The sequence below is a fragment of the Lycium barbarum genome, chromosome 11, assembly GCF_019175385.1.
Source record: "Lycium barbarum isolate Lr01 chromosome 11, ASM1917538v2, whole genome shotgun sequence".
In the NCBI taxonomy this organism is placed as follows: Eukaryota; Viridiplantae; Streptophyta; class Magnoliopsida; order Solanales; family Solanaceae; genus Lycium; species Lycium barbarum.
The window spans coordinates 109,292,419-109,364,507 of NC_083347.1; the positions used below are offsets into that span (position 1 = coordinate 109,292,419).

The window sequence follows — 72,089 nt, forward strand, 5'->3', positions numbered from 1 at the left end:
GAGATCGTTGAACTCCCTATAATTATTCCTCTTATTAAAACTTTCATCTCTTCTAGTGCTAAGATTTCCCTTTTTGTAATCCAGATTGTCCTTTATTCTTACTCCCTAGTCAGCTTACAAACCTTTCTTACTCCAATACAATATATTTCCCTCTCTTAAGCTTCAGAATATTGTAGCTCATCTTAGAACAAAATTTTTTCTTCCCTCCTTTTGAAGGATGTTCTCATATACCGTAACCTTTGAGTGTTAACCGTCTTTGATAGTCATCTGGCCGGCCCTAGCGATCCTTCAACTCCTCTATTCCATATGATGCCGGAGTTCTTTTCATCACACGGTTTAATTTGTTTTCCTTTTTGCTAGTTGAGTTCTTGTATCAAATCAAAATTCTTATACATATCGGACACGATTCAAATGCCTTATTTATTGTCTTTTCACTTCTACCTTTCATGTCTAGTAATCCCCTAGGCTAATGAATTAATGGGGACACCAGAATTCATTAGGCTCCTTATGGAATGTTCGACTATACCACGCTCTTTTAGCCATAGTCTTTCTCTATGACTATCTTCTTAATATCCTTGAAATTCTCCTTGCTCTAGGTTCCCAATTCCGATTTATGTCTGTACTATACCCTTTAAAGTTGATATCCCGCACCATCCATTCCTACGACTCGGTCTTTCATTAGCTTAGCTGATTTTGTTCCGTAATTCTTCTTAACTACTTGTTTACATCACAGCTATGCATCATAGTCCTTCTAGTGTTCTGTCGGTTCTTGTTCTTATCGTGAAATCCTCACAAAGTACACCCTTTCCTTTCTTCTTTCATCAAGTCTTCATCTTCCCTTATGATATCACAACTTGTGCACACATATATAGATATATATCTCGAATTTTCTCGATTTTCTTCATGATTGCATCTTTGCATCTTTCACCCAACCATTATCTTATAACTTTAGCTTGTTACCCCTTGGGCAAGCCTACTGATTCACTAACCTTCTTATTGTTGTCGGCGGCCACATAATTCCCTTTAACCATTTCATTGACACTTCGTCCTTCCTTTAGTCCTCATAGTTTCTTTTACTTGTAAAATGTCTGTTTCCATTAGTCATCTTTTACTCTTAGGTTAGGAAACTTTGGAGTGTTTCGTTACGAGTGCGAATCCCTTCTGACGCTGAAAATCTCTTCTTGATGTACTTTCTTCCCTTAAATAGGCGTACCAATCATGGGTTCACATCCATCCTCCTGGTTAAATCTCAGGAGTTTAAAATTTCCTCGTCGCTCATATAAGACCTGTATATTTCTTCTTAAGGATGCACCTTTGTCCATTATTTACAACCTTCTTGGTTCTAGTTATGAAGACTTATAGGTTGGTTCTGGGGTCCTCATGTTCACCCTTTGTCACGTACAACATTACTCTATCTCCCGTTGATTTATTTAAATTTGATTCTATCGTCTGCTTTCCTGCTTTCATCCTAACCTTTTCCTCAAATATGTATTACCTGACCCTCAATGGCAGATGTTTTCCTTGTCCAAGTTTCTCTCCCCTTCATGATATCATAACCTTCTTTTTCCTAATGCTCGTGCTTACATATTTGGTCGCGCTACTGCTATTCGACTTTAATTTCCGAGAAAACCCAATCCTGATTCTTTCTGTAGCGCTTGCTACCTCAATTTTGACATACAGCACAATCAATATTTTTAACATGTCGTAACATCAATCATAAAGGTATATATGATACTCGATGTAGCCACTCGTGACTAATCTTTATATCGCTTTTAACACCTTTTCTTGCAAGATATCCCATTGCCATTTGATTTTGTCCTGAATCTGTGGTTTTAATACACCTCCCCTCTCTTTTTGCCCAGCTAGCCAGAGGATTCTAATTGTAAAGCTCATATACTCCTAATTTCCTTCGGGCTATTCTGGTTTCTCATATTCATTTTTTCGTATGTCTAAATTTGTAATCCTTCCTAGCATACCTTCCTATGTTCTAATTGTAACTCCTGGCGATATAACTTTACTTAAAAATCTTTACTCATACTTGTACCCTGCCTCTTTGTCTAAATTAATCAACCTCACATCCTTTACTTTCCTGGAGCAACCGAATCGATCCTTGCGATATTTTATCTTCACTTGTACACCTACTCTCTTCTTTCCTTACACATAAGCCGATATCGCACCTAATTTCTCTATCGTCAAATAACCTTCACGCACCCGTCTAAAAAAATTGAGGTGAATCCTTCTTATAAGGATTAGCTAGAAATACACCATATATTCCTAAGGTTGATACAATCTCTACTTCGTTCGTCGGCCACGCAACATCACATTTAGAAGTTATATAAGCAATCTAGAAGACAATCATAATTACATTCCAACTTACCTATCCATTTCTCATTCTTGAGTTCAAGGTCATCATTAATACTCGAAGTCACTTAGCCATAATGATTCTCAGAATAGTAACAACTATCAAATACTCAGAAACCCCCTTGAAGTCGAACGACTGGTGACTTCTGAATCCCAATGTAAACTCACATCATATAGGAAAGTCCGATAAAACGAGTTTGTGCGCCTGTCATCAGCCCGTCCTGGTCTTATGTATGTATAAACTTCTAGAGTAAAACTTTCCCCTACTTGTTAACTTCCTATCCCATATCAATATCTTTTCGTTATCTCTTACTCACCAATCTATAAATCGTAATACTGCATTTGAATTCTTAGTTCCAACTTTCCCTATATCTTCAATAAATCTCAATTCCCCGAAATATCAAATGCACTCATTCCAACATTACTAATCATTTTCCCCTCCAGGGTCCTTCCCTTAAATTAAAATCATTCTAAAACTTATCTTTAAAAGCATCTCATAATGGTTCATTCAATCATGAATTACCAAACATCCGATTATCACAGTTTCCCTTCATTCTTTCTCTATAGCATAGACATTCAAACAATTCATTTGTAAAAATTTCGGCAGAGTTTCCTCTATACTTATTATTGCCTCATTCCTACACACAGCCCAAAAAACACATCTAATGCCTCACAGGGCGATCACAAATACCCGTAACATCTAGCTCAAGTTCTTATATCCAACTCTATCAATATCAATAAGGCAGGAAACATACCTTTTGGAGGAACAACTTCATTTCTCATCAATTACCTCATAGCGACATAATCAACTGCTTGTCCACAATCAAAACATTTAGGATTAGAATCAGGAACATCACATCCTATAATTTATCTCTACGACACGATCTAAAATGAGAAAGAAGGGTCAATTGTTCCTAAATGCCATGCAGCCTCTTGTTTATAAGTGTGGCGCGCTTCACACCCATAAACAAGACTCTACTGGACACGGTCTGTAGACAACCCTAGGATAGAACTGCTCTGATACCAAGTTTGTCACGCCCCAAATCGGGAGCGGCGTGACCGGCACTCGGTGCTAAACTAGGCCCGAGCGAACCACTCTAATTCTGAAACTGTGATAAGGCCTACCTGCACACAGACAATACTAACAAGCCGGCAAGGCCGTAATTTGGGTATGTATATGTGTATATATATATATGCTGACTATCTCGTCTGAACTGGGTACACACACACCGAAAATATATATACACAACTGAGCAAGACGACGAGGCTGCTATGCTTGCAGTACAACAAAAATGAGAGCCGACAAGGCTACATAACATCCCAACTACATACAACTATCTACAGACCTCTAGGGAACACGAGTTGTAGAAAGGACAGGACAACGCCCCGTCATACCCATATACATATGTCAAAATAGCATACCAAGAGGGACTGCAGCTCCGAACCAAGTGGAGTGCTCTGACTGCAGCTGAGTGGAAAACCTATTGTGCTGGATCGTCTATCTGGCTACCAGAACCTGCGGGCATGAACGCAGCGCCCCTAAACAAAAGGGACGTCAGTACGAAACAATGTACTGAGTATGTAAGGTAGTGGAACAACTGAAACTGAACTGAAAATAATATAATCTGGAGGCCAAAGAATGCCCTGAAAATCTCACCTAACCTGTCTCATATGAAATGCTATTTAATACTATTATATATCTCACTGACCAAGTGGCCAGGCAACTGAAAATTCTCACTGACCGGTCGGCCAGGCAATCTGTCTCATTGACCCGTAGGCCAGGCATTCTGTCTCACTGACCCGACGGCCAGGCATATCTGTCTCACAGACTCGTAGGCCAGGCAAAATAAAAATGTCTCACTGACCAAGTGGCCAGGCTAAAGATAAATATATATATGTATATCATGCATATGCTGAAAACACTGATATTGTAACATGTCTCTTCTGTCTCTGTATAACTCAAGGGCATAGGGAGGGGATGTGACCCCTCGGAAAGAATAACATAACACCCGGGACTAGACAACACTATGAAAAGCTCTACTTTGACAAATCTCGAGTCATAAGGTTTATCACGCTCTTACCATATATGGAAACATGCCAAGAAAAGAAGGAACAACCTTAACATACCTGTTCGGTCTCCTACTACCTACGCTTATCCGCTCGAGATTGTAAGTCTACATTCAAGAGGATTCACACTATCGTTAGACTCATCTTCGGATACTTGTGTTCAATGTTCCAATTAAACTATGCTATATCTTGCCGAAAATCGGGCAGCATCTCCCCTGTTTATATGCCTAACCCGAAATCATAATCCAGCAACCAACTACAATAACAACAATACCAACATCAACAACAACACTATCAATACCAATATATTCCATAAAACATCCCACACGATGTTTCTCCAATTTTGAAACCAACAAATTCATTATACGATCATTTAATAACTTTTCCTCCGTAAATAAACCTAAACCAAGATAAACAAGGGAAGATTCATACCTTTCACCCGCTAGAGCCGCAATATCTCCATTTATCACCCTTAATCCATGCCAAGATTCCTCGCAAAACGATATTATAATCACAACTACGCATTGTCCGAACTTAAATTTGGGGATGATACTTAATTTGCGTTAAAATCTAGTGGACGGAAGTTGGGAGAATTTGGGAAATATTTGGAGTATTTTTGGGCTGAAAAAAGAGGGGTTTTAGCCCTTAAATAGTGGGCTAAAGTCGGTGGGTACTGTAGCAGTTATTGTAGCAGAGCGGCTACTGTAGCACGTCGGTTATTGTAGCATGCGTTTCTGCTCTGTCAGCCTGACTTGTAACGTCTATAATTCTCTATTCCGATGTCGTAACGACGAGCGATTTGTTGCTTTGGAAACTAGACTCGACGAACTTCATTTTAGGCTTTTGAAACACCTTAAAACACCTACTATACTAGGAGATATACCCCTCCAAAGTTGACACAAAATTCTGTCCAAAATCCTGCCAGCTTTTTCCAAATTTTCGTCAAACTTATTTTCTTCGATTTACTTGATCCCAGAATCTTCTGAAACTCTCCATACGTGATATTTATCATTAATCATACTTGATAATTTCCATGTCCTTTGGGTCCAAGGTTGTCCGTCCCGATTACGACTTACAAGATCATAATTCATCCTTCACTTAAACAATATACTTAAAAATGCTTCGTTCCTCACAATCCAAAGTTGTTTTACCTAGCCATAGATCGACATACTTACATTCAAATTTAACAAGTGCTTCGCCGAAAGTACGGGGTGTAACAATAAATCAACACTATGGCTCGACACGACTAAGAAAACATTAAAGAAATCATTACATACCTGAGGAAAATGGTGTCTCTGCCTGAGTCTCCTTTGGAGGTGGAAATAAATGTGGGTACTTGAACTTCATGTCTTTTTCCACTTCCTACTTCATGTCCTCTCTATTATTATTTCTCCATAAGACTTTAACTGAAGCTACATCTTTTGGTTCTAAGTCTCCGTACTTGCCTATCTAGAATGGCAATAGGAGCTTCTCCATAGGATAGTTGCTCGGTGACTTGAACATCATCTACAGGTACAATTCTAGAAGGATCCCCGATGCACTTACGAAGCATCGACACATGAAAAATTGGATGCACGGACTCCAACGCAGAAGGTAGCTCTAACTCATATGCCACCTTACCCACTATACGAATAATTCTGTATGGTCCGATGTACCGAGGGCTCAACTTACCTTTCTTGCCAAATCTCATCACTCCCTTCATAGGTGAAATTTTCAAGAAACCCCAATCACCCACTTAAAATTCCAACTTGCGCCGTCGATTATCTAAATTGGATTTCTGTCGACTCTGAGCCGCTAGCAATCTTTCCTGAATTATTTTCACTTTGTCAACTGCTTGCTGTATCAAATTTGGGCCAACTAACTGATTTTCTCTAACATCAAACCATCCTATAGGGGATCTACATCTTCGTCCATAAAAAGCCTCATAAAGAGCCATTTGAATACTGGAATGGTAACTGTTATTATAGGCAAACTCAATAAGAGGTAAATGATCATCCCAACTGCCTTGAAAATCAAGTACACAAGCTCTCAACATATATTCAAGTGTCTGTATAGTACGCTCCGCTTGTCCTTCTGTCTGAGGGTGAAATGCAGTACTAAGACTCACTTGAGTCCCCAATCCATCTTGAAAAGATTTCCAGATATTAGCTGTGACCTGTGCCGCTCTAGCTGAGATAATGGTTGTAGGGACCCCATGAAGTCGTATAATCTCTCTAAGATAGAGCTTTGCATAGTCTTCAGCTGAATGAGTAGTTCTGATAGGTAGGAAATGAGCTAACTTTGTCAGCCTATCAACTATGACCCATATTGAATTATACTTCCGCTTAGTACGGGGCAACCCTGTAATGAAATCCATATTAATTACCTCCCATTTCCATGTCGGGATCTCCATAGCCTGTAATAAACCTCCAAGCTTCTGATGCTCTATTTTAACTTACTGACAATTTGGACACTGAGCGACAAACTCCGCTACATCCCTTTTCATACCATCCCAATAATAAACTTCTTTGAGATCATTGTCCGGATGGATAGAATAGCGAGAATAATAGGCTTCCCTCATAACTTGCTGACGAAGGCCTGCAACATTAGGAATGCATAATCTACATCGATACCTGAGTACTCCATCTCCTATGATCACGAAAGGTGTCTTTTGTTTTTTAAGAGCTGTATCCTGATAATGGATTAGAACAGGATCCCCATACTGACACTCCTTTATCTCCGCCACCAAAGATGGCATCGTTGTATCCTGAATTGTAACTCTTGTATCACCTGAGTCTATCAATCGGACTCCCAAACGAGCTAGCTCCCTCTTCATTGGCTGCAAATATGACAAATTACCCATAGATTTACGACTAAGAGCATCAGCTACTATATTGGACTTCCCAGGATGGTACAAAATGTCAACATCATAATCCTTTAGCAACTCTAGCCATCGCCTCTGACGTAAATTCAAGTCCTTCTGCTTGAAGATGTACTGGAGGCTCTTGTGATCAGTATAAATATTAACATGGGCATCGTATAAATAATGTCTCCACAATTTCAAAGCATGGATCACCACAGCTAACTCGAGATCATGAGTTAGATAATTCGTTTTGTGCTTCTTCAACTGTCTAGAAGCGTAGGCAACAACCTTACCATCCTGCATCAATACACAACCCAAACCAATACCTGAAACATCACAATAGATTACATAGCCATCTGTTCCCTCTGGAAGAGTCAAGACGGGTGTTGAGGTCAACTTGTCCTTTAATATCTGAAAACTCGGCTCACATGCATCTGTCCACTGGAAATTAGCTGATTTCTGAGTCAGCTTGGTCAACGGGGCTAAAAGAGAAGAAAATCCTACTACAAACCTTTTGTAATAACGAGCCAAACCCAAGAAACTACGTATCTCCGTTGGTGACGTGGACCTTGGCCAGTTCTTTATAGCTTCAATCTTTTGAGTATCCACTCTAATGCCTTCATCTGAAATAATGTGGCCAAGAAAAGCCATAGAGTTCAACCAGAACTCACACTTGGAGAACTTAGCATACAGCTCTCTGTCTCGAAGGATTCTAAGCACTGCTCATAAATGTTTTGCATGTTCCGCCTCTGACGGCTAATAAACCAGAATATCATCTATAAACACAATCACGATCAGATCTAGGAAGGGACTGAATACACGATTCATCAAGTCCATGAACACAGCCGGAGCATTAGTTAATTCGAATGACATAACACGAAACTCATAGTGCCCATATCTGGTCCGGAATGGCATCTTCGGAATGTCTTCCCCTTTCACCCTAAGCTAATGATACCCCGATCTCAAATCTATTTTCGAGAAATATTTGGCGCTCATAGCTGATCAAATAGATTGTCAATCCTTGGAAGCGGATATTTATTGTTTACAGTCACCTTATTCAATTGCCTATAATCAATACAAATTCGCAAGGAGCCATCCTTATTTCTTACAAATAATACCGGTGCTCCCCACGATGATGTACTGGGCCTAATAAAACCCTTCTCAAGTAAATCTCTCAACTGCTCCTTTAATTCTTTCAACTCCGCAGGTGCCATTGTATAAGGAGGAATAGATATTGGCTGAGTATCTGGCAATAAATCGATAGTGAAATCAATCTCTCGCTCTGGCGGAATGCCTGGAAGCTCATCTAGAAACACCTCTGGGAACTCATTAACAACAGGGATAGACTAAAGGGTCGGTGACTCTGCTTGTACGTCCTAAACCCGAACCAATGATAAATATACCCTTTTCTAATCATCTTCCTTGCCATAAGGTAGGAGATAAACCTACCCCTCGGCGAAGAAGCCTCGCCCTTCCACTCAAGGATTGGCTCGCCTAGAAACTGGAATCGAACTACCTTCGTTCTGCAATCAACATTAGCGTAATAGGAAGCCAACCAATCCATACCCATGATCACATCGAATTCAATCATGTCTAACTCAATAAAATCTACTAAGGTACGGTGATTACAAACTATCACTACACAGCCTTGATATATCCGCCTAGCTATAATTGGATCACTAACTGGTGTCAACATCTCAAACGGTTTAATCGATTCAGGTTCTATCCTAAACTTGCCGGCGACAAATGGAGTAACATATGATAAAGTGGAACCTGGGTCAATCAGTGCATACACATCATAGGAGGAGACTGATAATATACCTATGACGGCATCAGGAGATGACTCACAATCCTACCAACCAGCCAATACCTAAACGCGGTGCTGAGGATCGCTCGAGCTAGATGCTCCGCTCCTCCCTCTACCTCTTCCTGCTGGTGTCTGGAGAACTTGCCCTGAAGGGCGTACCGCAGAAGAAAAACCAGCCATAGACCCTGTAGTCTGAACCATACCCCCACTCTCTCTCATCGGACGCTGCTGCATCCTATGACCTGGCTGGACACAAGTATAACAAACATATGATCCTACCCGACACAGACCTGCGTGTAACTTGCCACACTGGGCACACCGCGGAAAGGGGGTCTCATCTGGCCTGACTCCGGTCTATGCTGAGAACCCGAAGCTCTAGAACTCTGACCCACTCCATAATAAAAAGACCGATCAAATCTCGTACCTGAAGACCGCGTAGGTGCACTCCCTACCGAATGGAACGGATATCGGGGATACTGCTATCTCTGTCCTCCCATGGACTCACCCTCGATATCTAAAGATTTGGCCCTCTTGCCATGGCCCCGGTCACGGTCACGCTCTGTCCTCTGCTGACACTTGCGGTCCTCCAAATTCTGTGCATATGCCTGAATACGGGAGATATCTATGCCCTGCTGTTATGTGGCAGTCGTACAAGCATCTCAAATGCGGCCGTAAACTCGCCACAAAATGATGAACTCTATCCTCCATCTCAGCCACCATGGCTGGGGCGTATCTAGCCACAGAATCAAAGTACACACAATACTCCTGGACATTCATATTGCGCCGCTCATTACGCAAAAATCTATCTGCCCGGGCTCGTTTGACTTCTGGAGGTAAATAATGGCGAATAAAAGCATCTGAAAACTCTCGCCAAACAGCTGGAGGGGCATTCTCTCTCCTAGATAGATCCCAAGTCTGATACCACTGTATTGCATGAAGCCAACTCCACAGACTTGACCTCATGCGCGTGCATAACCCTCAAGGTCCTCTGCATACCATCAATGAACTCCTGGAGGTCCATATTTTGCTTTATCACTGAAAACTCCAGAGTATCTAATCCGACGAAAGTATTAACCCTCGAGCTACCAGCCCTATCTGCCTGATCAACAACAACCCCATGTCGCTGAGCCTGGGCGGCTGATGTGCCGGGAATTTATGACACATTCAAGCCTTTTTACGAGAAGTTTTACTTGTTTTTAAGCAAGTTAGTGTCTGTTTAATGTGTTTTTAGTGTTTTTTAGGTAACGAAACAGATTTGGAATGAAAACAGTTAAAAGTGCAGAAGTGGTCATAAACTCAGTTTGCGGACCGTATTCTCAAATACGGGCTGTGCTCCATGGACGTATTTAAGAATAAGAAGAACCAGAAAGGCAGGCTAAGGACATGGTGATTTACGAAAAACTTTTACGGACCGTATTCCACTTTACGGTCCGTATTTCAAAGCATATTTAACCATTCAAGCATCTGACAGAAAGTCAAAGTTTTGGAAGTTGAAAGACGACTATGCAGAAGACGGACCTTAAATCAAAATACGGTTCGTATTTCAAGAGATTGTAGTTGCTCAAGTCTTGAAGGAAGACCTGGTCGTAAACTGGTTTACGGTCCGTATTTTAATTTACGGACCGTATTTTGTAGCGACGGGGACCAAAGTGCAAATCTGTAACTTTTACGTTTTCAGAACATGTAAATAGTCATTGTAGGGTTTTTATTGTTATTAGTTATTAGATTTTTGTCTCTTCACTTAGAACATCAAATACTCTCTAGTTTTTGAAGACTCAAACATCAATTCAAGTATTATCAATTCCTCTTTTCTTCCAAAGTAAGCAATTATGAATTCTTCAATTTCTTATTTCTTGTTCTTTGTCATGAGTAGCTAAATTCCCTTACTAGGGTTGTGAACCCAATGATGGGTGTTTTGAGATTGGGTTTTGAGATTGATATACACATAATGAATTATTAGGGTTTATTTAGTCTTCATTCTTCATTCATAATTAATGGTTGCAAACATTGATTAAAGCTATAAACCTTGATTTATTTGGGAAAATAATTAGGGTTGGTAAGAATAAATAACAATGGCTCAAAGCTTTAAACTTTGTTTAATAAATTCACTTAAGAATAAGAAGAATTTACTTGGCATGATTAATCGTTCTTCATAGTTACTTTCTTATATTTGGGAAAATCATAGAAAGAGATAATCTTTATTTATTGGGAAATAGTAGAGATTCACATACATGTTAAGTGCATTTATATAATGATCCATTAGAAGTATATCAAGATCAATATCCATGATCATAAACCTTATCTAAAGGGGACACAACCTTGGTTTTTTTTACCATAAATTACAACCCAAAGCGATTAGTCATAAAAACCCAAACTTTCACAAAAATCCTCGAATTAAGACATTAGACCTAAATTAAGCATCCTATGACTTTTGTAAGCTTTTCACACCATATTCCCTGTGGGATTCGACCCCAACCTCGTTGGGTTACTATATTTGATAACGTCCGCGTTATACCATTAATAGGTGTAATTTGAGCATATCAAATTTTGGAGCCGCTGTCGGGGAATATGGTTTTGAAATTACTAAATAATATTTGCTTTTATTGAAGTAATTTGCTTATTGCATCACACCTTGTTTGCTATTCCTTGTAATCCAGGTGAACATGAATCAGAATCAGCAAAACCAACATGTTGATAACCATGGGAATCGATTGAATAATCAGGCGAATGAATCAGATGAAGAAAATGTCTTCGGTGATCTTATTCCGGAGGAGGACTATGCATATGCTATTGTTCATCCTCGATGTGGAGCTACAAACTTAAAAATTGACTCCTCTCTATACCAGTTGTTGAAGCTTGAGGGCTACTTTCGGAACTCTACCGAGAATGACCCTCAACGTCATTTGCAGAATTTCATGGATGTGTGTGCTAATGACATCCAAAACAATGTTCCACAAGATGCTATTCGGCTGAGGTTATTCAAATATTCCTTAGCTGGAGATGCAAGAGCATGGTTCGAGAAGCTGCCCCGGAATTCTATTACTACATGGGCAGAGATGGTAACAGTCTTTCTCAAGAAATGGTACCCTCCTAGCAAAAAGGCTGAGATTCATGACAAGATCTATGAATTTAAGCAGCGACCGGGGGAACAGTTATATGAAGCTTGGGAGAGATTCAAAGAGTACTTGCAAAAAGATTCCGAATCATGGTTTTCCGGAGAAAATATTAATGGAGAAGTTCTACCGTGGGCTGGATCCAGTGACGCAATCAGTTGCTAACAATGCAGCTGATGGTTGTTTCATGAATAAATCTTACCGAAGAGTGACCAACATGCTTGATAGGCTGACTACTCACAATCAAGCTTGGCACTCAAATAATGCTGATGTTGTGCCTTACGGTAGTGCTATGATCCAAAATATGGTAAAAGAGAGTCTAGATACCCAACAAACATTGTCTGAGCTTGCAACAAATATTTCCTTGCTAACAAAGAAGTTCGATGAGACCCAGATTAAGAAGGTAAATGTTTGTGAGTATGATGCGAGTATGCCAAAAGGAATGTACCAGATTCAAGAGGGTCTGTTTCATGATGGACCTCCCATGCAGATGGAATATGCTAACTATGTGAATAACTCTCAAGGGGGTAATCAACGAGAGAATTACCAAGGTGGTTACCAAAATCAGAATCAATGGAGACCTCAGCAAGGTCAATGTGATTATAACAACTCAGAGAACTACAACAATAATTATGGTGGTGCAAACCAAGGGAGCTACAACAATAGTGACAATTTTAGGAACAAGAGTTCCAACCCTCATATACCACCGAAAGGGCAGTCAACAGAGTAAGGTAGTTCGAAGGTTGAAGCAATGCTTGAGAAGATTCTGGGAAATCAGTCTAAGTCTGAGAGGAGTTTATCTGGGCTGACAGAGACAGTGGGTTCCCATACAACGGCTAATCAGAAGCTTGAGTCACAAATAAGGGATATTTCTAGAGAGCAGCACCCTTCTAAAAAGGGAGGACTTCCGAGTGACACTATTCCGAATCCGAAGAATGGGGGAGGCGGTGTGTTACATCCCGTGTTCTCATGCGTTGGGAAGCGTGTGAGTTAAATTACATTAGTAACAGAAGCGAGCTTATGCCTCAATCTTATAGGCGGTTATAGTGATGGTACAGATGTATTCAAAGGATTAGAAGTCAAATGAATCAGACAAAATAAGTTTCATCAAGGTTTGAAATTTATTTGAATGAAATACGGTCCAAGCTATAGCATCCCGTATTTTTGGACTAGGAAATTGAACCGTCTAACATGAGGAAATTTACCCGAGCCCGGAGAATTTGATCATATCTAAGGATGAAAATCAAGAGCTCGGTGTACAAAAAGAATGAAGTCCCGAAATGATTTAAGATGGAAAAAAAATGTGACGGAAATGATTGAAAATAATATTTTATGTGTGGCAAATGAGGCTATGGACTATTGCTATATCACATGGTCATGATAATGAGTATATGACGTGTGATAAAAAGAGAAATGATTTTTATTTAAGTGAATTGTGATAAAAAAAATTAATCATAGGGTAATTGATTAAATATGGAGTATAGTAGAGATAAATGGATTATGTGATAAGTTAGTGGATAAGTGAAAGTAGTATGACTTCCACGTCTGACATGGGAGGAGAATCAAATAGTGACTAATTATATAAAGTTGGTGGTGGCTGATGAGTCGTGAAATTACGGCTCATTCGATGCCAATTACTTAGTCTTTTGCAAATCCCCAAGTGCTTTTGATGTCGTTTCTCGTGTTTTTGTGTCAATTTGTAGAATAACATGTGCCAGAAGCAACTTGAAGCAAAACGAAGCAAAATGAAGCAAAAACCCAGCAGAACTGAACAATGGCACGACCTGCGATTCGCAGGTACCACACGCGAATCGCAGGTGGTGCAGCACTTGTTGACAGAGAGGATCAAAGAAGACACCACAGGTGACACCACCTGCGACACCACCTGCGAGTCGCAGGTGTAACATGCGAATCGCGGACGGTGCAGCACTTGTGGACAGAGAGGATCAAAGAGGACACCACAGGAGACACCACCTGCGACACCACCTGCGAGTCACAGGTGTAACATGCGAATCGCGGACTGTGTCACGGATGGTGCCCAACAATTATCTGAAGAGGCGACACCTGCGATGGTCTGGTGAAATCCGCGATTCGCGGGTCGAACATGCGACGCTAGGTGCGAATCGCACCCTATGCGCAGGGGCAATTTTGTCTGGAAATTGTTCCTGTTTTGGACATGCTATAAATAGATTTGCTAGGGTTTTGGTTTATTTTTTCCTGCAGTTTTTGGCATAGACTCTTGTGAAGTCATTTACTGTTGGGTGTTGAAGCACTTAAGAGATTTCTTTTAGCTTTGTCATCTTCTTCAACAACACTTTTGTAAGCTTTATGAATACATTTTACTTGATTGATTTACTTTTAATGAATATTAGTAGCTAATCTTTCAGCTAAGGTTGTGGTATCCAATGTGCTAGTTATGTGATTGGGTTTCGTATTCATACTATATTTATATACTAATGGTGTTTTCTATTAACTCTTCAAGCATAAATGTCTTGTGATGGTGTACAACATTACTTGTGCCTTAATACCATTACTTTGCTTGGAAAAGAAAGTAGAGGTTAGGAAAAGAGTTAATAGCAACAATGTGGGTCATTAAATCCATCTAATAGCTTGAGCTAGGAATAGGAAAGCTAGTTGAGGCTACATGGGTGCTTTCTTATAAAACATCATAGGGCTTGGAAAAGCTTAGGATGCAATTTGCTGATTTGGTTGGAAAACTTTTGGCAAGAATCGCGTAACCTTTGGCTTAATGCACCTAGGCAAATAAATAAGTTGAATTGATACCCAAACGCATTACTCTCCATTGGAACCACAACCTTAGTCCCGTTTACTAATTGTTTACATCCTATAATCATTCTCAGTCTTTAATGAACAACCAACAATCAAACTTTTATTATATTTCCTTTCCTCTTGAAATATAGACTAATAGTCAGGTGTTACACTTATCGAGTATATTTCTTCATTGTATTCCCTGTGGGATCGACCCCGACTCATAGTTGGGTAAAATATATTTGCATACGACCGTGCCCATTCTAATTAATAGGGTGGATTTGGACGTTATCAAAAATGGCGCCGTTGCCGGGGAATACGGTCTAGAAATTTACTAATTAGTGTAAAACTTTACTTTTAGTCTTTATTTCTTTTCTTATTTCCTTTTTGTTGTTGTTTGTTGTGCAGGCAATATGGATGAGGATGGTATGCCTGTCCAAAATCCACTAGTAGCGGTTGGTGAAGAAGCTGCGGGGGCAGGCTATGCAGCTGCAATTCAGCCCCCGCCTTTGATTGGAAACTCGAGTTTCCTTATAACCAACACAATGCTGCACCTGCTCAACACTAAGGGCCTGTTCGGAGGTCTACCCAAAGAGGACCTGAATAGGCACCTTAGAAATGTTCTTGGGGTCTGTTCTACCAATGTGCATCCGGGCGTTTCAATGGAAGCAGTCAGGCTACGGCTCTTCCCGTACTCTCTAACGGGGGAAGCCACAGCTTGGCTAGATGATCTTCCTTCCGGATCCATCACTACTTGGGAGGAACTGACCGAAGCATTCCTCAAGAAGTTTTTCCCTCCATCGCGGATGTTACAACTCCGTGACGAAATCAACAACTTTCGTCAACTTCCGGATGAGGCTCTCCATGAAACTTGGACGCGTTTTAAAAAGAAAGTCAAAAGCTGTCCCAAACATGGTTTGCCCGATGGTGTGCTTCTACAGAAATTTTATAGATCTTTAGATGCGGTCAACAAATCAGTGGCGAACAACATTGCAGAGGGGTCTCTTATGGATAACTCTTATGCCACCGTTTGTGAATTGTTGGATAAATTAACCGAGACTAATGAAGCATGGCACACCAGAGATTCGGAAGTGGGTGGAGGAAGTTCCTCCAAACATGTGCTCACTCGTGAGATGATCAAGAAGGAGGAAGAGAGAGATGAATCCATGGCAAAACTGGTCACCCAAATGGACCTTCTGACAAAACATGTCATGGGTGGTGGAAGCAAAAAGGTGAACGCTGTAGAAACCTGTGAAGGGGTTCCTCCGGATGAGCAATGCTTCCAAATGTATGATGAGGAGGCAAGTTATGTCAACAATCTGAGGGCGGGTTCCCGTCCGAACTACCAAGGTCCAAATCAAGGATCTTGGCGGCAAGGTCAAGGGAATCAAGGTTGGAACAGAGAACAAGGTCACTCTAATTGGAGAGATAATCGTGACAACAATCAAGGGGGTTACAACAACAATTACAACAATCATCGGAGCACAAATCCGTACGTCCCTCCAAAGGGAAATCAACCAATCGCTGGTCAACCGCCCAACAGTGACTCCGCTAATTCAAAAATTGAAGAGATGTTGTCAAGGGTATTGACAAAAGTGGAATCCACCGACACCTTCTGCAAGGAGACAAGAGATGAGGTCAAATCCATGGGTCAAATTGTTAGTTCACACTCTACCTCCATTAAACAATTGGAGTCTCAACTTGGACAAATCTCTGCAATCCTAAACCAAAGGCAGAAAGGCTCACTCCCTAGTGACACAGTTGCAAACCCAAGGAACGATGGTGACCATAAATGCAACGCAATTACTACCAGGAGTGGCAGAACAGTTGGGGAAAGTGTGTCGGTGAAAGAGAATGTGTTGGGTGATGAAGATAAAATGGTTGAAGAACCCATCACTGACAAGGACCTCCCGGAAATTAATGATGCCTCAGAAAGCAAGAAAGCGGCGGAGGAGGTACCAAAGGCTTCACCGCCCGTTATGAGGCCTCCCCCTCCTTTTCCCCAACGATTGGCAAAGAAAGCGGAAGATGGAAAGTTCCTCAAGTTCATAGATCGATTAAAGGAGCTCTCAATAAATATTCCATTGGTTGAGGCACTTGAACAAATGCCCGGTTATGCGAAGTTCATGAAAGATCTTTTAGACCAAAAGAAGAAACCCTGGCAGTGAAACATTGGGGGGCACTTATCATTGTAGCGCAATCGTCACCAAAGCTTTGGTGCACAAAAAAGAAGATCCCGGAGCATTCACAATTCCATGCACCATCGGTAATTACAAGTTTGCTAAAGCTTTATGTGATCTTGGAGCAAGCATCAATTTGATGCCGCTTTCTATATTCAACAAGTTGGGATTGGGCACCCCCCGTCCTACCACGATGAGATTACTTATGGCGGATAGAACCATAAAGAGGCCCATTGGTATTCTTTATGATGTGCTTGTAAGGGTGGATAAATTTATTTTTCCGGCCGATTTTGTGATCTTGGATTGTGAAGTTGACTTTGAAGTTCCCATTATCTTGGAAAGACCATTCTTAGCCACAGGGCGTGCCCTAGTGGATGTGGAAAGAGGTGATTTGAAATTTAGAATGAATGATGAAGAGATCACTTTCCATATTTGCAAGTCAATGAAACAACCGGCGGATATGAGTGTTGTGTCGGTTATTGACACAATTGATGAAGCAATGGAGACAACCATAGAACAAGAGCATATAGGTGATATGTTGGCGGCGGTGATAATGAATTATGAATGGGATGACGAAAAAGAATTTGAGGAGATGGTCAATGCACTGATTGGAATGGGGTCTTATCACCTCAATCCAAAGAAACTCGATCTTGACTTGGAAAACCGAGCAGCTCCTCCTGCAAAACCTTCAATTATTGAGCCTCCTACTTTGGAACTCAAACCTCTTCCTTCACATTTGAGGTATCAGTTTCTTGGACTCAACAACACATTGCCTGTGATTATTTCTGCCCGGTTAACGGATGAGCAAAGAGAGAGGTTGATGGTGATCTTGAGAAGATACAAAAAAGCTATTGGGTGGAGTATTGCGGATATTCAAGGGATTCCACCCGGTATTTGTACACATAAACTTCAGCTTGACGAAGACTGTGAGCCAAGCGTTGAACATCAAAGGAGGTTAAATCCTCCCATGCAAGAGGTCGTAAAAGTTGAGATAATCAAGTGGTTAGATGCCGGGGTTGTGTACCCCATTTCGGATAGCTCATGGGTGAGTCCGGTTCAATGCGTACCAAAAAAAGGTGGGATCACCGTGGTTGCAAATGATAAAAATGAGTTGATTCCCACTCGCAAGGTTACCGGATGACGTGTTTGCATGGATTATCGGAAGCTGAATAAGTGGACCAAAAAGGATCACTTCCCAATGCCATTCATGGATCAAATGCTTGATAGGCTTGCGGGTAGAGATTATTATTGCTTCCTTGATGGGTATTCCGGGTACAACCAGATCACCATTGCCCCCGAGGACCAAGAGAAAACTACCTTCACTTGACCTTATGGGACTTTTGCTTTCAAGAGAATGCCTTTTGGGTTATGCAATGCACCCGCAACATTTCAACGTTGCATGATATCTATTTTCTCCGATATGGTTGAGGAGTCCATTGAAATATTCATGGATGACTTTTCCGTAGTTGGGGATTCCTTTGATGAATGCTTGCAGAATCTTGCCCAAGTATTGAAACGATGTGAAGAGACAAATTTGGTTCTGAATTGGGAGAAGTGCCTCTTCATGGTTAGAGAAGGCATCGTCTTGGGGCACAAGATTTCCGAAAAGGGGCTTGAAGTCGATCAAGTTAAAATTGAGGTTATTGTTAAGCTTCCTCCTCCAATTTCCGTTAAAGGTGTTCGTAGCTTCCTTGGGCATGCTGGGTTTTATAGAAGATTTGTCAAGGATTTCTCAAAAATAGCCAACCCGTTATGCAAGTTGTTGGAGAAGGAGTCGAAATTTGTATTTGATGATGCTTGCTTGAAGGCTTTTGAGGCTCTGAAAGAGAGACTCACATCGGCTCCTATCATCATTGCCCCGGACTGGTCTCAACCCTTTGAGCTTATGCGTGATGCAAGTGGCTTTGCTATGGGGGCTGTTCTTGGCCAGAAGTGTGATAATATCTTTCGCCCAATTTACTATGCAAGCAAGACTCTGAACAGTGCCCAAATGAATTACACTGTCACAGAACAAGAGTTGCTGGCTATTGTATTTGCTTTCGAGAAGTTCCGGGCTTATCTTTTGGGCACTCATGTGATTGTTCACACCGATCATGCAGCCCTACGTTACCTCATGACAAAGAAGGATGCAAAACCGAGGTTGATACGTTGGGTCCTTCTTTTGCAAGAGTTTGACTTTGAAGTCAAAGATAGAAAAGGGTGTGAAAATCAAGTGGCGGACCACTTGTCTCATCTTGAAGAGGGTGGGCGTCCATTGGATGGCCTAGAAATCAATGAGTCATTCCCGAATGAGCAGGTAATGGCGGGGTCGCATGACATGATCCCTTGGTGTGCCGATTTTTCTAACTTCCATGCAAGTGACATCATGCCAATGGATTTGAACTTCCACCAAAAGAAGAAGTTTTTGAGTGATGCCCGGAAATTCTATTGGGACGAGCCATATCTATTCAGGGTTTGCGCCGACAACATCATAAGGAGGTGCATACCCGAAGTAGAAATGATGCCCATCATCGAAGCTTGTCACTCATCACCGGTTGGTGGACATCATAGTAGCTCAAGAACGGCTGCTAAGGTTTTTCAAAGTGGGTTTTATTGGCCGACAATCCATCAAGATGCTCATGACTTTGTGAAAGCTTGTAATCAATGTCAAAGACATGGGGGCATAGCAAGAAGGCATGAGCTACCAATGACACCAATTCTGGAAGTTGAATTGTTCGACGTATGGGGGATTGATTTTATGGGTCCATTTGTAAGCTCCTACAACAACAAGTACATTCTGGTGGCAGTAGACTACATATCCAAATGGGTGGAAGCCGTCGCGCTCCCCAACAATGAAGGAAGAAGTGTCACTGAATTTTTGAGGAGGGTGATCTTCTCAAGGTTCGGAACTCCAAGAGCAATCATTAGTGATGGAGGCTCTCATTTCTGCAATAGATTGTTCAAGACTCTTCTTGAGAAGTATGGGGTTAGGCATAAAGTTGCCACTCCGTATCATCCCCAAACAAGTGGCCAAGTTGAGGTCTCAAATAGAGAAATTAAGAGCATCCTTTCCAAAACAGTGAATGCTAACCGGACTGATTGGTCAAGGAAATTGGATGACGCTCTATGGGCATACCGAACAGCCTACAAGACACCAATTGGCATGTCTCCATATCAACTGGTATTTGGAAAAGCTTGTCATCTTCCGGTGGAACTCGAACATAAGGCATTGTGGGCCTTGAAAAAGTTGAATCTAGAATGGGGTGATGCCTCAAACTTGAGGTTGGAGCAGATTAACGAACTCGATGAATTTCGACTTAAGGCATATGCGAGTTCGTCACTCTACAAGGCCCGCATGAAACACTTCCATGACAAGAAGATCTTGCAAAGAGAGTTCAGCATCGGAGATCGGGTATTGCTGTTCAACTCCAGGCTCCGGTTGTTTCCCGGAAAGTTGAAGTCCAAATGGTCCGGCCCGTTTGAAATCACACAAGTGTTCCCATCTGGAGCAATTGAACTTGTTTGCCCAAGTGGTAACAAAATCAAAGTGAATGGGCAAAGGGTGAAAAATTACTGGGGATCTCAGAATGAAGCAAAGATTATCGAGGTCTTCATCCTCAACGAGCCATAAAAGGGTTAAACAGGTACCAACGTCGTGCTGCGACGTAAAATCAAGCGCTTCTTGGGAGGCAACCCAAGTTTTATTTTCATGTGATTATTGTTCTTACTTTTATGATGTTTTGAAGTGTGTCCAAGTGTGTAGGAATAAAATGTGCATACAAAGAAGAATATTGCGAAAAAATGCCAATTGGCATGACATGCGACATCATCTGCGATTCGCGTGTCATGTCCGCGATTTTCATCCGCGAATCGCTGGTGGTGCCAAATGCAGCCCATGAAAGCTGAACTCTCTGTCAGCATCCGCGAAGGAACGACACAACATGCGACTCGCATGTTAAACATGCGACATAATACGCGAGTCGCATGTTGTGCAGGTAAGTGAAAAGTCGCGGGTCGACCCGACCCGACGCGGTTCAGTTTCTTTGAAATAAAAGAAGGTAACGGCTGTTCTTATCAATTATAATCTTACTCTTGGTCTCTCCCTTCTCCTTAAGTCCTCCTATGACCCCCATTTCACTTTAAGCATCCTTAATCACAGATCAAAACCCTAACTTCCCTTTTATTAAAAAAAAAAAAAACAAAGGAGTTCAAGGTTTCCTACTTTCGTCTACTCTCAAGGTATGTTGGACTTTTCTATTCTCTACATTAGGTGGTATCTACTAATTGCTCAATTACATGTCATTATCATGCCATACCACTTGTTGTAATTAGTTATTTGGGTAGATTTATCTTATGTGTTAAATGGGTTGTTTGGAAATTGATGAACAATAGGGAAGTCTTGAGTACCCATGCTTGTGTAGTCCTTCTAGGAAGTGATTGTTGATGCTAAATTAGATAGCGACTAGGGAATTCTGGGGTACCCATTTGTGGTAAGAACTAATAGTGACGCACTCTCACCACGTGTTTGACGAAATGCCTAAAAGACTATGTGAGTGTTTAAATGTTGTGGAAATATGATCAGTCGCCCAAAATCATTACCTGTAAAATAGGACCCGTGATACCTTCTGAGTCACAAAATGTCATTGTCGTTTGTGAGGAACAACCATCAACGGGGTGACAATGCGCTTAAGGGAGAAAGTTACGTAAATATGTTCTTGTGTGTGTGTGCAGCTGTGTTGCGTAATTTAAAAAAAAAAAAAAAAAAAAAGAAAAACAAAAGAAAAGAGGGAACTGTCTCACCTGCGAGCATAATCCGCGATTCGCATGTTTGACATGCGAATCGCACATTATGTCGCAGGTGTTGACAGTAAAGAACATGTTTACTGGCATCATCCGCGACACAATACGCGAGTCGCAGGTAAAACATGCGACTCGCATGTGAGGTTTCGCGGGTGGTGCCATCTTTCAATGTTTTGTTTTTGTAAACATGCCAGTAAATAATGGGTATATTTTTGTATGTTGTGCAGGATGGTTCGATCAAATCAACCTCAAATTGGAGGAAGACGAGCAACACGAAAAACCTCCACCTCTAGGAGAAAAGAGAAGGCACCGGCTGATCCCGTCCCCCAGTCTGAAGAGGGGACACATGGGGCTTCCTCTCCTGAGCCCGAGGATGCCGTCACTAGAGGTCAGCGAAGAGAGGCAATGGAGCAACGATTCACCGTGCCTGGATCCAGGGAGCTGTATAAGACTTGGAATACAATTAAGTCTGAGGGGAATCCAGTCCGGGGCCTCATTGTCGAAAAGAGGGTCACTCTACAGGGGCTGCAAGATCAATGCCCGGGCATCATTCGCAAGCTTGAGGCCTTGTGATGGACCTACTTCATGCAGCCTGCTGAATACTGCCCGGCCCTGGTAATGGAATTCTATGCAGCTTATGCGGCCACATTAAATGCAAAGAGGACACGCCGCACACCAAAGAAAAACTTGGAGCACCTCTGTTGGGTTCCGGTTCGGGGAAAGGAGATTGATTGTGCTGCTGATACCATAACATCGATCTTATATGAGCAACGCAGCGAAACAGACCCTGTTGAAGGTTGGCCTCCGGTTAGTTCTGAATATGAATTGAAGATGGAAAACCCGGAGGAGAAACGCGAGTGGGTAGCTTCAGTGATTGCCACAGGGACTCCACCATGGCTGGATCCATCTGTCCCGATTGAGAAGAACACTTTCAACCGCGAAGCCAAATTTTGGTTATCCTTAGTATCATCGCGGGTGAGTCCGTCCAAGCATAGCACTGACATACCTATTGCCAAGTGTATTCTCATTGCTTCACTCATGTCCGGGTACCTTGTCGATGTGGGGGTAATTATCCGAGACGAGATCAAGAATCGGTCCACTCAAAAGAACACATCACTCCCTTTTCCTTGTTTGATCACTACATTATGCCGCCGGAAAGAGGTTCATGATATTCCTCGAGTGGACAGGAATTTAACGGCTGATCAAATGATTGATTACACCAAATTAGAACCGGGGACTAGGAAGAGAAAGCGGGTGAGCACAGAGCCGAGAGCTTCGGGAACAACACTTGATGCTCATATTCTTGAGCCTGAAGACTTGGCCACCGATGATGAGGAGACAGCTCCCACTACTGCCCCTCAAGTACCGAGGTCTGACCCTCCAAGTTCTTCCACTTCAGTTCCCACTGACACGGTTCCGCCATCCACCACAGCAGCCCGTGGAGTGTCTACCGACGGTATGCGAGTACTCCGGGCAGCAGATGCTAAAGTTAATTGGTTGGTTGAGAGGCTTCCCAATTTTGTGAAAGAGGCCATTGAGGCAGCCATGGCACCCTACACTCAGGCAATCACACATATTAGGGCGGAGCAGGACAAAATTAAGGAGCATGTTCGCCGCATTGATCGTCGGTTGGAGCAGATTGAGGGGGGCAGTGTAGGCGGCCTTTCGGCCATTCGGGCGGACCTAGCTAAGGTTAAGGAGGACATTCGAGTATTACAGGTCCCCGACATTGAGCTCAGTGCACCCATTCTACCTTCCGGTGCCTCCTTATGCCCCACTGGGCCCACAGCGCCTGCCATGCCTTCGGGAAAAGGAGTGGTGGAGCCAACTGGGGAGGAAGAAGACACTGAGGAAGAAGAGGAAGAAGTGGAGGATGAAAGTGATGAAGAGTTTGATGAGGAGCTGGAGGTTGACCCAGTTGTTGAGGAGGCACGTACTTCCGCCCGGGCTGCTGGTATCGCTGAGGATGAGATTGACACATATGTGGCGATGCAGCAGCACCTAGAGGCAAGCAGGAAATCCAGGGTGGCATCTCGACCCCCGAGGGCGGGTGAGGCCAGTTCATCCACCGCTCCTCCAGTTGATACACCATTGCCCCCGTCTGTGGGGCTTGAGATACTAACACCCGGGCAGGAGGGTGATGATGCACCACTCCCATTGATCGTACCTCCGTTGGAGGTCCTCCCTGCTGATCAGACACCATCGGACGCCAGGCGTCCATCGTGAGTTACTCATCCCTTGTACTACATTTGATGCATTGGGGACACTGCATCTTCCTTTTGTTGGGGGTAGGACAGCTCATGCGGCATATGTTTGTTTTTATTGTTTTAGGATAGCTCATGTTTAAGTTTGTACACTTGTACTTTGTCATTGCCAAGTATAATAGTGATGGTTGATCAGTTTATAAATTTTTCTTGTTTCGCCTTTCCGTCGTATTTTGACAACACCCCTCCCAAAATTCTTGCATATGTACTCAGAAATGGGGAATAACACTAACATGACTCATTTGGTGACACACAAATGTTTTGCATATCTAGAATGATGGGTTGAGGAGTAGTTAGAAGTTAGCAAAGTAATCCATGTGCCATGTGTGTGAAAGGTCATTGTTGTAAGTCTTGTGCATAATTGTGATCTAGAACTTGCCCGGAAAGTATCTCAAGGCGAAATACTGAACTACACTTGTTTGAAAAAGGATATTAGGCTCTCCTTGGACCGCCACTAAACCTAAAAACTCCTACCCATTGCATTGATATCCTAGTTAACCCATTTTTGAGCCGTAAATTTGTTTTTACTTTCTTTCATTACAACCATGTGACAGGCCCCATTCCTTTTACCCTTGTTTATCCACCTTTTAGCACCCTATCTCCCTAAGCAAATCGAACACGCTACAATAGGCTAAAACGCATAAGTTTGGGGGTGGTAGCTAAAAAAAAAAAAAAATTGTATATGTAAATATTTGTGTAAAGAAAGGTGTGTATATGTATGCATAAATCGTAGGTTTAGCAGTGAACGCAAGGGTGTGAATAATGGTTGTGACATAAGGAATAAGTGGGGAAACTAGAGGAGAAATAACGATATTGGCAATAGGAGGCGCGAATTGGCGGATAATGCTTAAATGCTGAAGAAGGAACGGATTAAGTGAAGGAAGCGTATTCGAAAATGCTTAGGGAGACGTCAAGGCACTCTTACCCAAATTTCACCCTACCTTAACCCCGAACCTTAACTATGACCCGCAAGTCCTAATTGATTTTGAACAAAGTGTGTTCATATTAGTGGAGAAATACTTAAAGGGCAAGCTTATGGCACCACATTTTTTGTACTTGTACATTTTACTTTCTGAGTGTGAGTGGTTCTCTCCTTACTCGTCTTTTGTCCCAGTCGCTATTCATGACTATGTGTGTGTGGGACTTTCTTTGGTCTTATTGTGAGGGCATGTGGATTACTAAGCTCAACGAAAGAATTACTTCTTGACGCCTCATTTGAAGCTGGTTCTTTTAAAAGGCAGAATAACATTGTGTCATCAAGTGCATCAGTTGGTTAATGCTCGCCTATTAAGGAAAGGCACCATGTCTCGCAACGAGAGGGAGGGGAACTCGTATTTTGAACAACTATGTTTTGACTGATCATGAACATCATTGTAGTACTTAGCAATTGGCATATATGGTAGTTCTGTTTTAAATGCTTGAGGACAAGCAAAAGTTTAAGTTTGGGGGTGTTGATGAGTCGTGAAATTACGGCTCATTCGATGCCAATTACTTAGTCTTTTGCAAATCCCCAAGTGCTTTTGATGTCGTTTCTCGTGTTTTTGTGTCAATTTGTAGAATAACATGTGCCGGAAGCAACTTGAAGCAAAACGAAGCAAAATGAAGCAAAAACCCAGCAGAACTGAACAATGGCACGACCTGCGATTCGCAGGTACCACACGCGAATCGCAGGTGGTGCAGCACTTGTTGACAGAGAGGATCAAAGAAGACACCACAGGTGACACCACCTGCGACACCACCTGCGAGTCGCAGGTGTAACATGCGAATCGCGGACGGTGCAGCACTTGTTGACAGAGAGGATCAAAGAGGACACCACATGAGACACCACCTGCGACACCACCTGCGAGTCACAGGTGTAACATGCGAATCGCGGACTGTGTCACGGATGGTGCCCAACAATTATCTGAAGAGGCGACACCTGCGATGGTCTGGTGAAATCCGCGATTCGCGGGTCGAACATGCGACGCTAGGTGCGAATCGCACCCTATGCGCAGGGGCAATTTTGTCTGGAAATTATTCCCGTTTTGGACATGCTATAAATAGATTTGCTAGGGTTTTGGTTTATTTTAACCTGCAGTTTTTGGCATAGACTCTTGTGAAGTCATTTACTGTTGGGTGTTGAAGCACTTAAGAGATTTCTTTTAGCTTTGTCATCTTCTTCAACAACACTTTTGTAAGCTTTATGAATACATTTTACTTGATTGATTTACTTTTAATGAATATTAGTAGCTAATCTTTCAGCTAAGGTTGTGGTATCCAATGTGCTAGTTATGTGATTGGGTTTCGTATTCATACTATATTTATATGCTAATGGTGTTTTCTATTAACTCTTCAAGCATAAATGTCTTGTGATGGTGTACAACATTACTTGTGCCTTAATACCATTACTTTGCTTGGAAAAGAAAGTAGAGGTTAGGAAAAGAGTTAATAGCAACAATGTGGGTCATTAAATCCATCTAATAGCTTGAGCTAGGAATAGGAAAGCTAATTGAGGCTACATGGGCGCTTTCTTATAAAACATCCTAGGGCTTGGAAAAGCTTAGGATGAAATTTGCTGATTTGGTTGGAAAACTTTTGGCAAGAATCGCGTAACCTTTGGCTTAATGCACCTAGGCAAATAAATAAGTTGAATTGATACCCAAACGCATTACTCTTCATTGGAACCACAACCTTAGTCCCGTTTACCAATTGTTTACATCCTATAATCATTCTCAGTCTTTAATGAACAACCAACAATCAAACTTTTATTATATTTCCTTTCCTCTTGAAATATAAACTAATAGTCAGGTGTTACACTTATCGAGTATATTTCTTCATTGTATTCCCTGTGGGATCGACCCCGACTCATAGTTGGGTAAAATATATTTGCATACGACCGTGCCCATTCTAATTAATAGGGTGGATTTGGACGTTATCAGTGGCATTTTGGTGTATATTAGTTGTTACGCCCTATTTTGAACGGGTCCAAGATAGTTTGCAACTTCCCGGCTATTCTGACTGGTTTAAAAAGGGTTAGAGTCGCCACCTTATTTTTTAGGAAAATCAGGAAACCTATATGTATTTGTGTGTCTACTCCATTTTAGTCCACGAAACCTATGAGATTCTAGATAAGGGTTTTATTTATCCCGAGGGGAAGGTATTGAGCATCCCTCAGAGCCTGTCCGAAGACAGTCCTTAAACTTAGTTTAACTGAACACTAGAGGGGGGTTATCTATCCGTTTGTCATTATTATTACATGTTTTCAAAATGTTATGACTTCATGAAAAGTTACACTAGGTGATAATATACTAAGTATATATAGTGTATAAAAAATGTATTTATATCAAGTATTCATAAAGAATGTATAGTAAAAAAGAATATATAAAAGAGTATAAAGAGAATGTACCTCGTAAGTATAAAAGTATATAGTGATTTGATGAAGTCTTCGGATTCCTTCCGAATGTCGTCTTCGGGATGTATCTCCGGGTACCTGTATAAACACTTAGTAAAAGTGTTAGTAAGAGAATAAATAACTATCGAATGAATTAAAGAAATAATGAATGAACTTAAAATAAAAAAAGCCCGTCTTTTGTACATGGGAGGCCTTGGAAATCGACGGAAATTTCTTCATCGGCCAAAAGTGTAGTATTTGTAATAAATTGCAAGATGAAAGAAAAATGTATTATTTAAAATAATTTGAAAAGTCAATAAGTAAAGGATGTGACATAAAGTCTTAAAAAGGGTATTTGACAAAAGTGAGGGTGAAACTTTGATTTGACCTTAGGATGTAGTGTAAAAGTGTATATGTAAATGATGTATATAAAGGAAATATATGAATATAAAAATGAAAATATATGTAAATGTAAATATGATGTAGAGAAAATGTAAAGAGCAAAAATGTGTAAAGAAAAATAAAATAGGCATGTAGTGTGGTGGTACAAAAAATGTAAAAGAAAATGCTTGAAAATGTATATATGTATAAAAAATAAAATAAAAATTGTAGAGAAAACATAACAAAAATATAAAGATAATGTATGAAAAATATAAGGATAATGTAGAGACAATAAAGTGCATTGTCTTTAATGAAAAGTTTCTCCCTTTTTCACTTAGCAGTTAGGTAAAGTATGTACATGTATATGTATATAATGTATGGTATAAAATATATAAAAGAATATAGAGATGTAAAATATGTAAAGGAAAAAATGTGGGTTAAAGTGGAAAAAGATGTATGAAAAATGTAGAGAAAATATATGAAGAAAATGTAGAGACGATGTATGAATAAATATAAATAAAATGCATGAATGAATGTAAAGGAAATACATGAATAAGTGTAGAGACAAATGCATGACTAAATATAAAGAGAAATGCATGACTAAATATAAAGACAAATGCAAGAATAAATGTAAAGATAAATGTATGAATAAATGTAAAGACAAAATACATGAATAAATGTTAACACAGATGCATGAATAAATATAAAGACAATGTATGTTATGTATATAAAAAATATAAAGACAATGTATGAAAAAGAAGAGAGAAACAAAAATATAAAGAGAGAAAGAAGATGCTAGCCTTGCTAGTCTTCTTATGAAGAGTGTAGAGAGAAGAAAAAAAAATATGTGAGGTAGTGTGAAGTGGTGAGAAAAATGGGAGGAGAAGTCCCCCTTTATATAGGCAAAGGTAAACCACTTTTTATCCAAACCCATGTGCCAAAACCATGGGCTTCACAAAACCATGGCTTCCCAAAACCATGGGCTTCACAAAACCATGTGCTAAATCTTATCTGTGTTTAAAATTAGTTCCTCCGACTTCCATGTAATAATAGACTGTAACTAAAATAATAAAGTATAAAAATATATTTAAGGTAATTTCGTGAATAAAGTAAAAAATGTGATTTGAATTAAGGAGACCTGCTAATTAATTGAAGTAAAACTGTATTAGCATGTTTTTTATTTACAAACGACTGTAACAAAATAATTATTTAAAATGAAAATAAATTGATAAAAATTCCTATTATTTAAAACTAAGGACAATCATCAATAAATTATATTAAAGTTAAAAAAATGTATAAAAATAGTATTTTGTGCTATTTAATGACTAGGAAACCTAAAGAAGTTAATTTTTAAATATAGAGGGCCAAAATTGGGTGTCAACATTAGTTATTTAAAGTAAAGGAAAGGTGGTGGACCGCACTGTCCACTAAATAGCCTACACCTATTATTTTACTTTGGGATACATTCATTTATTAAGGCCCGACATTGAGCTACTATTTCTCTTTATGTATTTCACTTTGGACGAGCAGAATCTAGGAAGTTAACCATTTCTCCATTTGCAATCATCTCTTGTAACATTTCACTTTGGAAAAAACTTAGTTTGACGAAGCAAAAATGTGCAGCAACGTCGAGTAGATGTGCAGCAACATGATTTAATTTTGTACGGACTTTGCTCACCACTTCAATCTCGTTTATGTTTTATCGTGTTGTTGACTCCGGGCTTTCTTCGTAATGAAGTAAGGTGTAAGAAGATTAAATCTTGGCATATAAGGAAAGAAATCCTCTCTCCTAGATGTATTTGATTTATCCAAGTCGTATCTACATTGCTAGATGAAAGAAATACGAAAATTATATGGGAGATCGGATAAGTTGGTGTTGTAGTTCGGTGGACTATTTTGGGAGGTCGTCCTTATGAAATTATATGACTGGAAATTAATTGAATAACCTGGAGGTGTTGTTGTTATTGATAATATTGTTGAGAAATTTCGGAATGAAGATGGGGCTTAAAACTATTGGTTAATTGACAAGCCGAGCTTGCCGCTCGTCGCATTATTGTTTGAATTATTGAAATTATTTTATATTGTTGAGGGGCTAGATCGATGGGATTAATTGTTGATGTTGTTGATATGGTTATTAGTATTGTTGTTGATGATTTGGCCGAGTTGAATTCTCGGGGTTTGTTGTATTCCTAAAGGAAATGCTGTCCAAATTTCTATAAATGACGTGCTAGCTTAGGGTTGGATTCATAAGTACCTATAGCTAATGTTCGGTATCTACTGACGTTGTTGTAGATCTTGGGAAGCCCGAGACTTAAGTTTGGATTAGCTTAAGAAGCGGACAAGGTATATAAAGCTAACCCTTCCTTCTTTTTGGCATGATCTTTATGAAACAAACAGACGACGTATATGTATGATTTCAAAGAAGCTCCTATTCTTAGAGCCACTAGGATGGCTAATGTCCTTGACTCCCGGAAGCTATTTCATTATGTCTTGATATGTGTATATGATTCCAAAAGTTCTATTTTGATATAATCCATAGTGATATTCGAAAGGTACTTAATATGACTATTGCCTTGATTTTCAATGATAGCTCGTTTTGATTATTCTATCGAGTCTCAGATGTGTTTTAACTTGCATATGGTTTCTCACTACTCTGCTCGTGCATGCCTCAATATATCTTTCACTGAGTCCCGGGCCAGGACACGTTTTCGTGCACAGTTTCACTACATTATTCACCGAGTCCCTCACTAGAGGGCCGGGACACGTTATATATATATATATATATATATATATATATATATATATATATATATATATATATATATATATATATATATGATATGGTGATGTGATTATGGCGCCAAGGATGACTTTATTCACCGAGTCCCTCACTAGAGGGCCGGGACACATTATATATATATATATGATGATATGATTATGTCACCGAGCCCCATAATGGGCCGGGTATGATATATGATATTGATATGCATAATTTATGTTTCAAAAGGCAAGTGTTTTGGTATTCTGGATGTTATCATTGTCTCCTGTACTCCCTATTTCAGTTATGATCCTCTTTACTGTATTTCATGCTTTACATACTCAGTACATATCTCGTACTGACTCCCTTTCTTCGGGGGGGGGGGGGGGGGGCTGCGTTTCATGCCCGCAGGTACAAATAGTCGGTTTGGTGATCCTTCAGCATAGGACTTCCACTCAGCTGTCTTGGAGAGCTCTGTTATTCCGGAGCCTAGACTTTGGGTACAGATCTAATGATGTATATGTTTATCCAGGGGTACAACGGGGCCCTGTCCCGTCATATTTCACTGTTAATACTCTTAGAGGTCTGTAGACATATGTGTGGGTTGTGTGTAAGTTTTGTTCAGCTGTGTCTACACGATGTGCTATGGATATGTTCGTCTGTATTGGAAGCCTTGCCGGCTTGCGTATCATATTATGTCTTGATCAGTTGTGACTCCTCAGGAGAAAGGTTATCTGGATATATATATATATATGATGACGTTATGAACCTTTAGAGTTCTTTTGAAAGTTTCCATATTGTTCTTCGATTCTGTATGACTATATTAGACAGGTATACGGGTGTCCAGGTCGGGCACTAGTCATGGCCCACGGGGTTAGGTCGTGATACGGTGTAGACCGTGTGTTTGCCATCACTACTAGGAGTGGTAAAATACTCCAAGGGGCTGATAAGAAGGTTGTTGATCTTGAGCCGATAGATGAAGAGGAAGAGGTGCAGTCTAAAGCACCAATTATTGTTGATGAGAATCCTATTGACAAGAAGGTTGCTGATATTCCAGAGATTATGAAGGAGGCTGATAACACGAGCAAGCAGACTGTAAAAGGAGCTCTCCGCCCTTTGACTCAGCTTTTCAAGTCTAAACCTCCCTTTCCTCAGAGGTTGGTAAAGAAGAAGGAAGATGATAAGTTCGAGAAGTTTTATGATCAGTTGAAAGAATTATCTCTAAATTTTCCCTTCTTGGAAGCTGTCAAGGAGATGCCCGGTTTTGCTAATTATTTGAAGGACCTGCTGCCCAAGAAGAAAATGGTTCAACATGAAACCGTGGGTTTGACTCACACTGTGAGTTCCATCATCTCAACTACTACTGTTCCGAAAAAGAGAGATCCCGGGGCGTTCACCATTCCTTGTTCTGTTGGGCACCATGATTTTGCTCGAGCTTTGTGTGATAATGGGGCGAGTATTAATCTGATGCTACTTGCTATATACAAACAATCAGGTTTGGGGATGCCAAGGCCGACTACTATGAGGTTACAAATGGCTGATAGGTCTATCAAAAGACCTGTTGGGGTGGTTGATGATGTACTGGTGCAGGTTGGTGACTTTATGTTGCCCCCCTGATTTTGTGATTCTTGACTGTGCTGTTGATTGGGACATTCCTATTATTCTAGGGAGACCCTTCCTTGCTAGAGGGAGAGCTCTGATGGATTCGGAGAAAAATGAAATCAAGTTCTGGGTCAACGATGCAGAAGTTACTTTTCAGGCTAGGAAGGGAATGAAGTTACCAAGTGCTTACGAGAGCATTTCGGTAATTGATTCGTTTGATGTTGTTGATGAAGCAGTGGAGTTCAAGATGGAAGAAGAAAGTTTGGGTGAAGCTCTAGCCAGTATTCTTGTGAAATTTGATGCTGAAGACATGGAAGGTTATGTGGAGACAGTTAATTCACTTGTTGGCTTGGGTTCATATTCTTACCACCCGAAGAAGCTAAATCTTGATCTGAAAAATAGAACAACTCCTCTAGCAAAGCCTTCGATCATTGAGCTACCTAAGTTGGAGCTTAAGCAGCTCGCATCACATCTGAAGTATGAGTTCCTTGGTCCGAACAATACATTGTCAGTGATTGTTGCAGCCCTACTGACTGAGGAGCAAATTCTACAGCTTTTGGAGGTATTGCGTGAATATAAGCGTGCTATTGGTTGGACCATAGCAGATATTCGGGGTATTCCATCTGGGATCTGTGAGCATAAATTCCACTTGGAGAAGGATATCAAGCCGAGTGTAGAGCATCACAGGAGACTGGACGAGAATATGCAAGAGGTTTTCAAGAAAGAGATCATCAAATGGTTAGATGCGAGAGTGATTTACCCGATTGTTGATAGTAAATGGGTGAGCCCAGTCCAATGTGTTCCTAAGAAGGGCGGCATCACAGTTGTAACGAATGCAAAGAATGAGCTGATCCTAACAAAAACTATCACCGGATGGAGAGTTTGCATGGACTATCGCAAGCTCAACACTGCCACATGCAAGGACCATTTCCCTATGCCTTTTATTGATCAAATGCTTGATCGGCTAGCGGAGCGTTCCTACTATTGCTTCCTTGATGGTTATACGGGCTACAATCAGATCAACATTGCTTTAGAAGATCAAGAGAAGACTACTTTTACTTGTCCTTATGGGACGTTTGCATTCAGCCGGATGCCCTTTGGTTTGTGTAATGCACCAGCCATTTTTCAGAGGTGCATGATGTCAATCTTCTCTGACATGGTAGAGGATTTCTTGGAAGTGTTCATGGATGACTTCTCTGTTATGGGTGATTCGTTTGAAGATTGTCATGGCCATCTGGGTCAAGTGCTGAAAAGATGTAAGAAGACAAATCTCATGCTAAATTGGGAGAAGTGTAACTTTATGATGAAGGAAAGGATCGTCCTCGGTCACAAAATATCTGAAAAGGGAATTGAGGTCGATCAAGCGAAGATAGATGTGATTGCAAAACTTCCTCCACCTATCTCAGTCAAAGGTGTCCGAAGTTTCTTGGGACATGCAGGGTTCTACAGGCGCTTCATCAAGGATACTCCAAGATTGCTAACCCGATGTGCAAGTTTCTTGAAAAAGAGGCTAAGTTTGTGTTTGATGATAAGTGTCGGAAGGCGTTTGATGAGTTAAAGGAGCGCCTCACTACTGCTCCCATTATTGTTGCTCCTGATTGGTCTTTGCCCTTTGAACTGATGTATGATGCTAGTGGGTTCGCGATAGGTGCTGTTCTTGGCCAGAGGCATAATAAAATTATGCACCCGATCTATTATGCAAGCAGAACACTGAATGTCGCCCAGATGAACTACATGGTGACGGAGCAAGAGCTTCTTGCCATAGTTTTTGCTTTTGAGAAGTTTCGGGCCTATTTGTTGGGATCCAAAGTCATAGTATACAATGATCATGCAGCATTAAGATACCTTATGGCGAAGAAGGAAGCAAAGCCACGATTGATCTGATGGGTGCTATTGGTGCAAGAGTTTGATTTTGAGGTGAAGGAGATGCAAGGGCACTGAGAATCAGGTTACAGATCATCTTTCTCGGCTTGAAGAAGCTGGGAGACCTTCTGATGAGCTAGAGATAGATGATGCGTTTCCAGATGAGAGGGTGTTGGCTGTGTCAATGGAAGTGGCGCCGTGGTATGCTGACATTGCTAATTATTAGTGACAGGCATAGTTCCAGAAGATATCAAAGCCTACCAAAAGAAGAAGTTCTTGCGGGATTATTGGCAATACTATTGGGATGAGCCGTATTTATTCCGAACATGCTCTGACAACATCATTCGGCGTTGTGTTCCTGAAAGTGAAGTGATGGTGATTTTAAAGGCGTGCCATAACTGTCCTGTTGGGGGTCATCATAGTGGTAACTGGACTGCTGCTAAGGTTCTTGAATGCGGTTATTTCTGGCCGACTCTCTTTCATGATGCAAATCTCTTGGTGCGGTCTTGTGATCAATGTCAGAGGCAAGGGAATATAGGCAGAAGGCAAGAGATGCCTATAAATTTTGTGATGGAGGTATTAGTGTTCGACGTCTGGGGGATTGACTTTATGGGACCCTTTGTGAGTTCTGGTGGAATGAAATATATCTTAGTGGCTGTGGACTATGTGTCGAAATGGGTAGAAGCGGTGGCTTTACCTAAGAATGAGGCCAAGAGTGTCATGGGGTTCCTCAAGAAGAACATATTTACTCATTTTGGTTCCCCGAGGGCTATTATCAGTGATGGTCATTCCCACTTTTGCAATAGAGCTTTCGCGGGATTTATGAAGAAATATGGTGTAAAACACACGGTGGAAACACCTTATCATCCTCAGACAAGTGACCAAGTTGAAGTATCCAATCGTGAGATCAAGAGTATTCTAGCTAAAACGGTGAATGCAAATAGGACTGATGGAGCCCGCAAAGTCGATGATGCTCTATGGGCATACTGCACTGCCTTCAAGACTCCGATTGGGACTTCACCCTTCAAGCTCGTGTTTGGAAAAGCTTGTCACTTGCCGGTTGAACTTGAACACAAGGCTATGTGGGCTTTGAAGAAGTTGAATATGGATTGGGAAGAGGAGACTAAGATCAGGTTGTTTCAACTCAATAAGATGGATGAGTTTCTGTACCAGGCATATGAGAGTGCAATACTATATAAAGAGAGGATGAAGCAATATCATGACAAGAAAATCCTGAAGCGAGAATTCTACAAGTGTGATCCTGTTTATCTGTTTAACTCTTGGTTGAAGTTGCTACCGGGAAAACTAAAGTCAGGGTGGTCTAGTCCGTTTGAGGTGGTAGGTGTTTCACCTCATGGGGCGATTGAGCTGAAGTCCGAAGATGGAACTCGGACATTTAAGGTGAATGGGTAGAGGGTGAAGCACTATCACGGGATGGTTTCGGGAGATAGAATTGTTGACCGATATCGGTTGAAGCACCTCGGAACGAACGCTGACCCGGTGTTCACTGATAAGGAGTGAATGGGTACCACCGTCATGCCGCGACATTAACTCAAGCGCTTCTTGGGAGGAAACCCAAGTATAATGGTTATTTTCTATTTCTTTTTTTTTTGCAGATGGGTTAACGTTTGTTTTGGTGCAGGAACACATTGCAGAAAATATTAATGAATAGCAGGTAAGTTAAGAAAGTAGAGAGACTATTTTGCAACATTGAAAAATATTCCTGGAGTTTACGGACCGTATTTCACAATATGGGTCGTAAACCAGGGCGTATTTAACAATGGCACAAAATAGTAGCACTGTCTTGTAACATGAAAAATTACGACCATGGAATACGGGGTCGTATTTCAAAATATGGCCCGTAAATCTGGTCATAATCCTTCATGGCATAATACAGTGCACTGCCCAAAGAAATAGCTCTAAATACGGGCCGTAAATCACTTTACGAACCGTGTTTCGTTAAAAAAAAAGTGAAAAGAGGGGTTTAGTCATTTAAATCGTGGGCAGAGAGAGGAACTGTTTGTTGTTTATTTCCCACCACTTCACAAACCCACCACTTCAAAAACATAATTGAACCTCCTTCCATCAACACCCCCATGACTTCCCACTAAAAACCCATCATATTCCACATCCAAAACTCCTTAAGTACATAATTCCACTCTTTGAAATCCATCCTCTCTCACAAAAATTCGAAATCTCTCTGCCCTAGGTTTAAATTGGTTGTTCTCTCAAAGTCCTTCAAGTTGTCATCTGTTGGTTCATCATTAAAGGTATGATTGACACTCTCCACTCCTGTTTTACTCCATTGAGTATGAACTTGTTGGTAAGTGTTGATTAGACTAGGGTTTTATGCAATTAAGTGTTTGCTTATCTTGGTTAATGATCTTGTGTGGGGATAACAATGTTTAAATCTTTACATTCCCTTGGGAAGTTTGTTAATAAGACCCAAATAGGTTGGAGGGAATTCCACAACTTGGAATTCAAAATTTGAGGTTTTGTCTGCCTACCAATAGTATGACTCATGAGAGATTAATGAGAATTTGGTAGAAAATTGGGTGAAGTCTGAGTAACCTAATCCCCAAAACAATGTGAAACTAGGATGTGTAGTGCAATTCAGCAACCAAAACATGTTCTATGTCTGTGACTGAAAGATGCGAAAAACGATCCCACTTTACGGACCGTATTTCAATTTATGGTCCATCATTAATCATTTAACTGATGGACAGAAAGGTCACCAAGAAAGGAGGAGTCCACGATCTCAGTTTACGGACCGTATTTCAGTTTACGGTCCGTCTTTTAAGTTTACGATCACAGACTGGACACAGTTTGTGTGTACAATGATGTGGCGTGGTTTTACGCCACAATCGATGATTTTTGACTCTAAGTTTTACTTGTTTTTAAGCAAGCCTATGTGATTTTACGTGGTTTTTAGTGTTTTTCAGGTAAAGGAACAGATTCGGCACAATCACAGTTGAAGTGCAGAACCAGGTCGTAAATTGAAGTTTACGGTCCGTATTCTACAATACGGGCCGTATTCCATGGTCGTGTTTAAGGATAACAGAACCAGAAAGTCAAGCTGAGAAGATGGTGGTTTACGAGCTAGGTTTACGGACCGTATTTCAGTTTACGGTCCGTATTCCATCACGTATTTAACCAGTTGAGAATCTAGCAGAAAGTCGAAGTATTGGATGTTGAATTACGACCATGCAGTTTACGGACCGTAAACTAGTTTACGGTCCGTATTTCAAAAGGGGAAGTTGCACACAACTGAGCAACCAACTTGGGCGTAAACCAATTTTACGGTCCGTAAAGTGATTTACGGACCGTATTTCGTCATGACGGGACTAAAGTGCAAATCTTAAACTTCTGTAATTCCAAAACCTATAAATAGCCTTTGTAGGGTTTTTAATAGACATCAGTTATTATATTTGTTTTGTCTCTTGACTTAGAACATCAAATACTCTCTAGTTTTTGAAGATTCAAACATCAATTCAAATATTATCAATTCATCTTTTCTTTCAAAGTAAGCAATTATGAATTCTTCAATTTTCTATTTCTTGTTCTTGGTCATGAATAGCTAAATTCCCTTACTAGGGTTGTGAACCCAATGATGGGTGTTTTCTTATTGGGTTTGTGATTGATATACAAATAATGGAGTATTAGGGTTTAATTATTCTTCATTCTCCATTCATAATTAATGGTTGCAAACATTGATTAAAGCCATAAACCCTAAATTTATTTGAAAAAATAATTAGGGTTGGTAAGAATAATTAACAAGAATTCAAAGCTGTAAACTTTGTTTAATAAATTCACTTAGGAATAGGAGAAATTTACTTGGCATGATTAATCGTTCTTCATAATCACTTTCTTATATTTGGGAAAATCATAGAAAGATATAATCTTTATTTATTGGGAAATAGTAGAGATTCACATAGAGATTAAGTGCATTCATATAATGATCCATTACAAGTATATCAAGATCAATACCCATGATCATACACTCTATCTGACGGGGACACAACCTTAGTTTCTTTTACCATAAATATTCACCAAAGCAATAATTTAGCAACTAGTCATAGAAAAACCAACTTTTACACAAATTATCGAATTAAGACATTAGACTTAGAACTTAGCATCTACGACTTTAGTACCCTTTTCACACCATATTCCCTGTGGGATTCGACCCCAACCTTGTTGGGTTACTATATTTGACAACGTCCGCGTTATACCATTTATAGGTGTAATTTGAGCGTATCAAATTTTGGCGCCGTTGCCGAGGAATACGGTTTTGAAATTACTAACTAGTGTTTGCTTTAATTAAAGTCTTTTGCTTATTCCATCACACCTTGTTTGCTACTTTATGTAAACCAGGTGGATATGAATCAAAATCAGCAAAATCAGCGTGCGGGTAATCAGGTGAATCAGTTGAACAACCAAACGGATGAATCTGATGATGAGAATATTTTTGCTGAACTGGTTCAAGAGGAGGACTATGCATCTGCCATTGTTCAACCTCGAGTTGGAGTAGCTACTGTGAAAATTGACTCATCTCTTTACCAGCTGCTGAAACTTGAGGGGTACTTTCGGAATTCTACCGAGAATGACCCTCAACGTCATTTGCAGAATTTTGTGGATGTGTGTGCTAATCACGTCCAGAACAATGTTCCTCAAGATGCGATTCGGTTGAGACTATTGAAGTATTCCTTAGCTGGAGAGGCAAGAACATGGTTCGAGAAGCTGCCCCGAAATTCAATTACTTCATGGGCAGAGATGGTCACTGTTTTTCTTAAAAAGTGGTATCCTCCTAGTAAGAAGGCTGAGATTCGAGACAAGATATATGAATTCAAGTAGCGATCGGGGGAACAACTATATGAAGCCTGGGAGAGGTTCAAAGAATATCTGCAGAAGATCCCAAATCATGGTGTTCCGGAAAATATATTGTTGGAGAAGTTCTACCGAGGGTTAGATCCAGTGACACAGTCAGTAGCTAACAATGCAGCTGATGGGTGTTTTATGAACAAGACCTTCCGACGAGTGACCATAATACTTAACAAGCTGACAACTCATAATCAGGCTTGACACTCGAACAATGCTGATGTGGTACCGTATGGTAGTGCTATGCTCCAGAATATAGTGAAGGAGAATCAGGACACCCAGCAAACATTGGCAGAACTTGCAACAAATATTTCCTTGCTGATAAAGAAGTTTGATGAGTCTCAAATCAAGAAGGTAAATGTTTGTGAGGAAGATGCAGTTTTGCCAAAAGGGATGTACCATGCTCCAGATGGTCCGTTCCTGGATGGGCCACCTATGCAGGTTGAATATGCTAACTATGTTAATAACTCTCAAGGGGGTTATCAAAGGCAGAATTACCAGGGTGGCTATCAGAATCAGAATCAATGGAGACCTCAGCAAGGTCAAGGTGCTTACAACAACTCTGGGAACTACAACAATAACTATGGTGGTGCGAACCAAGGGAGCTACAACAACAACAACAAGTTTGGGAACAATAGTTCCAACCCTTATATACCACCGAAAGGGCAATCATCAGAGCAGGGTAGTTCGAAAGTTGAAGCAATGCTTGAGAAGATTCTGGCAAATCAATCGAAGTCTGAGAGGACTTTATCTGGGTTGACAAAAACAGTGGGTTCTCATACAGCGGCTATTCAGAAGCTTGAGTCGCAGATGAGGGATATTTCTAGATAGTAGCACCCTCCTAAAAAGGGAGGACTTCCAAGTGACACCATCCTAAATCCGAAGAATGGGGGAGGCAGTTTAAAAAATGTGTTTGCCATTACTAGTAGAAGTGGAAAAACAATACAGGGAGCTCCTGAAGAGGTGATTGATCTTGAGCCGATAGATGAAGAGAATGAGGTGTAGTCTGACGCACCTATTATTGCTGATGAGATCCCTGCTGACAAGAAGGTTGCTGATATGCCAGAGATGGGGAGAGAAGCTGATGACACTAGTAAGCAGGCTGTAAAAGGGGCTCTTCGCCCTTTGACACAGCTCTTCAAATCTAAACCTCATTTTCCTCAGAGGTTGGTAAAGAAGAATGAAGATGCTAAGTTTGAGAAGTTTTATGATCAGCTGAAGCAGTTATCTCTGAATTTTCCCTTCTTGGAAGCTGTCAAGGAGATGCCCGGTTTTGCAAAATATCTGAAGGAGTTGCTGACCAAGAAGAAAATGGTGCAGCATGACACCGTGAGTTTGACTCACACTGTGAGTTCCATCATTTCAACTACAACTGTGCAGAAAAAAGGAGATCCTGGGGCGTTCACCATTCCTTATTCTATTGGGCACCACGATTTTGCTCGCGCTTTGTGTGATAATGGGGCGAGTATAAATTTGATGCCTCTTGCTATATATGAACAATCAGGTTTGGGGATGCCAAGACCGATTACGATAAGGTTGCAGATGGCTGATAGGTCTATCAAAAGACCTGTTTGGGTGGTTGATGATATGATTGTGCGGGTTGGGGAATTTTTGTTGCCCGCTGATTTTGTGATTCTTGACTGCGCTGTTGATCGAGACATTCCTATCATTTTAGGGAGACCTTTCCTTGCTACAGGGAGGGCGCTGATTGATTCTGAGAAAAATGAAATAAAGTTTCGAGTCAACAATGAAGAAGTGACCTTCCAGGCTAGCAAAGGGATGAAGTTACCAAGTTCTTACGAGAGTATCTCGGTAATTGATTCAGTCGATGTTGTTGATGAAGCAGTGGAGTTCAAAATGGAAGAAGAGAGTTTGGGTGAGGCTTTGGCTGGTATTTTGATGAATTTCGATGCTGAAGACATGGAAGGTTATGAGGAGATAGTAAATTCACTTGTTGGGTTGGGCTCATACACATACCACCCAAAGAAGCTGAGTCTCGATCTCGAGAATAGAACAATTCCTCCAGCAAAGCCTTCAATCATTGAGCCGCCTATGTTGGAACTTAAGCAACTCCCATCTCACCTGAAATATGAGTTCCTTGGTCCCGACAATACACTACCGGTGATTGTTTCAGCCTTATTGACTGAGGAGCAGAGTATGCAGCTTTTGAAGGTGTTGAGGGAGTATAGGCGTGCTATTGGTTGGACCATAGCAGATATTCGAGGTATCCCATCTAGAATCTGTGAGCACAAAATTCAGTTGGAGGAGGGCAGCAAACCCAATGTAGAGAATCAGAGGAGACTAAACGAGAATATGCAAGAGGTAGTCAAGAAAGAGATCATCAAATGGCTAGATGCAGGTGTGGTTTTCCCGATTGCTGATAGTAAATGGGTGAGCCCGGTCCAATGTGTTCCTAAGAAGGGCGGTATCACTGTTGTGCCGAATGCCAAGAATGAGTTGATCCCGACCAGAACTATCACCGGATGGAGAGTTTGCATGGATTACTGCAAGCTCAATACAGCCACTTGCAAGGACCACTTTCCTATGCCCTTCATTGATCAGATTCTTGACAGGTTAGCAGGGCGTTCTTACTATTGTTTCCTCGATGGGTATTCGGGCTACAACCAGATAAACATTGCTCTGGAAGATCAGGAGAAGACCACTTTCACTTGTCCTTATGGGACATTTGCATTTAGCCGGATGCCTTTTGGGTTGTGTAATGCACCAGCCACCTTTCAGAGGTGCATGATGTCAATTTTCTCCGACATGGTGGAGGTTTTCTTGGAGGTGTTCATGGATGATTTTTTCGTGGTGGGTGACTCATTTGAAGATTATCTTGGCCATCTGGGTCAAGTGCTGAAAAAGTGTGAGGAGACCAATCTGGTGCTGAATTGGGAGAAATGCCATTTTATGGTGAAGGAAGGAATCGTCCTCGGTCAGAAAATCTCTGAAAAGGGGATCGAGGTCGATCAAGCAAAAATTGATGTGATTTCAAAGCTTCCTCCACCTATCTCAGTCAAAGGTGTCCGAAGTTTCTTGGGACATGCTGGGTTCTACAGGCGCTTCATCAAAGATTTCTCTAAAGTTGCAAATCCCTTGCGCAAGATTCTTGAAAAAGAGGCTAAATTTGTGTTTGATGAAAAGTGCCAGAAGGCGTTTGAGGAATTAAAAGAGCGTCTCAGTACTGCTTCTATTATTGTTGCTCCTGACTGGTCCCTACCATTTGAACTGATGTGTGATGCTAGTGGTTTTGCAATAGGTGCAGTGCTTGGGCAGAGGCACAATAAAATTATGCACCCGATCTATTATGCTAGCAGAACGCTAAATGCTGCACAGATGAATTACACAGTGACGGAGCAAGAGTTGCTTGCCATTGTGTTTGCCTTCGAAATATTTCGGGCCTACTTGTTGGGGTCCAAAGTTGTGGTTTATACTGATCATGCAGGCTTGAGATACCTCATGGCAAAGAAGGAAGCAAAGGCACGACTGATCAGATGGGTGCTATTGCTGCAAGAGTTTGATTTCGAGGTAAAAGACCGAAAGGGTACTGAAAACCAGGTGGCTGACCATCTCTCTCGGCTTGAAGAAGCTGGGAGACCTTCTGATGAACTTGATATCGATGATGCTTTTCCAGATGAAAGGTTGTTGGCAGTGTCGATGTAGGTAGCACCTTGGTATGCCGATATTGCCAATTATTTGGTGACAGGTATAGTTCCCGATGATATCAAAACTTATCAAAAGAAGAAATTCTTGCGGGATGCTCGGCAGTACTATTGGGACGAGCCTTATTTGTTCCGAACATGTGCTGATAACATCATTCGGCGTTGTGTTCCGGAAAGTGAAGTTATGGCAATTCTAAAGGCATGCCATGACTCTCCTGTTGGGGGTCATCATAGTGGAAACCGGACTGCAGCCAAGGTACTTGAGTGCGGATATTACTGGCCGACTATTTTTCATGATGCTAATCTTTTGGTGTGGTCATGTGATCAATGTCAAAGGAAAGGGAATATCGGCAGAAGGCAAGAGATGCCTATGAATTTTGTTATGGAGGTGGAAGTGTTTGATGTTTTGGGGATTGACTTTATGGGACCTTTTGTTAGTTCTGGTGGAATGAAATACATCTTGGTAGCTGTGGATTATGTGTCAAAATGGGTAGAAGCGGTGGCTTTACCCAATAATGAGGACAAGAGTGTTATGGGGTTCCTTAAGAAGAACATATTTACTCGTTTTGGTACTCCGAGGGCGATAATCAGCGATGGTGGATCCCACTTTTGCAATAAAGCGTTCGCGGGACTGATGGAGAAATATGGTGTAAAGCATAGGGTGGCAACGCCTTATCACCCTCAGACAAGTGGACAGGTTGAAGTGTCCAATAGGGAGATCAAAAGTATTCTAGCAAAGACAGTGAATGCCAATAGAACTGATTGGGCCCGCAAGCTCGATGATGCTCTATGGGCATACCGGACTGCTTTCAAGACTCCAATTGGGACTTCTCCCTTCAAGCTTGTATTCGGGAAAACTTGTCACTTGCCGGTTGAACTTGAACACAAAGCTATGTGGGCGCTGAAGAAGCTGAACATGGACTTGGAGGAAGCAACCAAGCTGCGGTTGTTCCAATTAAATGAGATGGATGAATTTCGGTACCAGGCGTATGAGAGTGCAGCCCTCTATAAAGAAAGGATGAAGCAATACCATGACAAGAAGATTCTGAAGCAAGAGTTCTACAAGGGCGACTCTGTATTACTGTTTAACTCTCGGCTGAAGTTGCTACCGGGTAAGCTTAAATCCAGGTGGTCTGGTCCGTTTGAGGTGGTAGGTGCCTCACCCCATGGCGCGGTTGAATTGAAGTCCAGAGATGGTACTCGGACATTTAAGGTGAATGGGCGGAGATTGAAGCACTACCACGGAATGGTTTCGAAGTAGAGGGTTGTTGATCGCTACAGGTTGAAAGACCTCGGAACGAACAATGATCTGGTGTACCAAGATAAGGATTGATTGGTCACCACCGTCGTGCCGCGACGTTAAATCAAGCGCTTCTTGGGAGGCAACCCAAGTGTAATGTTTATTTTTCTTTGTTGTTCTTCGTACATATAGGGTAATGGTTGTTTTGGTGCAGGAATATATGACAGAAACATTCTGCTGAGATGCAGGTAAGTTCAGTTGTCAGACACTGTTCTGCAACATTAAAAAAGACGCCTGAAGTATACGGACCGTATTTCACAATACGGCTCGTACCACAGGGCGTATTTAACAATGCTGCAAAACAGTGAGCACTGTAATGTAACATGCTGGTTTACGACCACGTAGGACGGACCGTATTTCACAATACGGTCCGTAAACCTGAACGTAAACTAATAAGAGACAATACAGTGTACTGCCCGATATAACATCTCTAAATACGGGCCGTAAATCAAATTACGGACCGTATTTAGAACAAAAAAAAATATAACGCAGCAATTTAAATAAAACCCCCACGATTTAAACCAGGGCAGATGAACCAACCACTCTAATCGACTTCCCTCCATTATTTCTCCTTTCACAAATCAATACACCACGATCTCCCTCCATCTTCACGTCTTCTTTTCCATTTTCTTCCATCCCCACGACTACCCACCATTAAACCATCACCTTCCATCTCCCTACCCACCATAAATACGCAAACTCCACCCAAAATCAAAACCCAGCCCACCAACAATTCCATCTCACCAAGAATTCGAAATCTCCCTCTTCCCTAGGTTTAATTTCGTGTGTGATTGCAGTGGTGCTCTAAAAATCTGTGCTTCTAGTGGTCTGATTCATCATTGAAAGGTATGACTCATGCTCCCCATCCTTCTTTTATATCTGTGAACTTGAACTTGGTGGTAAGTGATTGTTTAGACTGGGTTTGTGAAATTAAGTGCTTAATTCCCTTGGTTAATGATCTTGTGAGGGGGTAGAGGTGTTTAATCTTTTTTAATACTCGTGGGTAATTGTTAATCACACCCAAATGGGTTGGAGGGCATTCCATACTTTAAATTTCAATATTTGAAGTTTTGGTCTGCCCACCAATAGCTTAACTCTTGTGGGAATTACTCAAAATTGGTAGAAAATGGGTGAAGTCTGAGTAACCCAAATCCCCGAACACAATGTGAGACCAAGATGTGGAATGGAATTTGGAATCAACATATATATATGTCTGTGGTACGAATTACGACTGCACTTTACGAACCGTAATTCACTTTACGGTCCGTATTTAAGCATCTTCGAGTGGACAGAATGGTATCCAAAAGGAATCCCAGTTTACGATCTAACTTTACGGACCGTATTTCAGTTTACGGTCCGTATTTAAGCTTTTAGATTGGGACAGAATTTTATCCACTACAAATGCTCAGTTTACGATCGTACTTTACGGACCGTAAACCAGTTTACGGTCCGTCTTTTGGGTTTACGACCACAGACAGAACATATATGTTGTGCACAGTCAAACTATCTTATTTTTGGTTGGATGTTCCATGGTAACTAATATGTGGTGTCTTTTGCAGGAATGGGTCAGAAAAGGAAAACAAGCAAAACGGGGGCCCCAGGCACGGGCAAGAAAAGGAAAGCGCGCTCGGATTCAAGATTGATGGATGAACCTTCCAATTCGGAGGGGGAACAATCAGGATCCGAGTACGCCGAGGTGATGCCACTACCAAAAGTCAGGAGGGCCCCCACCCAAGACAAAGTGGCAACCACATCACAGCCTTCTCCTATGACCCCGTCCAAATCTACGTCGGAAGCCTCCCAGTCTGAAGAGGGGGATTTCGACGTGGAAGCATCAAGTAGGGGAGCTACCACCCAAACTCCACCAGAGAGTGACTCTGCAGGGTTGAGTGAGGGCAGTGATCCGGTTGATGGAACGCCGCCTAAGGGTCGCAAGCTGGTCGTAAGGACCAAACAGTTGGATGAAGAGAAGTTGCGGTTCTCGGTAAAGGGGTCAAAGGAGTTGTATGACCAAGGGATGGCCGGGTCTGAGAATGGTGGGCAGCCGTCGAGGAAAATATTTGAAGAACGACGGCTGATTTTCGAGGGTATTTCAGCTCACCCACAGCTGGATGATACCATCAAAGGATACAAATTAGATGCATTCACTCATGAGCCGGGAGAATATGCTCCGCATATTGTGCGGGAGTTCTATGCATCCTATGGGGCCGTCTTGAGGTCGATGAAAAAGCCAAGTCTTGCCTGGCATCAGATCCCAATGCTGGAAAATGTGACGGTCCGGAACTCCCTGGTTGATATCTCTGCCAAAGCCATCAACAGGGTCCTGTTTGGTGATGACTTTGTGGCTCCCACTGATCTGAGCATGTTCTTAGACAAACGAGACAGGAAGGACAACAAATCCGTCAGGGGATGGACTGCAGCACTTATCACATCTGAGCCACATGAGCAGAAATGGAGTAACGATGGGAAGGTAAAGATCACTAAAAGTTGTTTGTCCACAGAGACCAAATTTTGGTGGACTTTGCTGCGGTATCGGATCACTCCAACACAGGCAGATAATACCCTTTCCACCAATCAGGCAGTCACTATTTCCTCCTTCATGTCGAGATACCCGATGGATATTGGGGAATTGATAGCTGAGAAGCTCCATGTCCGGGCACACAAGCCCAACCAGAACATGGTCTTTCCGTGCCTTATCACGGCATTGTGTCGACGGGCAAGAATAATTCCACTTCCAGAGTGGGACGGTACCATTACAGCTGCACATGTAGGGGATTGGAGGAAAAACAAGCCGGTAAGCAAAAAGGACCGGGAGGCAGATCAGTCCGGTGATGACGACCACACTCAGTTAGAGTTGAGTCCGAGCCGTCCTTATGGGATTGATCCAGTAGGGTCCGAGTTTGGTGCTGCTACTACTGGGACTGAGGTTCCCACGACAGGTGTTTCTGGTACTGTCCATGCACAGGAGGCCGCTGCCACACTTGGTAATTCTGAGGCAAGACCTTCACCACCACCTCCGGCCACACAGGATCATCCTTCGGGGTCCACCACTGCTGCTGCGACAGTCGATCCTGCTGATCCAGAGCTGGGATTGCTGCACTTCAGTCCTGCTAACTACAGCCAGATTGGAATTAAAGCGGTGTGGACCGAAAGGCAAGTAGATAAAATCTTGCTACAATTCAGGCCGACGGTGAAGAAAATAGTGCAGCAGCTGGTTACTGAGGCGACCACAGAGATCCGTGCTGAGTTTCAGAAAAAGCACGAGGTGTATCAGGCTAGGCTTGACATCTTTGAGGCGAGATTGTTGACTCGAGAGCAGACCGCACCCGGAGGGTAGTCTAGTTCCTTGAGGAGTGAGTTGGAGAAGCTGAGAAAGGAGCTTGAAACACTCAAGGGGCACGGGATGATAGCCACACCAGCACTAGCACCACAGCCCATTTTTCCTACCGCATTCAAGGTGCTGGACTTGCTGGATTCTGAGGAGGAGACGGAGGAGGCCGAACCATCTGTTCGAAATACTGGAAAGATGGTCCTTGCCTCATCCGAGGACCCGGAGGAGTTGGCTAGGAGATTAAAGAGGAGTGAAAAGGAGGACCTGCAGCAGGCGATCTTTTAGTCACTAGTTGAGCCGCAGCGCCAACCAGGAGAGTCCTCCAGTCAACCGCCAGATGCGGCAGGCCAGTCATGAGGTGCTCCCAGCACCAAGGTACCATTTCCTTTCCCTCGTTCTTATAACTGGAGCACTGAGACAGTGCTTGATTCTTGAGTTGGGGGTGGGAGTAATTGATAGTAGAATAGTGTAAATATGTGTTTAGGAACCCCTTCGGCTTTTCTTTGCCAGAGTTCTTTTCCTGAGGGGGGTTTTATTTTGTAGAAACTGGAATGTTTAGGATGTTGCTTAGGTTGAATAGAATAATTTTGACTTATTTGGTGTTACTTTGTAACTGATGGCATGTGCTGTAGCTTGTTGAAAATTTGGACCCCTCAGAATTTTTGAAAAATGCATACTTAGATCAGTTATTGTCTGACATGATTGATTATTTATATGACATTGTGATTATTGGGGTGTTATGTGTGAGGAATGCTTACTTAGGAGTCACAAGTGTAAAGATGATTGTCCTTATGTCGATGTGAGGGTGAGTCGTTAGTTTAATTCTATTTACGCATGTATAATCTAGAACTTGCCTGGTTGGTCTTGTTGAAATACGAAGGTTAGTTTGGTTGTGAAATGATCTTAGGCTTTCTTTGTCAAAAGTCACTGTGCCTAAATAAGCGTCTCCAAAAGCTGAAAATATCACTAGTGTCCCTGTTTGAGACTTTTTGACCTTTTTCTTGGTTAGCCGAATGAAACCTCACCTTTTGTGTAATTTAACCATCTTCGCACCCGTTCCCTCCTTTATGCTACTAGATAGACGAGGCCAAGCGCCTAAGTTGGGGGTGAATCAAATGTGAAGTGGATGTTGAGAACAAAAGTTGGGGGTGGTGGAATTTGCTAACAGAGAGTCGATGTGGTAGTTCACAAAAAAAAACAGAAAATTTAAACACAAAAAGAATTGATAGCTGGATAGGAATAAAACCACATCGAGGTCGAAAAATGTGAAATAAAATAAAAGGGGTTGGAAAGAAAAGAGGCGAATCAAGGTAAAGAGATGTTGTAGTGTCAAGGAGGGTGAGTCACTAATACCCAAAGAGTATCCTACCCGTCCCTAAGCCTACGTTACAAGCCTAAACAAGTCCTAATGTGATCACAACCGAACGAGCCTAGGATGGAAACATAGAAAATAGGGGCAAGCCTATGGTATTTGCATGTGTAGATATGAATTTCTTTGTGAGTGTGAGTGTTTTCTTTTCTCTTTCATCTTCGTCCCATTCTTATTGTATATATGTGTGTTGGGACATTCTTTGGTCTATGTGAGGGCATAAGGATGAGAATTGAACAAAATAAAGTGACTGCCGAAAGTAGCGTCTGTGTGCACAAAAGCAGGTCGATAATGTGATGGCATGTATAGAAGCATCATGGTTAGTCATAACGGTCTTCAAGTGTGTATGTTTCTTTACAAATTATAGTTGGGGTGGTCAGTTGGAAGGAAACATGCATGCCAAAAGTTCCAAGTCAAAACCGATGTAGACATTGTTATTTTATGATATCTAAGTGTTAGATTGAGTCGTTGTGTGGTATGGCCTGCTTGAGGACAAGCAAATACTTTAAGTTGGTGGTGTTAATGCGGCGTGGTTTTACGCCACAATCGATGCTTTTTGAATCTAAGTTTTACTTGTTTTTAAGCAAGCCTATGTGATTTTACGTGGTTTTTAGTGTTTTTCAGGTAAAGGAACAGATTCGGCATAATCACAGTTGAAGTGCAGAACCAGGTCGTAAATTGAAGTTTACGGTCCGTATTCTACAATACGGGCCGTATTCCATGGTCATGTTTAAGGATAACAGAACCAGAAAGTCAAGCTGAGAAGATGGTGGTTTACGAGCTAGGTTTACGGACCGTATTTCAGTTTATGGTCCGTATTCCATCACGTATTTAACCAGTTGAGCATCTGGCAGAAAGTCGAAGTATTGGATGTTGAATTACGACCATGCAGTTTACGGACCGTAAACTACTTTACGGTCCGTATTTCAAAAGGGGAAGTTGCACACAACTGAGCAGCCAACTTGGGCATAAGCCAATTTTACGGTCCGGAAAGTGATTTACGGACCGTATTTCTCCATGACGGGACTAAAGTGCAAATCTGAAACTTCTGTAATTCCAAAACCTATAAATAGCCTTTGTAGGGTTTTTAATAGACATCAGTTATTATATTTTTTTTGTCTCTTGACTTAGAACATCAAATACTCTCTAGTTTTTGAAGATTCAAACATCAATTCAAGTATTATCAATTCATCTTTTCTTTCAAAGTAAGCAATTATGAATTCTTCAATTTTCTATTTCTTGTTCTTGGTCATGAATAGCTAAATTCCCTTACTAGGGTTGTGAACCCAATGATGGGTGTTTTCTTATTGGGTTTGTGATTGATATACAAATAATGGAGTATTAGGGTTTAATTATTCTTCATTCTCCATTCATAATTAATGGTTGCAAACATTGATTAAAGCCATAAACCCTAAATTTATTTGAAAAAATAATTAGGGTTGGTAAGAATAATTAACAAGAATTCAAAGCTGTAAACTTTGTTTAATAAATTCACTTAGGAATAGGAGAAATTTACTTGGCATGATTAATCGTTCTTCATAATCACTTTCTTATATTTGGGAAAATCATTGAAAGATATAATCTTTATTTATTGGGAAATAGTAGAGATTCACATAGAGATTAAGTGCATTCATATAATGATCCATTACAAGTATATCAAGATCAATACCCATGATCATACACTCTATCTGACGGGGACACAACCTTAGTTTCTTTTACCATAAATATTCACCAAAGCAATAATTTAGCAACTAGTCATAGAAAAACCAACTTTTACACAAATTATCGGATTAAGACATTAGACCTAGAACTTAGCATCTACGACTTTAGTACCATTTTCACACCATATTCCCTGTGGGATTCGACCCCAACCTTGTTGGGTTACTATATTTGACAACGTCCGCGTTATACCATTTATAGGTGTAATTTGAGCGTATCATACAATTATTTTGTTTTTATTTTTGATTGGTTGTTCCATTATAGCTAATATGATATGGCTTTTGCAGGAATCGTTTAGAAAAATAATGCAAGGAAAGTGGGGGCCAAACGCAAAGGCACAAGAAAGGAAGTGCGCTCGGACTTTAATTTGATAGATGAACCCTCTAATTCGGAAGGGGAAAAATTAGGATCCGAGTGCGTAGAAGTTATACCGCCACCAAAGATCAGAGGGGCCCCCACGCAAGGCACATTGGCAAGGCCATCTACGCCCCTAACCATCACCCTGTCCAAGTCTGCGTCGGAAGCCTCCTAGTCTGAAGAGGGGGATTCTGACGCTGAAGTATCAAGCAGGGGGGCAGCCCACCAAACGGAATAGGAGAGTGTCTTAGAAGGGCCAAGTGCCTGTAATGCTCCGGATGATGGTACACCGCCAGAGGGTCGTAAATTAGTCATCCGGACCAAACAGCTGGAGGAAGAAAAACTCAGATTCTCAGTCAAAGGGTCAAATAATTTGTATGATAAATGGATGGCCGGGACATAAATTGGGCGACAGCCACAGAGGAAAATATTTAAGGAGCGGGGACTGATTTTCGATGGTGTTTCAGCTCATCCATAGCTGGACGAGACCGTCAAGATGTACAAGCTGGATGTTTTCACTCATGAACTGGGAGAGTATGCTCCGCACATTGTGAGGGAATTCTATGCATCATATGGGGCTGTGTTGATGTCGATGAAGAAACCGAGTCGCGCTTGGCATCAAATACCCATGTTGGAGAGTGTGACAGTCCAGAACTTACTTGTCGATATTTCCTCCAAAAACATCAACAGAGTTCTATTCGGAAATAATTTTGTGGCACCTACCTATCTAAGCCTGTACCTAGACAAGAGGGAAAGGAAAGACAAGAAAACTGTGAGGGAATGGACTGCCACTATTATCATATCTGAGCCAAATAAGCAAAAATGGACAAATGATGGGAAAGTCAAGATTGCTAAGAGTTGTTTGTCTACGGAAGCTAAGTTTTGGTGGACGTTGCTTAGGTACAGGATCACTCCAACCCAGGCAGATAATACCCTCTCCACCAGTCAAGAAGTCACTATTGCCTCGTTGATGTCAAAGTACCCGATGAATATTGGAGAGCTCATTACTGAGGAGCTACATGTGAGGGCACACAAGCCCAACCAAAACATGATATTTTCGTGTCTTATCACGAAATTGTGTAGACGGGCAAAGATATTTCAGCTTCCGGAATGGGAAGGCACCATCACAGCGGCCCATGTGAGAGATTGGAGGAAGAATAAGGTGTCGGGCAAGAATGACCAAGAGGCAGATCAGTCCGGTGATGACGAAGACACTCAGTTAGAGTTGAGTCCGAGCCATGCTTATGGGACTGAGCTAGTAGATCCCGATATTGGTGCTGCTGCTACTGAGACTGATGCTCCTACTACAGGTGTCCCAGATACCGCATATACACCGACTCCTGTAGCCGAGATAGGTACTTCTGAGCGAGGACTCCACCACTACCTCCGGCCACACAGGGCCCTCCTTCGGGGTCTTCCACTGCTGCTGAGTCAGCCGAGCCTGCCGATCCAGAGTTGGAGTTGCTTCACTTCAGCCATGCTAATTACAACGATATTGCATTCAAGGCAGTGAAGGCTGAAAGGCAGGTAGGGAAAATCTTGCAACATTTTAAGCTGAAAGTGGGGAAAATAGTGCAACAGTTAGTTACAGAGGCGGCCACAGATATCCCTGCGAAGTTAGAGAAAAAGCACGAATTGTATCAGGCTAGACTGGATAGTTTTGAGTCGAAATTGGTGACTCGAGAGCATACCACACCCTGTGAGGAGTCTGTCTCATTGAGGAGTGAGTTGGATAAGCTAAAGAAGGAGCTTGAGGAGCTCAAAGCGCAAGGTACAGTAGCCGCACCAGCTCCAGCACTACGTGCCACTTTGCTTAGTACGTTTAAGGTGCGAGATCTGATGGATTATGAGGAGGAGGCGGAGGATGCCAAGTCCCGTGTGCGAGATACAGGAAAGAGGGTCCGTGAGACATCTGAGGACCCCGAGGAGTTGGCCAAGAGATTGAAGAAGATGGAGGAAAAGGAGATGCAACAGGCCATCTTTGAGTCTTTAGTCGAGCCGCCTGATGCAGCGGGCTAGTCGTGAGATACGCATAGCGCCTAGGGCACCAAGGTACAACCTCTTTCCCTTGTTCTTATAATTGGTGCACTAAGACAGTGCTTGAATTTTCTGTTGGGGGTGGGAGTGTTGGTACTGTTGTATTGTAGATATATGTTTAGGAACCCCCTCGGCTTTTCTTTGCCAGAGTGCTTTTCCTGAGGGATTTTGTTTTTGTTGAAACTGGCATGTTTAAGTTGTTGCTTAGGTTGAATAGAGTAGTTTTGAATTAGTTGGTGTTGCTCTATAACTAACGGCATGTGGTTATGGTTTGTGGAAATTTTGGACCCCTCGAAAATCAAAAAAATGCATACTTAGAAGTGTTATTGGTTGACATGATTGATTATTTATATGACATTCTAATTATTGAGGTATTGTGTGTGCTGAATGACTACTTAGGAGGTCACAAGTGTAAAAATAATTGTCCTTATGCCAATGTGTGTGTGAGTTGTTAGTTTGGTTCTGTTTATGCATGTATAATCTAGAACATTCCCAGTTGGTCGTGTTTGAAATCTGAAAGTTAGTTTGGTTGTGAGATGATCTTAGGCTTTCTTTGTGTAAATAGTCACTTTGTCTAAATAAGTCTTACCAAAAATTTCAAATATCCCTAGTTTTCCTTTTTGAGCCTTTTAACCTTTTTCTTGGCTAGCCAATTTTGAAACCTTATCCTTTGTGCAAATTAATCCATCTTCGCACCCGTTCCCTCCTTGATGCTACTAGATAGATGAGGCAAAATGTCTAAGATGGGGGTGAATTAAATGTGGAGTAGATGTTAAAAACATAAGTTGGGGGTGGTGGAGTTGCTAGTAGATATTCGATGTGGTAGTTGCATATATAAGAAGAAAAAAAAGAGAAAAATCAGAAGATTGTAACACAAAAAGATTTGTAAGTGGGTTAGGAATAAAACCACATCGAGGTCGAAAACTTGAAAGAAAATAAAGGGTTGGAAAGAACAGAGGTGAATTTAGGTAAAGAGATGTTGTAGTGTTCAAGGAGGGTGAATCACTAATATCCAAAAAGTATCCTACCCGTCCCTAAGCCTACATTACAAGCCAAAACAAGTCCTAATGTGATCACAATTGAACCAGACTAGGATGAAAACATAGAAAATAAGGGCAAGCCTATGGTATTTGCATGTGTACATATGAATTTCTTTGTGAGTGTGAGTGATTTTCTCTTCTCTTTCTTCTTCATCCCATTCTGTTGTATATATGTGTGTTGGGACATTCTTTGGTCTATGTGAGGGAATAAGGATAAGAATTGAGCAAAATAAAGTGACTTCCTAAAGTAGTGTTTGTGTGCATCATAATATGTTCGATCACGTAATGTCATGCATTGAAGCTTCATCGTTAGTACTAGTGTTCTTGAGTTGTGTATATTGCTCTTAAATAGAAAATTTGGGGGCGGGTGCGGGGGCAGGAGGGGAGGTCCTTGGAAGAAAAACATGCATGCCAGTAGTCAGAGTCAAAACCAATGTAGACACTATTACTCTGTGATATCTAGGTGTTAGATTGAGTCGTGGTATTGTATGGCTTGCTTGAGGACAAGCAAAGACTTTAAGTTGGGGGTGTTGATGTGCCGGGAATTTATGGCACATTCAAGGCATTTTTACGAGAAGTTTTACTTGTTTTTAAGCAAGTTAGAGTCTGTTAAATGTGTTTTTAGTATGTTTTAGGTAACGGAACAGATTTGGAATGAAAACAGTTAAAAGTGCAGAAGTGGTCGTAAACTCAGTTTACGGACCGTATTCTCAAATACGGGCCGTGTTCCATGGGTGTATTTAAGAATAAGAAGAACCAGAAAGGCAGGCTAAGGAAATGGTGATTTACGAACAACTTTTACGGACCGTATTCCACTTTACGGTCCGTATTTCAAAGCGTATTTAACCATTCAAGCATCTGGCAGAAAGTCGAAGTTTTGGAAGTTGAAAGACGACTATGCAGAAGACGGACCGTAAATCAAAATACGGTCTGTATTTCAAGAGATTGCAAGTCTTGAAGGAAGACCTGGCCGTAAACTGGTTTACGGTCCGTATTTCAATTTACAGACCGTATTTTGTAGCGACAGGGACCAAAGTGCAAATCTGTAACTTTTACGTTTTCAGAACATGTAAATAGTCATTGTAGGGTTTTTATTGTTATTAGTTATTAGATTTTTGTCTCTTCACTTAGAACATCAAATATTCTCTAGTTTTTTAAGACTCAAACATCAATTCAAGTATTATCAATTCCTCTTTTCTTCCAAAGTAAGCAATTATGAATTCTTCAATTTCTTATTTCTTGTTCTTTGTCATGAGTAGCTAAATTCCCTTACTAGGGTTGTGAACCCAATGATGGGTGTTTTGTGATTGGGTTTTTAGATTGATATACACATAATGGATTATTAGGGTTTATTTATTCTTCATTATTCATTCATAATTAATGGTTGCAAATATTGATTAAAGCCATAAACCTTGATTTATTTGGGAAAATAATTAGGGTTGGTAAGAATAAATAACAAGGACTCAAAGCTTTAAACTTTGTTTAATAAATTCACTTAGGAATAAGAAGAATTTACTTGGCATAATTAATCGTTCTTCATAGTTACTTTCTTATAATTGGGAAAATCATAGAAAGAGATAATCTTTATTTATTGAGAAATAGTAGAGATTCACATAGAGGTTAAGTGCATTCATATAATGATCCATTAGAAGTATATCAAGATCAATACCCATGATCATACACCTTATCTAAAGGTGACACAACCTTGGTTTCTTTTACCATAAATTACAACCCAGAGCAATTCGTTAGCAATTAGTCATAAAAACCCAAACTTTCACAGAAATCCTCAGATTAAGACATTAGACCTAAATTAAGCATCCTACGACTTTAGTAACCTTTTCACACCATATTTCCTGTGGGATTCGACCCCAACCTCGTTGGGTTACTATATTTGACAACGTACGGGTTATACCATTAATAGGTGTAAGTTGAGTGTATTAGCGGCTACCAATCTAGTCAATAACTGTACAACATCCCACACATCCTGGCCCGGTGCATCTGGGTGAGGAACTAGGGCAGGTGCTGGAGGCGGGGTATGTGAAGTCTGAGATGGGCTCTTACTCCGAATCTCATCCCGAGTCCCAGTAGTCCGCTGGGTACGGCTAGTGGCCACACCAGACACTCCCTTGCCCTTCTGGGCAGCTGTAGCTTTCTTGCGAGGCATCGCTGAAATCAGAACAAATCATTAGAGGGCGAACTCTTAACACATGGCTCTATCGCACGATCTAAGAGAGAAGGAATTAAAATTTCCTAAATGTCCTGCAGCATTTGTTTATAAGTGTGGTGCACAACACACCCATAAACAAGACTCTACTAGACACGGTCTGTAGACAACCCTAAGATGGAATTGCTCTTATACCACTTCTGTCACGACCCAAACTGATGAGTCGTGACGAGTGTCTGACCTCTAGTGACCAAACACCCCTATACTCTTATCTGAACCATACTGAACATCAAGAGCCCATAAGCGACTTAAACTGATCTCATACTGCCTCATGAAGGGGGGTGACGTCATGAACTCTGTACATTTACATACATACAAGCCGAAAGAATTCTTGGGGCATGTTATTGCAGCTGATGGTGTCCGGGTGGACACACAGAAGATTGAGGCCGTGAAGAATTGGCCCAGACCAACGACGCCCACAGAGGTACGCAGTTTCCTGGGGTTAGCAGGTTATTACAGGAGGTTTGTGGAGAAGTTTGCTTCGATTTCAGCGCCTTTGACAAGGCTGAGTCAGAAGGGAGCTAAGTTCCAGTGGTCTGACGCTTGTGAACGGAGCTTCCAGTTGCTGAAGGAGAAGCTGACTACAGCCCCAGTTCTGACTCTTCCAGAGGGACCGGACGGGTATGTTATTTATTGTGATGCTTCTGGCATGGGGTTAGGCTGTGTATTGATGCAGCACGACAGAGTTATAGCGTATGCTTCCCGGCAGCTCAAAAAGCATGAGAAGAATTATCCTACCCACGATCTGGAGCTCGCAGCGGTGATTCATGCTCTGAAGATATGGAGACACTATTTATATGGCGTTCATGTGGATATCTATACTGATCATAAGAGTCTCCAGTATATTTTCAGACAGAGAGAGCTTAATTTGCGGCAGCGGAGGTGGCTGGAGCTTCTGAAAGATTATGATGTAGATATTCTGTATCATCCGGGTAAGGCTAATGTTGTTGCGGATGCACTCAGTCGGAAGTCTATGGGCAGTTTGGCCGACTTACAGCCAGACAGGAGAGAGATAGCCCGTGATATTCAGCAGTTGGCTAGTCTCGGGGTTCGTCTGGCCGATTCTGGAGATACATGGATTTCTGTTCGAGGGGTTTCTGAGTCATCCATCAGGGACGATATTAAAAGGCGTCAATATGAAGATCCTGTCTTAGCTCGGTACAGGGACACAGCCTATGATAAGGAGGAGACTCCGTTCGAGTTTTCACCGGACGGCACTTTGTTATACAGAGGCAGGCTGTGTGTACCTGATATTGCAGGCCTTCGGCAGCAGGTCATGAGCGAGGCACATTATGCTCGCTACTCGGTCCATCCTGGGTCTACGAAGATGTACCATGATCTCCGATGCTTATACTGGTGGGACGGTATGAAGCAGGATGTTGCAGAGTTCGTCGCCCAGTGCCCTAATTGTCAGCAGGTCAAGATTGAGCATCAGAAGCCTGGTGGACTGTTGCAGGAGATGGAAATCCCGACTTGGAAGTAGGAGGTTATTAATATGGACTTCATTACAGGTTTGCCTCGCACTCCACGGAAGTATGATTCCATCTGGGTCGTCGTTGATAGGCTGACGAAATCAGCCCATTTTCTTCCCGTCAGGACTACCTATTCCGCCGAGGATTATGCCAGGCTCTATATTAAGGAGATTGTGAAGCTTCACGGAGTTCCTATATCTATTATTTCTGACAGAGGCGCCCAGTTTACGGCGCATTTCTGGAGATCTTTTCAGGAGGGACTAGGGACTCAGGTGAGTCTGAGCACCGCATTTCATCCTCAGAGCGACGGGCAGGCCGAGCGCAGCCACTGAAGACAGCCAGAATTCGCACTTTAGAAAATTTCGCATATAACTTTTGATGCCGGAGTACCCCTAATACCGATCTCAGATGATCTGCGTGCTCCGCCTCAGACCGAGAATAAACCAGGATATCATCAATGAATACAATTACAAACATATCCAAGAATGGCCTGAATACCCGGTTCATCAAATCCATGAATACTGCGGGAGCATTTGTCAGCCCAAAAGACATAACCCTGAACTCGTAATGCCCATATCGGGTCCGAAAAGCTGTCTTAGGGATATCGGCCTCTCGTACTCGCACCTGGTGGTAACCGGATCGAAGATCTATCTTCGAAAAACACTTAGCGCCCTGCAGCTGATCAAACAAATCATCAATCCTGGGGAGGGGGTATTTATTCTTTATAGTTACCTTATTCAGCTGCCGATAATCAATACACATACGCAACGACCCGTCTTTCTTACGCACAAATAATACCGGGGCTCCCCAAGGCAAAGTACTGGGTCTGATGAAGCCCTTATCCAACAAATCTTTCAGCTGCTCCTTCAACTCCTTTAACTCTGCAGGCACCATTCTATACGGAGGAATAGAGATAGGCTGAGTGTCTGGGAGTAAGTCAATAGAGAAGTCTATCTCCCGCTCTGGAGGAAGACCTGGAAGCTCGTCGGGAAAAACATCTGGAAACTCATTAATCACGGGGACTGACTGAAGTGTCGGCGTCTCGGCGTCCAAGTCTTGCACCCGAACCAGATGATAGATATAACCCTTTCTGATCATTTTCTTTGCCTTAAGGTATGAAATAAACTTACCTTTCGGCGATGCTGTATTACCAGCCCAATTTATAATTGGCTCCCCGGGAAACTGGAAGCGAACCACCTTATTCTGGCAGTCAACATTAGCGTAACAGGAAGCTAGCCAATCCATACCCATAATAACATCAAATTCAGTCATATCTAACTCTACCAGATCTGCCTTAGTGTCACGGTCACAAACGATCACAGAACAGTCTTTATAAACCTGTTTCGCTACAACAAAATCCCCTATCGGCGTGGCTACCTCAAATGGCTCTATAGGTTCAGACATAATACCAATTTTACCGGCAACAAGGGGTGAAATATATGATAAAGTCGAACCTGGATCAATTAATGCATACACAGACCGAGAGAAGACCAATAAAGTACCTGTAACGACATTAGGAGATGCCTCCTGATCCTGGCGGCTGGCCAAAGCATAAATGCGGTTTGAAGGACCGCTAATACCAGAAGCTCCACCACGGCCTCTGCCGCGACCCGCTGGTGCCGAAATACCCTGCCCCGTAGGGCGCATATCCACTGACGAAGATGAAGACCCAGCGGCTGATCCTGTAGGCTGCGCTGCACCACCCGAACTACCCTTATACGGGCAATCTCTCACAGAATGGCCCTGACGGCCACAAGAAAAGCATGCACCGGTGGCTCTGTAGCACTCTCCCGTATGGTTTCTGCCGCAAAAAGAACACTGAACCCTGGGTGGCCTCATCTGACCAGAACCCCTATCTGTCCGCGAACCTGAAGCCCTGGAGCTCTGGCCTGCTCCTGAATACCCTGGGCTATCGAATCTGCGACCTGTAGGCTGGGGAGGCGCGCTCTGCGCCGGCTGAGATGGAAATCTGCTAGGCTGCTGCGACTGTTGGGGCTGTCTGCCCCGAAAATCTCCAGATGACCTGGCCCTCTTGGGCTGTCTCCGATCCTGGCCCCTGTCAGGCTGGTGTCCTCCTCTGCCCCGATCCTCCATGCCCTGGGCATGGGCCTGGATACGGGCAATGTCCATACCGGGCTGAGCAGCCAATACTAAGCAGCTATCAACAAAATACCGATCCAGCGCCATAATATATCTGTGCATCCGGTCCGCCACAGTAGCCACCACAGTAGGTGCATATCGGGCCAAGGAATCAAACTCCAAACTATAGTCCCGGATACTGCGGCCCTTCTGCCTCAATAATAAGAATCTATCAGATCTGGCTCGTCGCAACTCTGGGGGCAGAAAATGTCCAAGAAATGCCTGAGAAAAATCGCCCCAAGCTACTGGAGGAGCGCCGTCCCCCCTGGATAGCCCCCATGACTCGTACCAGTTTGCCGCCACATCATATAACCGGTACGAAGCTAACGCGACTGACTCTGTCTCGGAAGCATTAATCAAATCTAGAGTGCGTCGCATCTTCCTGATAAACTCCTCGGGATCCTCCTCGGGCTTTGTCCCGAAGAACTCTGGAGGGTTACAAGTCAAAAACTCACGGGCTCTCGAACTATCACGTCTGACCGCCCGGTCACCTCCCAGTCCATGCCCCTGAACCTGTCTTGCCACAAGTCTCGTCAGCAACTGGACTGCCTCCCTCATAGACTGATCCTCAGTGCCTGGCCGTGGAGCTGGAGGCTCAGGTACTGGAACTGCGGGAGCTGGCGGTGGAGCCGCCCCCCGATCTGCGGCTGCGGCCGCCCCAATCTCCTCCACGAGTGGCGGTGTAGACGAACCCTCTGTCTGGGGCAAAGTCCCTGGAGCAATATGTGCCTGGGCCCTGGTAATCCTCTGGACCCGGCTAGTCTCTCCCAAGGCTGCTGACTTGGCCTTTTGGGCCGCGGTTGCCTTTTTTGGAGGCATATCTGCAAATATAGCCACTCGTTAGGGAGGGGTCATCCTGATAACACAGCTCTATCGCACGATCTAAGACAGAAAGAAGGGTAGTATCCTAAATGCCCTGTAGCCTCCTGTTTATAGGCGTGGTGCACAACACACCGATAAACAAGACTCTACTAGACACGGTCTGTGGACATTCCGAGGACGAACTGCTTTGATACCACTTTTGTCACGACCCAACTACGTGGGCCGCGACCAGTGCCCTAGCTGGGTACCTATACGTACCCGATACCCAATTTAGCATATTATCAAAATAATGTAATGTAATAGCAACATTAGTGGATGCTACAGAATTTAGCAGAAAAGCAGACTTGGCACACAGAAGCCGATAAGGCTGTCATAAAACCAAAACATCCCAAACATATGTACAGAACCCACACAGATGTATCCACAGACCTCTACAGAACATATCATAATCATAAGACGGGACAGGGCCCCGTCATACCCTGAACAAAGTACATATCCAGATAGCAGTGACAGACTGTACCAAAAGATGGGCTCTGTAGAAGAGAGCGCCCCAAAATAGCATAAATGGGATCCTAAACGTGCGGATCAGCAAACCTGTCGTCTGTACCTACGCGGCATGAAAACGCAGCCCCCGAAGAAAGGGGGTCAGTACGAAATATGTACTGAATATGTAAAGCGGAATCACAGAAGTCAAATCATAATGGTTACAGAAAATGAGTACAGAATCCAGAGTGTCAAATGCATATTTCCAAAACAGACAGAATGCGTACAGAAACATATGTCATATCATATCATATCCGGTCCCTGCCACGAGACTCGGCAGACAGAATGTGGCCACCCTCCCGACGCTGGTGCCACTATACAGAGGAATCAGAAAAAGGGGCGTGGCCCCGTATCATATAATGTCATATCAAAATGGCCATAACAGATCAGAACAGAATAGGCGGACATGGCACATCATACTCCACAGACCCATGTACGCGTATACCTGACCCTCACATCGGGACGCGGCGAACAATGCAGAGAATTACGCTTGACAACATATCCTGGTCCGGGCTCAGTGTGGGAAACATTGGGACATCCACGAATGGAGTAGTGAGAGACTAATGCAATTTAAAAATATAATAAATGCTTTCAAAGACTCGATGAAGCGTATCAAAGACAAACAAATCCAATGGGGTCGGACGGAATCATAATAAATGTATTTCGGATATCATAATAAATTACAGAAGTATAACTTTCCCGAAGTCATTCCGAGTGTCAAAATAATTTATAATATTTAACAGAATATTTAAAATAATATTCGTTAAGCGATTAGTAGGGTAATTAAAACATTTCTTTCAAAAATCGCTTAAAAAGGAAGCTTTAACACATTAGGGGCAAAAACGTAAATAGTGGGCCCGCCTCAGAACAAATAAGGTGGCGGGCTCAAATTGTGCCCTCTAAACATATAATATCATCTACGAAGGTTATACAAACATTCTATGACTTTCTGAGTAACTTAGAGCACAATTGCATAATTTCAGAAAAAGCGTATCAAAATGGTTCAATTCTACTGAAGGAAAAACTGAAATTTTGTCTTGCGGATTCCGAGGGCCAAGAGGTCCTTCGAGGCCCGGATCCGACCCTAATACACTAAGGGCATGCCAAGGGAAGAATTGGGTTTGCTTTACATACCTTTCGCGCTCCTTAAGCCTTTCCAAACTCACTTCCCGTTTCGTCGAAAAACTGCAATTGGTCAAGTTTACCAATTGTAAATTATTAATGCCATTATTTCAACTTTAAGCATATTTGGCTACCGAAATTTCGGCAGCACTTCCCCTATACATATGGCACCCCGAGAATTCAACTCAGCTAGAAATCATTAACAACAACCCAAACGACAACATCAATATTAACAATGAACATTAAAAACACAAATATCCTTCAACTAGTCATTTTTCTCACAAGTTGACATAATCTTCAATTCAACCCAACTTTCAACTAAGATCAATAATTTCATATTCAACAACCATCATGATCATCACCATATAGTTCTAGAAACTTTTCATATCGTTTTCCTTAAGATATACACTCGATATACATGATATACAATCTTCCGCCAAAATCATAACTTATGCAAAACATCAAATCTTTGGCATACAACTTCATAACAAGTTTTCAACTTCCAAATTCATCACTGATCATTACTATTAGCAACCAAACAACTTCATTTCCTTAATGTCGGAAAATCATACTAAAACGACATAAGTTTCTACATTCCAATTCAATACAAACTTATATCATTCTAACTTCATTTACATATCAAGCATTACAACAACACTCCAATACTCTAAACAAACTTAATCCATTTCATTCCCAAGTCAAATACACCACACGGCCATATGCTATTTTTCTCCATTCAATCAAATTTATTCCACTTTCATTCTCAACATAAATTCCATCACATTCACAACTAGAATACAACATGAATTCTATACATTTTGGCTATACAACATATATATACACACGGCTACACCTCCAATTCCAAACCCACATTACAAACTTCCATTTTTCCATATAATCAACACATTTCTACATACTACAACACAAACAAAACTTCATAACACAATAAAAAGGTAGAAATTCTTACCTTTTCTTCAAGTCTTCTTCACTTGGAGATATGCTCACTTTGGTGATTCTAATGCTCCCCACTCCAATCCAACTATACCAAGTTACAAAGGAACCTTAACTTAGTAGGAAAACCACAAAAGAAAAATTTTAGGAGCAAGATTTTTGGTGGTGAATTTTTGCACCTCAAACCCGAAATGGTCTTCTTTTTTTGCTCTTCTTTCTCTTCTAAGTCTCTTGAACCTTCTAAGGGATATTGATCCCTTTATAATTAATTAGCACATGGAAATACTCATTAAAGTCATGGGTTGGGCCTCACTTGGCCGGCCACCTCTTAAACATTGGGCCTAAATTTTTTTTTTTTTTTTTTTGGGCCAACTCGGTTGTTCCCGAGTTGGGCCTAGCCCACTGACCTTTCGACCTTAAAACGTTCATAACTCCTTGTACCGACGTCACCTGGGAACCCACGACCTATGGATGGAAAGCTAATTCAATTATCTACAACTTCTATTTCAAGGTATTTTCGAAATTCCAAACTTATAATACAGTTTTTGCCCCCCAAAGTCAGGTCACCCGAAAACGTTTTCTTAAAAATATTCGTTTGGAGGGTTTCCAGTTTGATTTGGTCCAAGGGTACTTCATGAGTTGTGTTTAACTTTACATATGTGATTCATATGACTTTTCAGATGTTCCAAAAAAAATCTCGGTGTGTGGGCCCCACCCCAGCAGATACTCCGAGGTTCAAAAATACGAGATATAACACCTAGTCTAGTCTAGTTGTCATTAAAAGTGTATTGAGAAGACAAAAAGTGAGTCATGCTGATAACCTGGAAAAACTGTGGATCAAGTCGGTCTCTTCCAAAAAAGACTATTCAGCTACCCGCTTCATCACTATATAAACCGACTATAACTAATCTAAGTCTCATTCACTACACTCTCTCAGCACACAACCAAATTGAAAAAAAAAAGTTTGATTCCTCAAAAGGTTCCGACCAGCCTCGCTCTTCCACAAACTCCCTTGATTTCTCAAAATCAGAGTATACTTATAATTTCACCCTTATTAACCCACCTTTTCGTATTATAGGGATAATACACTAACTGGAAAGGCGAAAGGATAAATAAAATGGGTTGGAGCTCATAGAAAGAGGGAATACATTAAAAACCCTAAACATGGGAGAATATGGAGAAGATCAGTGGTACAACAACTCCTCTAGAAAATGAGTTGTTTGAAACTGCTAGCTCATCTCAAAATGATATAATAAGCTACGGAGACATAAGGGTTCAAGGAGAAGTATTGAAGGTTGAAACAGAGAAGAACCCTCTATCATCTAGGAAAGAAGAGCAGTCCGGATCTTGGTCCTCATGGGCAAAATCGGTGCAAAGAGATGGTGGGTCTTTTGGGGGGAAAAGGGTGGATAAAGATGTAGATCTATCCAAGAGAAAGGGCTGACTCAACTAGAGATCACAGGGAAACAGATGATGAAGAGATATCCTCCCCTTCCAACAAAAGTCATTCTACACCTCCCAACAATAATGCCCTAAGACATAGATTGTAACCTCCACATTAATCACATTCACTTTCAAGTGACTAGGTTTTCTCTAATTTTATCCATGTATAAATCTTAGAGTCTAGTTCCAATGATCTGCTGTGTATGGTTGTACCCAAGAGGCTTGAATTGTACTTGTTGAAGTTAACGAAAAAAGCTATTGCATATCTTACAAATCAGTGCCTTATTTGTGTGACATGAATGTGTTTTTTACTTAAATTAGTAAATGTTTTTATCTTGTGTATATGCGATAGCCCCAGTGGCCATGAGTTCAATATTGATTAAAATTTACTGACAGTAATCTTAGTTAACTTTTTAATGATGCCAAAAGGGGGAAAATGATCACTATGCTTACTTGCTTTATGACTCATACACTATCATGGTTTAATCTTAGTTCAAATTTGAAGATACGAGTTCTTTGGAATAGGTTGTACATGGCATAAAGAGCATAGGGTTTTTCATCATCAAAAAGGAGGAATTTGTTGGCATAAAGCCATGTGTGACGTTTTGATGATTGACAATGTGAACATACAATGAAAAGAAACTCCGTCTAGATGCAAGTGATAATTCACAAAGTAATTGAACAATTCTACACAGTTGGTTGAGATGAAGCAGAGGTTCTACATAATGTAAAAGGCCTGAAAAAGTAAGCATCACAGGGTGGATTAGAACAAGTCCATAGACATGTACCATTTCAAAAGAGCAACAGAAAACAGCATACATATGTCCCACGTTGCAAGCATGTGTGTCAATGAAAAGACAAGTACAATGATCATATTAGAGGGAGAACGAATCATCCACATACTTGTTCTATAAAAAAGATTCATCAGGTGAAGTTGATAAATGAATCAGGAGAAAAGATATCATGAGGAGAAAAGGTGACGATGACTCTGAAGTATTTTGCTCAAGTAAAGAGAGTTGCAGACATAACGTATGGACCAAGTTAGCAAACATGTTTCAACAAAGAGCTAGACAATGCTGAAGACATGATTTATTCCAGTAATGAATAAATCTAAGTGAATAAATACAGATACAAAGCAAAGACCGTGATGCTATGAAAGAGGTCTTTCAACATGTTTCATCATCCATCACAAAAATAGGCTCAAGATAGAGTTAGAAAAATGAACAAGAAGGGGATAATGAAACAAATTCGTGAACATGTTCCATCTGAGACGGTGCAGAGATTCAGAGGCGGACGAGCCAGGTGGATGAAACAGGTTCGTGATCATGTTCCAGCGCAAGTCCTACAGCAACTAGAATTTGCAGTTTTGTGGTAAAGACTTAGTAATTAATATTATAGGATTCCTTGCTTTAATTAAACAAGGTTCTTCAGACTCCTGCAAGGATAATGAAGTTGATCCAAAAATGCAAGAATCAAAACTCAACAAAAACCCTATTATATCTCACGGGCCTACTCGAAGAAGGTTTTGTGTTCGCAAACTTGTTGTGCACTCAATAGTATATATATCCAAACTTACCAAGAAGAAGGTTTGCGCACCCACAAAGAGAGATTTCAAATATTGAGTGATCACAGAAAATATAAAGAAAATTCAAAATCTAGGTGTGTACCCCTAGTACGAGAATACGATTGAAGAATCTGTAAAACATAGTTTATGTTTTACAGTTCTTGAGTCTAGAAAACTTGATTAGGTTAGTCATCGAGTTATATCTTTATCAGCTTAATTAGAAGCATTAAAGTTTGATACAAAATGTTTTTAATACAACTTTAAGTTGCAAGTTGTTTTGTTGCACGACCTACTTCCTATCCTATGTCGTATCCTATCTTTGCTTATAGGATGGAACACGGTGCTCTACCTGTTCTATGCTAACGTCTTGCAAAATTTAATCAATAGGTAAGTGAAGTACACACGATATTTACATGTAAACCACCGAGATCACTATGGAGATAAAAACCCCGACCTACTAACCTGTAAAATTTTCCACAAACTCCACTACAACTTTGAGCCAACTGCAAATTAAGTTTTAAACTCTGCAACTGAATTCCTACCTCAGCCGTGCTACACAAACTCTGACTAGCAAGCTATCTCCAAGTAGTAAACTCCTACTTGAAGTTACAATGTTTGAATCTACTTTAGTGCTTCTAACTAAGATGATAAAGATAAAACTCAATAACCACAACCTAATAAAAGATATCTAGACTTGTGAACTGGAGAACATTTTACAATAAAATCGTTGCTTCAGTACTTCTTCTTGCTCTAGGGACACAATCCTAGATTCTTGACTATTTTAGATATGTCTTTTCCTCGCTCTATATTCTGAATTCTCTCTTTGTGGAAGCGTAAACTTCTTCTTGGCAAGACCGGGCATTTATAACAATCGAAGGTCCACAAGTCAGTGACAAAACCTTTCCTTTTTGGACTATAACACGCAATAAGGTTATGTGTTGTACTTAGATTATTGCCCAGTTGAGTCAGCTTTTATTACATGTAAAAGGCTTTCTAATCTCAACAAACATGGAAAGGAATCTTTCATACTTGACCGCCAAGTCTTTACCATAATTCTTCTACAAACACTTGGACATTTAATAGAAGATTACTTATCAATTACTTCGATGTAAAGGTTTAGTAATCCTTGGAAAGGAAAAGAATTAAAGTGGAGAAGTTATAAAGTGTTGAAGTGAAGAAGATGACTATGAGATGAACTTGAAAAAGGGATTTTGGACAAATTTGAGATTGAATTGAATGTAACTTCTTGAATATGGTATTGTGAGAGTTATTATTGTTGCTTGGGAGTTGATTTGTAGTTTGGTGGAAGTTGATAAAATAGGGGAAATGTTGCCCAAATTTCGTTAGTTCGTTAATTGCACTTAGAAGTGTTTTCAATACTTAACCTTAGTGTGAATCGTCTTGAATGTAGATTTTGCGGACTTTGGAGGAGAACGTTAAATAGTTAAGAAGGCGTAAAGGTATGTAAGGATAATCATTTCTTTCTAAAGGCATGATTTCCTTATTCTGAACCCATATATGATATCCATAATGTCATATTCCTAGAAATGCTAGAAGTTCATGACTTTCAAGATTCTTAAGGTATTATGGATAGAAGCTCTCCATAGTGATGATGATAATGATGAAGATGATGATGGTGATTCCACAATAGGGAATCAGGGGTTACCGACTTTATGTCTCCCCGATAGAGTTATAATGTTTCCTTTAGATACTCATATATGTCTTATATGTATGTAGCTATTTTGTGACACCGAGCTTATATGGACGGATATGATATCTATTGCGCGCGCACCACTGCAGTTGGGTATGGACAACACCGAGCCTTGTTATGGCCGGGTATGGCTGACACCGAACCTACATGGTCGGTCATGGTATCATTATATGTGTATGTATGGAATGTTTTCTTTATAGAAAGGTTGAGTAAGCATGATGAATGTCTTAAGAGGAATTATTAGGTATAAATGATCCATGTATCTTGTGTTATTCTTCATGCTTTTATCATGTTACTATTCATGCCTTACATACTCAATACATTATTCATACCGACGTCCTTTTGTTTGTGGACGCTGCATTCATGCCTACAGGCAGATAGGGAGACAGACCAGACCTTTAGGCTGCTTCCTCAGTGATTGCATAGAGGTGCTCCATTTGACCTGGAGCTACAATAGTTGGTGTTATTCTTTTTGTGTAGATATATGGGCATGACGGGGTCCTGTCCCGTCTTTATGATTTTATGTACTTTTCGTGGAGGCTCATAGAAAGATGTGTCTAGTTGGACATTCCTCAGCCTTGTTGGTTCGTATTTTATATATCATTTTGATAGCCCTATCGGCTTGTGTATATATGGGCATAGTTAATGATGTTTATATAAAGGTGCCTTTGTCCGATGGAATTTGTGTCAGTTGTGCATGGTAGTTATGAGTTATCCATGTGGCTCACTTAGATATGATTGTGAGAGTATGATGAGAGGTGCTCGTTAGGTTCGCTCCGGGTGCCTATCATTGCTCTCCGGTTAGGTCGTGACAAAAGTGGTATCAGAGCAGTTCGTCCTAGGGTGTGTCTACAAGCCGTGTCCAGTAGAGTCTTGTTTATGGGTGTGAAGCGCGTCACACTTATAAACAAGAGGCTGCGGGTATTTAGGAATGAATGACCTTCTTCTTCATCATAGATCGTGTGATAGAGCCACAATATAAGTGTTACATCCCGTACTTTTGTGCGTTGGATTTGTCATAAGTTAATCGACATAAGTTCAAGGGCAAGATGATTTTTGAGGTTATAAGTAGTTATTCTAAGTTGAACAAGTTATGCGGACTATATGGAATTTTGGTCCTATTCAAGTATGCAAATAAAGAGATCGGTGTATAAAAGTTTGAGGTCCCAAAACAATTTAGGACTTAACAAGTGTGACGACGGTGATCGAGAATAATATTTGGTGTGTGTATAAAGAGGCTATGGACTTCAGCTCTACCACATGATTATGATAAGGTGTATAAAAAGTGTGTTAAAAGTGATTCGTGTTTAAGTGAATTGAGATCAAAAAATTAATTATGTGTAAAATTGGTTAAATATGTGAAGCTCATGGGAGACAAGCAATTAATGGATAAGTTTTATTAAGGAATATGTAATCCATGTGCCACTATGGTAAAATAGGACCAAGTGACTATTTACTCTTAAATGTAGCTAATGGTGACACATTTAGGACCAAACATTATTTCTTTCAAGTAATGGCAAAGGGGGGTGGACCCCACGGTCCACTAATATATTGCCTTACCATTGATGAATATACTTATCTCTTGAGAATGTATATGTAAATATTCCTATGACCAGCAAACGTTGAGCTAGTATGGAAAAATATGTATTTTCCTTCTTCTCAAATTAAATTAGGAACAGTCCCCTTGAGAAAAAAAATAAGAGCAGCAACGTTGGAGGTAGATATATCCTCTTATGTTGAAGCAAAAACGCGAAGGACAACATAGAGGCATACCCGCGTTGATTTCCTCCGGATGATAGCAAATCGGAGACTTCAGAGACTTCTTTAAAGTGAAATAAGGTGGAAGAAGAGGAGTTCTTGGCATATGAGGTAAGAATCTTCCTCTCCTAGGTATATTTAAATTCATCCAGGTCATAACTAAATTGTGAGATGAGAACTACGGAATTAATGGCGGGAAATCGTATAAGTTGTTGTTGTATCGACTGTTTGGTAATTTTCTTAGTTGTTTTGTGGTTGGAAATTGTTGGGTTTACTTAAGTATATTGTTGTGGTTGCATTGATGTTGACATACTTGTTGTACTTAGAGGAAGAAGGTGTATAAAGATCTCGTATATGAGCGCATATTGGACGGGTTCTTGTATATCTTTGTGTTGTTGGTAATTTGAGTTTAAGGAAGATTTGAAGAGGTTGTGGTTACATTTGTTAGTTTTGTTGGTTGTATTGTGATGGTCGTGAAATAGGGAAAATGTTGTCCGTTTCATTTTAGAACCGAATTATTTCTTGAGATACGGGGTATACTAGCGTCGCCTAAGTTTATACATATATACCTTTGTTATAGGGTTGGCGTAATAATTACAGCGAGTTCATTATTGGATCGTATTGAAGACTCGAGGTATGTAAGGTAAATTGTTCTTCCTTTGGCATGATTCTTGTTGTTATTCATTCTATATGTACTCCATATGATTCCATTCTTAGACGAGTAAGGTCTAAATGTTTTTTGTGATGGCTTATTGATATTGTACTCCTAGTCTGTTCCGAAGGGAACACCCATAAGGTGCCAAGTTGAGTTGTGTATATGGTTTCACTAATGATTTTGAGGAAATGAGTTTTATACTAAAGGAAACATAAAGTTTGATTTTTAAAACCACTCTGAAGGGGGGTGCGAGATTTTACTACTTCATTTCATTTACGATTTATGTTTACATTCCATAGTATCATCCCTTTGTATTGATATGATCATTTATTCTTTGGGTAGGGCAATCAGATGAAATTGAGTAGAATATAAGTAGTAAGAATTTCATTACAATTCTACCCTCAAACCTGGAAGTATGTCCTCCTAAGTCTAGTGAGATACAAATTTGATAACTTCTTATGAAAGATTAAGGCTAATAACTGGATTGTGATGAATTGATTAGTGACTTATGATATGAATTGAAATTGATATTTGTGGATTGAGTTTGTGTTGATATAATGGTGATATTAAGTCGGAAGCGGCTGCCCAAAGGGGCCATCATTATTATGCCGAAAGCGGCTGTCCGAAGGGACTATTGTGATACTAGCCGGAAGCGGTTGTCCGAAGTGACCATTCTGTTAATACGTCGGAAGTGGCATGTGTGTTGGATTGCATTATTTACTTAAAGATTGTTTTGAGACGTGCACATTTATGTTTCTTCCAGCGAAGGCTGCAGGTATTGAGTTAGATTGTGATTTCTTCTCTCCTAAGTCAAATTATGATTATGACTTGTTACCACCTTACATACTTAGAACATTGTCCGTACTGACGTTCTTTTGCCTGGGGACGCTGCATTCATGCCCGCAGCCCCAGATTGTTTGGAAGGTTAAGTGTATAGCTAGGATGCTTGGACGTCAGCTGGGATTGGCAAGTTCCACCTCATTCTGGAGCTGTGCTAAGTCATGTATAGATATGTATAATTATAGGTATGTCAGGGCCCTGTCCTGACTCATAATGTTCAGTTTACTTCTTATAGAATTCTGCAGACATTGTCCTGTGGTATGTTTGTCGAGATGTCGACAAAGTGATGTCAGTTGAGTCATTTGTGGATTTTAAAAGAGTATGTATTTTAGATGATTTCAATTGGTTTAAAGTACTTATTTGATTGAAAGTTTTCATAATCGTTATAAAGATAATTATTTCTATTTGGAAAAGTTTTATGTTCTTAAAAGTTTTTGAACTGACAGGTTTTGATAGAGCGAATGCATGAGGGTTCACTCGACTTTGATGAGAGTCAGGTGCCCGTCATGCCCTACCATTGTTAAGGTGTGACAATAAGAGTTTCCCTTTTCTTAACTGCGCGTTATGCTTTCAGCAATGCCTGTGATGAGAAAAGCTACAACAGCACAGAAGGGTAAGACTGTAGCAGGTAGGAGGACTGAACGGGTACAGCCTATAGAGGTAGATGAGGGAAAATCCTAGAATGAGGTTCCATCTCGGTCCTCTTATACTCCACCTGCTTCAGAGGAGCATGAAGGAGCCTCAGCTCCAGCTCCAACACCCCCAGTTCCTCGACCAGATACCTCAGGCCAAGAGGTGAAAGAGGCCATCCATTTCCTGACTCAGTTAGTCGCTGCTCAAGGCCAGCGGCAAAGTACGGGTCATGGTGATAGAGCTGTCAGTACCAGAGCCCGTGATTTCACTAGTTTGAACCCTTTAGAATTCTTTGGGTCGAAACCGGATGAGGATCTGCAGACCTTCATAGATGGAATTTTGAGAACATTACGGGTGATACATGTT

General features: G+C 41.4%; 1 non-coding gene and 1 pseudogene across 1 annotated transcript; one reads left to right on the plus strand and one right to left on the minus strand.

Annotated features, from left to right (window-relative positions):
• Window positions 1-12,182: 12,182 nt before the first annotated feature.
• Window positions 12,183-12,289, minus strand: LOC132620583 (small nucleolar RNA R71). Its single transcript, XR_009575026.1, has one exon. It is a non-coding gene; the product is annotated as a small nucleolar RNA R71 (small nucleolar RNA).
• Window positions 12,290-12,305: 16 nt separating this feature from the next.
• Window positions 12,306-42,514, plus strand: LOC132620099 (uncharacterized; annotated as a pseudogene).
• Window positions 42,515-72,089: the final 29,575 nt, after the last annotated feature.